This window comes from Sminthopsis crassicaudata, chromosome 4, assembly GCF_048593235.1.
Source record: "Sminthopsis crassicaudata isolate SCR6 chromosome 4, ASM4859323v1, whole genome shotgun sequence".
In the NCBI taxonomy this organism is placed as follows: Eukaryota; Metazoa; Chordata; class Mammalia; order Dasyuromorphia; family Dasyuridae; genus Sminthopsis; species Sminthopsis crassicaudata.
The window spans coordinates 397539601-397611689 of record NC_133620.1 but is presented as its reverse complement, the minus strand read 5'-3'; the positions used below and the strand labels follow the sequence as shown (position 1 = coordinate 397611689).

General features: G+C 35.8%; 2 protein-coding genes and 1 long non-coding RNA gene across 4 annotated transcripts; 2 read left to right on the top strand and 1 right to left on the bottom strand.

Moving 5' to 3' along the window:
* The first annotated feature begins 18614 nt into the window (after nt 1-18614).
* Nucleotides 18615-34179, top strand: HNRNPU (heterogeneous nuclear ribonucleoprotein U). Of its 2 annotated transcripts, none has more exons than XM_074262562.1 (14): nt 18615-23985; nt 25068-25179; nt 25263-25336; nt 27398-27537; nt 27944-28043; nt 28380-28492; nt 28810-29073; nt 29737-29856; nt 30119-30247; nt 30539-30707; nt 31004-31258; nt 31683-31867; nt 32532-32603; nt 33071-34179. In XM_074262562.1, exons 1-14 carry the CDS (start codon nt 23256-23258, stop codon nt 33122-33124), a joined length of 2517 nt encoding a protein of 838 aa, XP_074118663.1. In that variant the 5' UTR covers nt 18615-23255; the 3' UTR covers nt 33125-34179. The 2 variants fall into 2 exon arrangements, with proteins under 2 accessions (XP_074118663.1, XP_074118662.1); XM_074262561.1 differs by having other exon boundaries at nt 32532-32650; nt 33021-34179.
* Nucleotides 34180-39393: 5214 nt separating this feature from the next.
* LOC141539582 (uncharacterized) lies at nt 39394-42979 on the top strand. The gene is made up of 3 exons (XR_012481332.1): nt 39394-39522; nt 40956-41064; nt 42851-42979. It is a non-coding gene; the product is annotated as an uncharacterized LOC141539582 (long non-coding RNA).
* A 295-nt stretch (nt 42980-43274) lies between these two features.
* Nucleotides 43275-54796, bottom strand: COX20 (cytochrome c oxidase assembly factor COX20). The gene is made up of 4 exons (XM_074262563.1): nt 54501-54796; nt 44730-44844; nt 44559-44622; nt 43275-43650 (listed from the first exon to the last, which is right to left on the bottom strand). Exons 1-4 carry the CDS (start codon nt 54540-54542, stop codon nt 43509-43511), a joined length of 363 nt encoding a protein of 120 aa, XP_074118664.1. The 5' UTR covers nt 54543-54796; the 3' UTR covers nt 43275-43508.
* Between the last annotated feature and the right edge of the window lie 17293 nt (nt 54797-72089).

The window sequence follows — 72089 nt, the reverse complement described above, 5'->3', positions numbered from 1 at the left end:
TTATTTTCAAAGTTCATTGACTTCATTTTAATTTTATTTCCCATGAAAACAAGCCACAGCTGACCAAAAGTAGCAAATCAGAAAGAGTGAAATGGAGGAGTTCATTAGAGGCAGGGATGTTGATAGAAGTCATAAGTGATAACCACTTAGAGAGTAAAGAGGCAGGAAAACTATTAAAAATAAAAACACAAAAACTCAAAAAGCATAGCTCTTTGAGATTGTTTAGCATAATAACACATTTTTATATCACTATAAAGTTTATATTTTCCTCAAAATGACTCTATGAAGTAGGCAATGTAAGCATTATCATACCTACTTTCTAAGTACAATACAGGTGAGAAACTGAGGCCCCAAGAGATGAGGGAGGGGAGATGAGATGACTATCCCACAGTCACACAAGTTAGTGTTAAAGCCAGAATAGAAATTAAGGTCCTCTAACTCCATAATCTACAATTCCCCATACTACCTATTCTAAATAAATATTCGTTGGGAATTGTCTGGTACTTCTGTTACTTATACAGAGTGGTTGAGGGTTTTTTTTTTATTGCTATAATTATGTGGAAAATTCACTTATGTGGAACAGCCTAATGATTGATAGAACTTATGTTAGGTTATTGTATCAGGAACCTAGAAATCCATTTATCATGGCATTTAATAAGTACTTGCTAGGTTCAGGAGAGACAAAGACAAAAAACCACATAACAGTCCATGCCTTTCTGTTGGACGTGGGAATAGGGGAAACAGAGAAATATACCAGAAATAAATACAAAGTGTATAAAACTTAAACACAAGATTATGTGAGGGAGGGATGGAAAATGGTGAGCATCAAAAACAGGAAGAAAGGAGGAATCAGGAAAGTCACTTTATCAGAGGTTCTTCTTGTCCTGAGTCTTGAAGAAAGGTAGGGATTCCTAAAAGTTAGAAATGAGGAGGGAGAGCATTCCAGGCAGAATGAACAAAGGCAGAAAGAGTATTTCTTATTGGTACTAAACAGAAACTAGATGTCATTTAATACACTTATTGGTATCCTCTAAAATGTCTTGGCCCCTTAATATATCAATTTCAATTCCTGTGATCTATATTTTCACTTCAGTTGCCATAGGGATCTGCATCCACATCACCCATCATTATGCTACTTTCATGATTTTGAGTTCTGAAATTCCCCTAATGGACCTTCATTTCTTCACTTTGCATCTTACTTTGCATGACATTGCTTACACTTATTGTTTGCTCTTTCTTTTAAATTTCTTTGTCCTTCTTGTCAATAATCCATGCTCCAGTCTCTACCATTCCCAATATTAATTCTATAGATGACTATTTCAAATATACCTCCTCCTGTGGGAACTGAGTGTGGTTCACAACATAGCATTTTCACTCTTTTTGTTGTTTGCTTGCATTTTATTTTGCTTCTCATTTTTTTTTCCTCGTTTGATTTGATTTTACTTGTGTTGCAAGATAATCCCCCCCCCCCCTGAGGCTGGGGTTAAGTGACTTGCCCAGGGTCACACAGCTAGGAAGTGTTGTGTCTGAGACCAAATTTGAACTTGGGTCCTCCTGAATTCAAGGCTGGTGCTCTATCCACTGCGCCACCTAGCCGCCCCTTGTTGCAAGATAATTGTATAAATATGTCTGCATATATTAGATTTAACATATATTTCTACCATGTTTAATATATATTGGACTACTTGCCATCTGAGGGAGGGAAGGCGGGGGAAAATTGGAGCACAAGGTTTTGTAAGGGCTAATATTGAAGAATTGTCCATGCATATGTTTTGAAAAATAAAAAGCTTTAAGAAAAAAAAAATACCCTCTTCTCTACTCTTGAATTCCTTGTCCTTTGTCTTTCTCTTTTTCAATTTCCCAATTCCCAATACAGCTATCCCAACACTGAGCAGTACTGGAGGAAGTTATGCAATGCTGTATAAATTAATTTTGTCTAGTCTTATTTGGGCTCTCACTATTTTGGGAGTCCTTTAATTCTCCCCCGTTGCCTCTTTAATCTTGTTGCTTACCATGCCTGTTCCACACTTCCTTCTCTGCTTAATGTTTCTGTTGTACCTTCTCCCTCTTTTTCAGTCCCCATTCTCTTCTCCTTTGCTATAGTCTCAGAAGAAGAAGAAGCCCTTCTCTTTGCCTTGGCAACCTATCCTATTCTTCTACTTACACAACTTGGCCCAATAATCACTTTATCTTTCATTTTCAACTTCTCCATATCTGCTTGCTTTTTTTCTTGCTACCTACAAGCACATCATGTCTCCCCCAGCCTTAAAACAAATATGGAAAATACTTGCTATAGACTCGATATTTTCTTTTTCTTTTCCCACAGCCAAACTCTTCCCCAAAATTGACGATACCCATGCTTCCATTTCACTTCCCACTCATTTTTCAACTCCTAGCAAACAAGACTTCCAAATTCACTTCAAACTCTCTGCCGTTATTAGCAATCTCTTAACTGCTTAAATCTGATAATCCTTTCTCAGGCCTTATCTCTAGCTTCTTACAATGTCAACCATCTCCTATTCTTGATACTCTCTCTTCTACCTGCTTCTGTGAACAAAGGTTCACTCTCACCTGGTTCTTCTACTCTCCTCAATCTTCAATGCTGGTTTTGAACCTGGGTTTAAATTTTGCTTCTGGAACCTGTGTGACTTGGGGTCTCTTTAAAGGGGTGGTGGTGAGGGATAAGCTAAAAGATCTCCAAGTTCTTTTTCAGTTCTAAATCTGTAATGCTGTCCCTGAAATATCCCCCCAGAGTTCCATTCTGGATCTTTTTTTCTCTGGGTGATCTTGTCTACTCCCATGGTCTTTATGTCTTTCTTGAACTTCAAAAGGGATCACATTAGATATTGGACATGTCCACTTGAATCTCAAACTCAAGACATCTAATACAGAATTCATTATTTTCTCCATCTACTGCACTATCTTGCTGTCCCCAGAACTCATTTTCTAACCCAAACCTGACCCTATGCCCCAACTTCCATATTTCTGTTGAAATCACCGCCATCCTTTTGGGCAGTCCTCTCTCCTGCTCTGATCCTCCCAATCTAAATCCAATAGGTTGTCATGTCTGATAAAATGTACCTCCATCCCTTGAGTCCCATTCTCTTCTCTACAATCACGTAATCATTACCTTAGTTCAGGCCCTTGTTATCTCTTCTTTGGACTATTATAACCTACTATTTGTTTTCCCTTCTTCCAGTCTCAATCTTTTCCAATTGATGCTACACACAATAGCCAAAATAAATTTCTTAAAGCTCAGGTTTGACTGCTTTTCTCTCCAGAGCTCAGAAATCATCAGTGATTTCTTATTACCTCTAGACTAAAATAAAAACTCTTCATCTTGTCCCTTCACAACTTAGCTCCAATATGCCTTTTAGATTTATTTAATATTAATCTCCTTCACTAAGATGGCTTATTAGCTTTTACTGAACTTAGCATTTTGTCTTCCATCTTTCTCTTCCCCATGTCTAGAATGTACTCTTTCTTACTAAATCAAATAAAATTCCATCTTCTCCAGAAAGACTCTCCCAACTTTTTTTTTTTTAATCCAGTGCCTTTCCTCTTAATTATATTCTATTTATCCTGCATAAAACTTGTTTGGATATGTTGTTTGTTTATCCCATCAGCTCATGGGTTCTGCAAGGGCAGAGATTTGTCTTTTGCCTTTTTTTGTGTGTCCCCAGTCTTAGCACAGTGCCTGGCACATAGTAGGTGCTCAATATATGTTTATTATTGACAATTTCTGCCTTTTAATATTTTTAGTTTTCTTTAAATCTGTACACAGGTACAAGGCCCCCTAAGAACCATAGGACCATGGATTAGAGAGCTATTAGGAAATGGTACCTTGGGAGGGAGAGGAAGGAAGGGAAAAATTGGAGCAAAGGGTTTGGCAATTGTTAATGTTGTAAAATTATCCATGCATATATCTGGTAAATAAAAACTATTAAACAAAAAAAAAAGGAAATGGTACCTTGGGGATGGGGGTGGGAAACCGATTGTCTTATATATATATATATATATATATATATATATATATATATATATATATATATATATATATGAAGAAACCTTTTTGAAGCCCCAAAAGATTAAGTGACTTGCCTAATGTCAGGGAGGTTGTGAGTAGTAAAATCTTGATTTTTTTCTGTTGCTCTGATTATTATTGCTCTCTCCTTTCCTATTCCCTCTCCCTCTTTCTTCTTTCCTTTCTTCTTTCCCTAGTGTATTGAAGCTTCCTGACCAATATTAGGTACATAAAAATTATGAATTTAAATGAATGAAGTTTTCATTTTAAAATAAAATATCCAGCAGAAAAAGAAAGGGTCTTATTCTTTACATACAATCTAGAAATGAATCACACAGATTCAGACAAAGTGCAATGCTCCCTCTGCAGCTACAGAGGTAAGAATACACCTTTTCTGTGGTTTCTAATGTGGAGGAAGAATGAATTCTTCTCTCCTTATGCAAACCAAAAGAGGCCTTCCCTCTGGGTTAATGACACATTAACTTCTAATTTGTGGATGTTGGGATCAATATTAGTTACTACTTATAATCATATATATTGTTTATATTGTACATCATTTCTTAGAATTACTTTGCATAAAAGGATTAAATTACAATAGAGACCCATAGACCAATAGAGATAGACAGCTTTGCCAAAGGAAGTAGAAAATTAAGAGATTGTGAATGTCATGTGCCAAATCACTGGTGAGATTATCATCCTTAAATTTTCAGTAGAAAGTAATTCTTTTTCTTTTTTTTTTTTTATTAAAACTTTTTATTTTCAAAAAATATGCATGCATTATTTTTTAACATTGACAGTTGCATAGCCTTGTGTTCCAAATTTTCCCCTCCTCCCCCCACCCTCTCTCCTAGATAGTAAGCAATCCAATAAGTAGAAAGTAATTCTGATCATTATCATCCTCAAATAATATTTAGGTACTTGTGTGTTCTACTGAGAGGTTACATGGATAAGTAGGTAGAAAACCACCCTTTAAATTAGGAAGACCAGAGTTCATTCTGTCCTCTGGGCTGTATGACCTTGGGAAAAATCACTTAACCTCTCAGTTTCCCAATTCTCAAAGACTATATAAATTGCAAAATAATTGCAGATCTACATTGGTAGAAGTTTCCCCGCCAAGAGTTCACTTTTCAAATAAAATTGCTGATGGAAAGGACAGTTTAACTATTCTATGAACATAACAAAATCTCAAACTTGTACAAATTGTCCCAAAAGTGTCCCCAAAATTTTAGACTACTACTTAAAACTGTACTAAGACTTTTTGGGACACCCTGGATAGTTAAATCAACAAACATTTATTAAGCATGTAACTGTGTGCCAAGGTAAAAGCCGAGGATACAAAGAAAAGTGAAAAATCCCTGTTTTCAAGGAATTCACAGGCAAAGAAGGGAGATACCATGCAAATAATATATATATATAGGATAACTTGGAGGTAATCTCAAGGAAAGCACTAAGGTTAAGGGACATTAGGAAAATAGCTTGTAGAAATCGTGATTTTAGCTGGCACTTGAAAAGCTTGCCAGGGAAGTCAGAAGCAAAGACTTATAGAGTATTCTAGGCAGGAAAATTTTGTAAAATGAAGGAGTTGGGCTAGATGTCCTCTAAGGTTCTGTCCAGTTGTAATATTATATGATTTTGTGAATGTAGCAATGATAAAATGCAGCGATAATCTGAGTTCAGCCATTCCTATATGCCCCCTCATTCTACTACTCCTTCATTGCCTAGATACATTTCCTATTATAAATGTTCTCTCTTTTCTGAGAAGTTCTATCAAAAGGATTTATAACTCTCTTTATTTTTTAGTTCTGAGACACTAGCTAGACAGAGTTCTGTCAAAACAATTCAACAATTAAATCTTATAGAGAGGATTCTCCCTTCTCAACTGCCCCTTCCTGATTGTATTCAGGCCTGTGGTTAATGTTGTTTATAAAGACCAAGTAAACATTTTAAATATAGAAAAATAAACAGACTTTCAATAGTCCTAGAGAAAAATATTTCAGTTTCTCATTGGACATCCCAAGGGATGAAAATAGATACAGATTGGGTTCCTCCTCAATCCTGAGCTTACTTAAAGTGCTTTATTGGAAATATATGGTTTCTATTTCATTTCAGACTCAACAAGTTCTAGTCTTGGACTGTGCTCTGGGGTCTTTTATCACAGAATTTGCAGAAAACCCTTCTCATTTTTGCTTCCTTAGGGTCTTGTCTCTGAGACTTGTCATTTCTCAGGCAGAAGTTGGGGATTCAGGGTCATCCTTTAGGACTGGTCTTGCCTTTTGATAACTCTTTCTGGTACAGATCTGGGTCCCTCCAGTGGGAGACAACATTCTAAGATACGGTGGTGATCCTAGTAGTTGTTCAGTTATGTCCAACTCTTCAAGACTCCATATGAGGTTTTCTTGGCAAGGACACTGAAATGGTTTGTCATTTCCTTCTCCAGCTCATTTTACAGATAAGGAAACTGAGGCACACAGGGTTAAGTGCCTTGCTTAGCTAGTAAGTGTCTTGAGGCCTGACTTGAACTCAGGAAGATGAGTTTTCTTGATCCTATCCACACTTAATAAATGTCACTTTTAGAAAACTGTTCTGCCAATAGGATAAAGTAATACAATTCAAAAATTAGTTGGAATTCATATTTTGTGTGTGTGTTCAATTTATTAAGGGGTTTTGGTTTCTTTTTAAAATTTCAATAGTATTTTGATTTCTAAGTGTTTGTAAAGATAGCTTTCAACATTCATTTTTGTAAGATTTCCAGTTCTGAAATTTTTTCTCTCCCCCTCCTTTGCCTTCCCCCTCCCCAAGACAACAAGCATTCTCATGTTATACATGTACAATTCCTTTAAACATATTTTCATATTAGTTGTGTTATACAAGAAAAATTAGAACAAAAAGGGGGGAAAAACACAAGAAAGAAAAAAAAATTGGTGAAAATACAGTGTCCCTAGTTTTCTCTCTGGATGTGAATGTCATTTTCCATCCTAAATCTAGTGGAATTGTTTTGGATCACTGTATTTCTGAGAAGACCTAAGTCTGTTATAGTTGACCATCATCACACAATCTACTGTTAGTGTGTATAATGTTCTGGTTCTGCTCATGGAGTTCATTTCAGAATTTTTTTTTTTAATTTTTTTTGTATTTCAGATTATAACATTTGGAGTCAGAAGAGAACTTCCTGATCATTCACTCGAATCCTCTCATCTTCCAAATAAAGAAACTGAGTTCCAGAGACAATAAGTGATATATTGGGAGTTGGGATTCAGACTCAATACTGCTGCCTCCAATGTTCTTTTCACTGTGTTGATTGCCTCCCTTATATTTGAAAATGAGTAATTCTTTCTGGAAATCCACAGAAACTTCAAACAAAATTGTAAAACCAGCTTGACAGAAAAAAAATCCAAGAAATTATTCCTATTTTCCAGCCTATCTTCATGCTCAATTCCTCATACTTTAGTAATAGAGTATGATATCTCCCAGTCTGATAAAAAGCATAACCCTAAGGCATACGTGGCTTCTTTCTTTGAACTTGCTGGTTCTTGCCTTCCCCAGAGTCAAGGCCTAGGATAAAGAACCTCTTTCAGGTCCTGCTTAACTAGAGCAAATAAAGATCCTATTTATGCAAACAAAAAACTTACATTTCTTGCTTTAAGATTTGCAAAACACCTTTATTTTAAAAAATAGAAGTCCAGGTAAAGTAGGTACTTTACATATTATCTCCAGTTTACAGATGAGAAAACTGAGTCCTAAAGAGATTAAAATATAATTTGCACATTTAGATAGCAAATGTAATTGTCAAGAGTTAAATCCAGGTCTCTCTGGATTCCAAATCCTGCCTTTTCCTATTATACCCAGTAATCTAACTAAATCACAAACAGTATGAATGAGAAAATAAGAGGAACATTTTACTTAGTTGATGTTACCCCTTAGATACATTTTCTTTGTAATACTAAATCATCTAATTAGTTAGCTCAGTTGATTAGCAGGTGATTGTGATAAAATTAAAATCCATTGTGATTAATGATGAAGTAATGATAAGTAATTTGAAATCTGGATGGATTATGCCCAGATTTTTCTTTTCAAATAGTCTTTTATTTTCAAAATATATGCAAAGATAGTTTTCCTCCTTCATGAACCCTTGCAAAACCTTGTACTCCAAATTTTTCTCCTTCCCTTGCCTCCACCCCTCTTAGACTGCAAATGAGCCAATATATGTTAAACATGTGCTCTTCTATATATATTTCCAATTATCATGCTGCATAAGAAAAATCAGACCAAAAAGGAAAAAATAAGAAAACAAAAACAGCAAACAAAAAAGGTGAAAATACTATGTTGTGATCTACTTTTAGTCCCCATAATCCTCTCTTTGGATGCAGATGGCTTCCTCCATCACAAGTCTATTAGAACTGGCCTGAAAACATCACTGTTGAAAACAGCCAAATTCATCAGAATTGATCATTGTATAATCTTATTGTTGTTGCTATGTACAATGATCTGATTCTTCTCATTTCACTCAGCATCAGTTCTCATCTCTCCAGGCCTCTCTGGAATCATCCTGCTGCTGGTCATTTTTTACACAACAATAACATTCCATAACAATCATATTCCATAACTTATTCAGCCATTTCCCAACTGATGGGCACTCAGTTTCTAGTTCTTGCCACTACAAGAAAGACTACCCAGATTTTGATCCACAGGTTGTCAAATGAAATGGTTAAGGGAGCACAGGTGAGATTATGGATGACAATAGAAATCTATTTCCATTACTTCCAATAAATGTCCTTTTGGGAACAGGTCAATAACATTATCTTCATACATGAATACTTTTAGTGTTCTGGTAGTCAGCTAATGGCCAAATAGACAGTGATTTGAATTGAAGTCATAAAGTCTTGATTTCAAATCTGACATCAGACACTAGCTATATGATCCTGGACAAATAATTTAATATCAGTATGCCTCAGTTTCTTCATTTGTAAAATGAGGATAATACAAGCACCTACTTCCAGAGAGTTATTGTGAGAAAAGGAAATATTAGTAAAGCACTTTGCAAACTTTAGAGTGCTATGTAAATGTGTTGTTATTGTCATTGCTAATACTAATAATAATATTACTAGTCAAACATCAGCAACCAGAATGACAGATCAGATTATATTTTTCTCTTAGCAGGTATGGAAGTTGTATATAAATGTATCTATTCAAGAGTTCCTCATTTAATTATATATAGGTTAACAATAGATAATGATGATAACTCACATTTATCTGGCATTTAAAAGATTTATGAATTGCCTTCCTGAGAACAACCTATAATGGGCTCTCCAAAGAATCAAAGAAGGCAGCTTATTAAGAAGAAATTATTACTAGATTGTACTTTTACCATCAAACTGGTATTTTCAATTTTTGTTTTAACAGGAAAAAAGATGTCTTGGTTTCACAATAATTTCTCTTCCTGACTCTTTTGGCTCTCTCTAATTTTTAATAATAGAATGACACACAGGAAAGTTTTAAAATAAATATACAACTACTTAAGGTAGACATACTTCTTCCTCCATTTCGACAAACAAATTGATGATTTTCACAGAGTGATGCCTATAGTTAATATACTTGTCATAGTGTTGCCTTTATGACCAAGGAAGATATTCCTGCAAAGGTTTTTGGAGATATGGGAAAAAAAGTTATCTTACAAAAATTAATTTTGCGCCAATTGAGTTATTTAGTAGAATAAATTAGAATTTATTAGAATTAGAACAATTTCCCTAATCCATGTTTTGGGGATACCTGCAGAGCCAGTTGGAACGTTCTATATTCTAATGCTAAAGAAAAGTACTATCCATCATAGTTCCACTTTTATTATCACTGGAGTGTTCTTTCCTTCTGTAACTAATTTTTTAATGTTCATTTTATTTTTTGTTTAAAAATGCTTATTTTTTAACATTCTTTTTTTTTTTTTTTTTTTTTTTTTTTGTATTCCAAATACTCTCCCTTCTATCCCTCCCCCAATACTGAGAAGGCAAGCAATATATGATGTGATCATACATGTGAAATCTTGAAAAACATGTGTTCCTTTTAGCCTGATTTTAACATAAGAATAAAGGTTATACAGTGAATTTACCTTCAACCCTTCAAGGATTTTACAATGGTCTTGACTTCATTATCCAGTTTGTATATTATTTAATGTATAGGTGGCTAAGATTTTTGATTTTGTTTTTTAAAGGAAGGATATTACAATGTCATAGTTTGCAGCCAAATGAGACCCTAGAAATTATCTAGTCCAACCTTGTCATTTTATACATGAGGGAGCTAAGATGTGGAGAGCTTAAGTGATTAGATCAACAACATATAGGTAGAAACTACCCAAGCAATTTTTAAAATCAGAGATATAGCTAGTAAGTTTGCCATCCAGGGCAAGCAACATAAAGCAAGGCTGGTGCAAATAGCTCTTAAATCAACTTTTAATGGAAACTCACTTTGGACTAGTATCAGGTAACAACAACCTATTATACTATGTGGGAGAGACAGAAACTTGTGACCACAGTGGATATGGGATGATATGAGCTGTGAACTCCAAAGGCTGATTGCTGTACTTTTAATTCTGAGATTCTAAATGTTTTGAATGACTAGTTAAAAAAAAAAAAAGAGAGACATAGCATGCTATCTAGTAGCTTCTTATTTTAACTGATTATTCCTGCTAAGTAGATGCTAAGTTCAATTACTTTTATGAAGCTAAAAGAATCACAATGCTGTCAGCACTCTGAAAATTTTGGCACTCTTGGACCAAACTGTTGTGATCCTGACCTAGTTATGTGGCCTTAATTCAAACTCAGGGCCCAAATCTGATGCCAGATCTATTACTCTACAGCCCTCAATGTGCTACAGACATTACCCAATCTTTTGTGTTTTCTGCTATAAAAAATGATCTTGCTTTCATAAAATATTACATCTCTTCATTAAAGGCAATACAGTTCATAAAGTTAACTAAGATGGTTTGCCAAGACTAGCTAGCGGTGACAGAAGACATAAATACCAGCGAAACTCAAGAAGACTTTAGGAATCTTAGGCAATCCAAGTCCATCTTCTCTTTGCTATTCAGAGGAAGAAAAAGATCCAGGAGTCAGATATGGAGACATCCCTTTAGCCGGTTCTTGGCCAATCCTGCAAATTTGAATTAATTTCCAGGATTCCCCCTCCCCCTCTTTCCCCTGACCTTAGGATTCACTTACTGTTGGAGAGTTAATTGGATTTATTTTTATTAGCCTTCCCAAACTGAACTAGAACTCTGTTTTTTAAAATAAACTTGGATTCTGGTAAAATAGAACTACTTTTCAGGCATTTTTTTTCTTCCTGGATGACCAGTCTTTCAGATTCAAGCTTTAAAAGTTTGCTTTTGTATGTAAGGGAAATAGATTCCCTAAAATTGCAGATTGATTGGCCCCTCTTGGATTCCTAGGCTAAGAGCCCAACACAAAGCCAAGGGCTTAATCTCTACGGCTCTCTGCGGGGCGCACTTGAAAGGAGACTTTCCTCCCCACTCCCCATCTTGATCTTACACAGAAGCATTTACTCTGGACTCAGAAGATACTCTATTTCTAGTTTGTTTCTCAAGTTTTACAGACTATTTTGTGTATTTGGTGATGTTTCTCCTTAGGAAAAGTAGAAATGGTCATTTAAGGAAAGCGCAGCTCTAGCAGTATTTCTTTAATATTCTCTAGCTCCATTTTCTCTCATTACACAAATATCTGTGGACTGGTTTTCCTCAGACCTTTTAAAATCCTGGCCTATAGCACAGCACCAGATTCCTGGAGAGGGACACAGTTACGAATCTCTCCTTCCTATACCTGCAAAGATATGTTGATTTCGTCCTTCCAAGTTCAAAAACATTAAGGTTTCTTTTTCTAGGAAACAGAGTTCACTTTAGAATGTCCAGTGAGGTTTGTATTTTTTTGCCTCCACTGATAACAGACTCAATTAATTTTGCCAAGTATTTTTACACTAAGCCCTTTTGGGAGGTTATTTTGTTTGTTTTCTTCAGGGGAATAAGATTACTTTGTATTTTTCTATCAGTTTTAACTCTAGATTTAACCAAGAAGAGATCAAATAATAATTTTTTTTTTTAACTAGAATCTGAACTCATGTAGTATTGTAGGGCCTAGAGTGTGATGTGGTTTTGGGGTTAATTGGAAAACTTGTCTCTGCTCCACCCCACCAAATTCCCCTCCCTAAGGTGCCATAATAAAAGAATTCTAACATTAGAGATTAATTTCTTTTGGTCTTTAAAGTATAAACATTTCTAAGAGGCCTAACACAATAAAGTAATTCACATTAAAGAGTTAATTATTCCTCAGATTCTACGTTTGTTTTTACCTAGAGGCCTAGGTGTCTTGAAGGAAATTTGTTAAAAGGAAAAGGTAGAACCTAAAGAAGGTAGGCAAAGTTTAGTAGTTTAAGTGGCAAGTAAGTTTAGAAGTGGAATAAGGAATAGGGAAAGGAGAAGGAAGAAGTTTTGGTTTGGTCTTTTTTTTTTTTTTTTTGAACAAGCAAATATAATTTTATTGAGTAATAGTAAAACTTGAAAACAAGTCCTTTTTTTTTATTTTAAGAAGTTTGTTTTTTCAAGAAGGGAAATAGTATAAGGAGAGAGAAAAAATATATTAACTAGTAACCAGTTTTAAGATGGATGAGTTTTAGGAAGTTTTCCTTTCCCTCTGTATGGTCCTTATAATTTTTGCCTTGGTTTAACTGACTTTGTTAAGGCATTAAGTCAAATGCTTTAACTTGACATAGAATGAATGTGATGAAATAGGGTAACATACATAAGAGGAATCAGAGTGGAAGAATATATGAAGTGTGAGGAAGGAGGAACAGAAAGATAACTGATTGACCATGTGTCTGGAGAGAACAAAGTGAAGAGAGGAGACAATTTTTTTTTTTTTTTTTTAAGTGCCTTATGCCTGGGGAGAATGTTGGAATGCTTTGGCTTTCCTTGGGCACAAATCAGGAGGGACTTTTAAATAAGACTTATCTTGAGCCTTACTGTAAGAGATATTTCTATACTATAATACCATCCTATAGTATACATACACACACACACACACACACACACACACACACACACTCTATAGTCTATGGAATTTTCTATGAAATAAATGATATAAAATAAACTTAGCAAATTAATTTTTACAGGCATTATCTATTTCCTTTTTTTTTTTTTTTTTTTGTATTTTCACAAATGAGTGTGTGTTTACATGTAGACCTGCAACCAGGAAATACATATGCAATAACTAATCAACTGGGCAGCAGTGATTACAGCTCCTATGGTAGAGGGGATGAAGTTCCATGGTACCCCTTGAGGTAAAAGGGAAATATTTCTGAGCCACATCCAAAAAAACTAGGATTAGGTTGTAAAAGTGTATATATATACACTGACTACCCAGCTGCCAAACCATTTTGTCTAGGATTTCCATGGTGTAAGTTCAGGTAGACCTTCAGCAATCTTTTAGCATATTATCAATTTCTAGTCTTCTTGACTTTTAGACTGGTTCATGGTCTTTTAGATATCTTTTAATCATGTGTTCTTGAGAACCTATGTTGAGAGTCAGGAGAAATACAAATGTAAATAATAGAAGATCTTTGATTTTAAGGTGCTTACAATGAAATGTGAAAAGAATGACATGTAAAATATCTATAATGTAAAGTAGAACCTAACTGTACAAGAAAAGTATAAAGTGCTATAAGAGCAAGGAAAAAATTTGGGGGGGCTTTTTTTTTCGAGAGGATTGGGACAGTTTCATGAACAAGACAGCATTTAAAAACAAAAGCCATAATAACTTGCATTAATATAGAACTTAGGGTCTACAAATCCTTTTCTTATGCTATCTGAATAATACAACAAATCTTTGTGCAGTATGTTATGTTACAGATTTCCATTTTACAGATGAAGAAATTGATTAGGGAAAGTAAATGAAGCACCCCAAATCTTCCTAATTTCATGTCCAGAACTCTGTTAACTAGCTGCCTCTGCACTGTCAAAAAGATGGGGAAGAGAAAGGAGGAGGAGGAAGGGAGAAACAGTGAGGGTAGGAAGAGCTACATTCCAGAAGTAGGGAACGACATCTGCCAAGTTATATAATTGAGAAAGTATAGGACAGATTCCTGGAACAGGGAGTAATTCAGTTTGTCTGAAACATAAAGAATTGTGGGAGTCAGGACTACAAAGGTAGGTTGGTTCTGGCTCAAAAGAGACTTTATTGGACTATGGAGTCTGATCTTTATTCTGTAAGCATCTCAAAGCCATCTGACAACTCTTTGTTATTATTTTGGAGGCCCAATCTCTCCATCTCAACTCAAAGTCCAAAGCCCGCTTGCATCGGCCTGATTTCCACTCTTCTGATCTCACTTCTGGATATAATAGCTGTAACTTTCTATGTTTCTGACCTGGTCCAGTTAATGCCTTAGGCCTCCCAGCATCCTTCCCAAACCCCAGGTCAGAACTCCAAAACTGAAGCAATCCACCAGCCTCGGCTTCCCCTGTAGCAGAGATTACAATGACCACTTTCCATAATGGCAGATCTTGTTAAGTTGGAAGTCTTCCCTAGAGTTCTGAAAATGTCTAAGCTGAGTAAAGAAATATTTTAAAATGTCTACTTCATCTATGACTGATACTACTAGAAATTATCTTCTAGTAGAAGACCTCTTCTGCCTTTGATGTGAATACTACAATCTCAGTGGAAAGATGAAACAGGGAGCAAACAATTTACCCTATAGAGATTCTGTTTGTACATAGCTGTTTACCTTTGTCTCCATTAAACTGCTATAAACGACTGGAGAACAGGAACTATTTTTTGCCCCTATTTGTCCCCTCAGAGGTTAGCAGGGTGTCTGGCACCTAGTAAGTACAAGGGCAAATCAGGAAGGGCTTTAGATAGAAGGTGATATTTGAGCCAAGTCTTGAATGAAAATTCTATAGAGTCAGAAATGAAATGAGGGCATGAATTCCATAAGGGTTTTAGGTAGAAGACGATATTCAAACTGAGTCTTGAAAGAAGATTCTATAGTCAGAAGTGAAATGAGGGAATGAATTCCAAGAATGAGGACCAATTAGTGAAAAGCAGAGTTTGGAGATGGAATGTCATGTATGAAGAACATTTACAAGGCCAGTTTAGCTAGATTAAAGAGTATAGGAAGAGTAATAAAAAAGGTGAAGAAGAGAAGGTGAGGTCAAATTGTAAAAAACTTTAAAAGCCAAACATTAATTTATATTTTATCCTGATAGTAACAGGAAGATCCTGAAATTTATTGAGTGAGGAATGAACTTACTTTTATGGAAAATCACATTGGTAGCTGTATTGAGGATAGTTGAAAGACTTGAGACATGGAAACCAATTAGGTTATTGTAATAGCCTGGGCAAGAGGTGTTTGGAGGTCTGAAATAAAGTGTGTGAGTAATGAGAAGAGAATAGATCAAGAGATATCAAGTGAGAAATGGCAAAATTTGGCAAGTAATTGGTGAGGGGTGAGGGAAAGTGAGAAATCCAGGAGAGTATTGAGTTTGTAAATCTGGGAGACTAGAAAGGGTGGTGCTGCCAAAGAATAAAATAGAAAAGTTTTGAAAAAGGGGCTTTTTTGGGGGGGGAAATATGCAGTTTTATTTTAGACAGATTGAGTTTGAGACATCTATGGTTCATTCAGTTGGCAAAGTACAATGGGCAATTAGTATTATGGGCCTGGAATTCAGAAGAGAAACTGGAGCTGGATATTTGGATCTTGGAGGCATTTGCATTTGCATAGAGATTATTATAAACTCTTCAGAGAAGATGGAGTTCTTTAAGTGAGAGAATATAGAGGATGCTTAGGAATCTAAAGGATATGACATGCATGATGAGGCTAGACTGGGAGAGGGAGAACCAAGAGAGAAAATAAAAACTCAGAAGGAAGACAGTGTCTAGGATGGTCCACAGTGCAAATGTTGCAGAAAGGTTAAGAAGGATTAAAAATCAAGGAAAAGCCATGGATTTCATATTAGATTTTGAGGTCAGAAAGCAAGTTGGTAAAGGTTGAGAAGACTGAGAGGAAGTCGAAGAGATAATTATATAAAGTTGCGTGTTTTTTTTTTTTCCTCCTAGGAATTTGTCTGATAGAGAAAAATATAAGACAAATAGCTTGAGAGAATGATAGGGTCTAGTTAGGGCTTCTAATGGAAGCAAGGCTTAGGTATATGTGAAGATCACAAAGAAAGAACTAATATCTATTATATCTTAGATTGGATGAAGTGGTGAAAGTGGAAGTAATTTGTTGGAGAAATAGGGGAAATGGGACATTTGAATTCATAGCCTTATCAAGAAGAATCATGTGAGGCTAGATTAAGGGAGGAGAGAGGAGGGAATGATGGTAAGAAATTTTGAATTGGAGTAAAAAGAAACTGGTTATGAATGACCTCTGTTTTCTCAATAAAATACAAGGTAGGATCCTTTTGCTGAGAAGATGGAGTGAGGATGAGCAATGAGAGATTTGAGGAAAGGACAGCTACTTTGGAATAATTTTTTGGGGAAATGGGATAGAAAATCAATAAAGGAAAAACTTCTTAGCTGCAATGAAGATCTTAAGTAAATAAATGTAGGGATTATAGGAAATGCCATCAGTTCAAATAGAATATTTCATCAATTAAAAAAAACAACAAAATAAAAACAATCCAACGATCTTTGTGAGTTTTCTTGAGCTGTATAACCTGTTTGGTGACTATTGAATTGTAGACCTGAATTTCATAAATTAATCCCAGCAGAATTTACTAATGGGCACCAATGATATTAATTACTGCATGGTAGACATTGTTTTAAAAAGTTGTCAACTCAGTGTTCACAGTATTATTTACAGCTGGGGATCCAGTGCTCAAAAAATCTCCCACCACATTCAGTTGTCATACAATTCTTGGTTTGCAATTTCCTGAAATGTGTGTGAGGTTTTGCTAGATAGGTCCTTTGAACTCTGTTAAGGAATATGTAAAGTGTTAATTTAATAAATACCTAGGTTATTTCTATGTTCAGTCTATTACAGGGTATTCCAAAAGTCTTAGTAGAGTTTTAAGCTTTTAAAGCAACAACAAGATTTTTGAGAGACTTTGTATTTCATATCAAATATGATTGTAATCATTCAACATTATTCTAAGAATGGGCTCTTCTTATGTAGCCTGGCCATCAGTAAAAGTCCATTCTTGCATATATTTATTTTTGGATAATTATCAAGTCTTCCTTACTGAATTCTCAGTATAAATATTATACACACACAAACACAAACACATATATGTGCATATATACCCATAGACTCTAAAATATACATAGATGTATTTATGCACATATATATATATATATTTACATATACATAACAGAATTAACAACAGTTCTTAGCGTTTTTAAACTCAGTTTCCTTTAGCTCAATAAAGTTTTTTTAAAAATATTTCTTCCAATGTTAAGTTCTTAGATGTTTGGGTTTGCAAATGATTTGTCCCTTTTACCTATTTTGATTTCTGAACTTAAAAGTTTCATTAGATAGCTAGGTGGCTCAGTGGATAGAATGATTATAGCCAGAAAGACCCGAGTTCAAATTCAGCATCAGTATACTTTATTGGACACTAGGCAGCCAGTCAACTTCATTTTCCTCATCTGTAAAACAAGGATAAACACATATGTACACATTTGCTACTACTGTAGGTAGGGAGTGATAAATCACTATGAGAATGTCTCCTAGTTAGAATAACACTTTTACCACAATGGTGAATGAATAAGACTAGAATATTCTTGTTCCATGCTATATTATTTTCTTAATGTCAAGTAGTTTTGGGTGAATATCATCTTTTTCCTGGCAGGCATTTTTAGCTATCAGAGATGCTTTGATATCCTAGATTATAATTTTGAGGTATCATTGACTAAAATAATCATTTCAAACTTATGTAGATTTACTTAAATTTAAATCAGTCAACAAGCATTATTAAATACTATGTAAATAATTTAAAATCTAATACTTCATCTTTTCCCAAAGAGACAAAATTTACCTAGTTGAACCTAATTAAGGAAAGACTGATATATCATCCTTTAGAATAAAATGTTTCCAAAAAGGTGTCATTTATATTAAAACTTGAAGGGCATCATGCTATGCATGTTTTATGGAAATTACAGCATTTTAAGCTGTTTTAAAAACCCATACCTACAGCACTGAAGCCAAAATGCCAATTTTGGACAGAGAGCAATGGTATTTGTCATGCTTGTTGAGCTTTTTGGAGTTTCTATAGATAATAACAGTTTGGTATGGAATAAGAATTATTTTAATGTGTAAATAACAGTCTTTGGGGTCTACCAACAGCTATTTACAATTTCTTTACAATATAATCAAGGGTTTTTTGCTTGAATACTTTACATTTCCCTTTTATAATTCCTGGGGCAGCTAGATGGCAGTAGATAGGGCACAGGCCTTAAAGTCAGAAGGATTTCAGGAGTTGACTTTCAGACTCTTATTAACTATGTGACCCTGGGCATGTCACTTCACCCTATAAAATTCCTGAAATATCCACTTTATGAAGCAGTATAGTACAGTGATTGAGAAGGGCTGATTTTATTTATTTACTTATTATAGTTTTTATTTACCAGATGTATGCATGGGTAATTTTACAGCATTGACAATTGTCAAACCTTTTGTCCAATTTTTCCCGTCTTTCCCCCCACCCCACTCCCAGATGGCAGATTGACCAATATATGTTAAATATGTTAAAGTATAAATTAAATACAACATATGTATACATGTCCAAACAGCTATTTTGCTGTATAAAAAGAATTGGATTTTGAAATAGTGTACATTTAGCCTGTGAATGAAATAAAAAATGCAGGCAGACAAAATTAGAGGAATTGGGAATTCTATGTAGTGGTTCACACTCATTTCCCAGAGTTCTTTCACTGTGTGTAGCTAGTTCAATTTATTACTGCTCTATTGGAACTGATTTGGTTCATCTCATTGTTGGAGAGGGCCACGTCCATCAGACTTGATCATCATACAGTATTGTTGTTGAAGTATATAATGATCTCCTGGTTCTGCTCATTTCATTCAGCATCAGTTCCGTAAGTCTCTCCAGGCCTTTCTGAAATCCTCCTGTTGGTCATTTCTTACAGAACAATAATATTCCATAATATGCATATACCACAATTTATTCAGCCATTCTCCAATTGATGGACATCCATTCAGTTTCCAGTTTCTGGCCACCACAAAGAGAGCTGCCACAAACATTCATGTACATACAGGTCCCTTTCCAAAAGGGCTGATTTTACCTCTCAGGAAGCCCTTGGTTCATATCCTATCTTTGGCTGAGAGAGTGAGGGCAAATCATTTAACCTTTTAATGTTCTGTATGACTACCTGCCTAGATAGTTGAATCACTGAGTCATGCTGAAATTTTCCTGTACAATTCCAGGTTTTTTACAAGTCTGCCACACTGGGTTTCAGTAATATTAAAATATTAACTTGGAAATCATGAAGTATATTTTGAGTATAGGCTACTTTAAATTTTTTCTCATTCCCAGTATTTGGGAATACAACAATGGGGTTGAATTACATTAAAAGGATAAATGAATGAATTTAATAGATGCTATGATTGAGTTAATCCAATATTGTATTCTGATACTGGCATGAACAGGCATTCAAATGGAAAAATATAATTGTCTTTTTAGCATTGACCTCAGGTTAGCAAGACATTCAGAATAGTTTTTAATAATCTATCATGGAGATATCAGTTGTAAATAATTTGTTAATAATATTCTTCCTTTGTTACTTAATTTTAAGTTGCTTTTCTATTGGGTTCCCTCCCCCCCAGTAGTCTTCAATAGGCTTTAGAATCTTAGTGAGCAAGCAATTCAAGTCCCTTATGTATCCATTCTTCAGAGGGAGTTATTTGAGCTTTTGCTTTTACAACACAATAGATCTTCCTGAAAGTATAGTAGGAATAGGTTTCATTATATCTTGGCTCTGAAATTTCCTACATGTATGAACTTGGGCAAGATTTAGAACTTTAGCACTGACCTTAGATTAGCAAAAGACTCAGAATTGTCCTAATTTTTTAATAACCTGTTATTGAGGAACAAGCCTCTGTTTCCTTATTTGTAAAGTGAAGGAACTGTACTTAAAAAGTGTGAGAGATATTTGTGTGTATATATGCACACATGTACACATACATGCATACTCAAATATATCCTTACTCTCTATATTATTGTAAAGTTTGTATGCAATTTATGTGTGTATGATATATCTGAGAAATGCCTATATATGATAATTGCATATATTTATCTTTCATCCTGTTTGATCTTTAATCAGTTTGTGAGATAGATAATGATGTTATTACCCTCACTATTTGGGTAAGGAAATAAGATTAGAAGGTGAAATGATTTGACCTAGCATAGGATATGGCAGGGTTATGATTTAAAACTTTGGTCTTCTGATTTAATTCACTGTTCTTTTCACTAAATGCCATGATGCCTCACACATAAGGGCTATAATACGTAGAATCATCATAACTACTAAAATTTGTATAAGTGCTTGTTTCCTTTGTTTTTTAAAAACTCTACTGTGTGTGTATATGTGTGTGTGTATGTATATATAATTGTAAATCATATAGCACAGACCAAAAATTATAAAATTATGGAAATGATCCCTACTCCTGATTCCTTTATCAAAAGGAATCTATAAAGATATAATCCATGCTTTAAATATTTATAAATCCTCCCTTCCCTCAATATTTTCCAAAGTCTTTAAGCATTTTCCAAAGTCTTTTAAGCACATTTTGAAATATTTGTATTTTTGTTATGTTTTTCCAACCAAGCATCTCTAACATGTTAGACACATAAGCTTTTATTTTATATTTCCAGTTACATAGTAAGGAACTATATTATTTTTTAATAATACAAAGACCATGAATAACATTTAAGGACAATTATAAATATTCAATATTGGATTTTCCAAGGACTGATTATTCAAGTAGGGACCTTATTCTATTTCCATTCCTGACCAACCATTCTTTTGGCCTTCATATTTTGGCCCATCAGATGCAATGTAAAAGCAAAAAGAGCTCCTGTTCCAGTTTTACCACTTGTTAGCAACCATTATATAAATGAAAATTAATGGCTAAAATGTTTCAAAAATTTTCTTTTTGCTTTTATTATCCAGGCTACTCCTCCCCACATGTAGTTGAGACAATTTGACCTTCATGGAGCTCAGGTCATTTTACAAATGTTAAACATGTTATCTTTACATTTCCCTGTGAGCAATTGCTTCTAAAGCATCAAAGTTGCAGGTGACCTAAAAGGGCAAAAGAGACATGCATGGTGTACAAGTAGCATCTTGCTCACCTAGATGTAAGGAGTGATATAAGAAATATTATGGAGAGAATATATGATTTAAAAAAAAAAGAGGTGGGCACTAACAACACAGATGCTGTAATTGAAGTTAAAAGGCCTAGAGGCCTTGATTCAGGATAATGGGCAGAGATTCTGTGAAGGATCTCAAGTAGAACCCTGATGAGAAAATTGACAGATGAGAGGACATGGACAGGCTGTGATCTCCAAAGATGGAAGGAGTATGTATACATAAGTTTAGATTTAAGCTCTGAAACATTCATGTAAAATGGACACTCCTTTTTGAAAAGCTCACACTAAAAGAAAAAAATGGATATTGAGACTGGATTCCTATTAAGCAGCAGGCCAGACCTATTAAGATGTCTATGAATTTAGGAAACAGGAGTCTTTATTCCGAACTGCTGTCTCCTGACAAATAGGACAAAGCCCACATCAATAGCCCCACCATCCAAAAAGCACTTTAAAATTAGCGGGTTACGATTGCCTAATGCAGACAAGTTTTAGGGACTATCTGCCACCTTAAATTTCAGGTCTGGGTCTCTAAAAATTCAGAAAAGGCTAATAATTATTCCAGTTCTAAGTCTAGGATCTTATGTGAAAAAAAAAATTTAAATAAAGATTTTGAGGGAAAAGTTTTCATCCACTGTGTGATAGAGGGACTGGTAAGATGGTATTTACACCTCTAATGTCGACCAATTCATAACCGTTTTCCTTTTCACAACAGTAGGTGGGACTTGTTTCTGACTTGTAGCTTTCGACTGGACTTAAGTGCTCTGCAGAGGCAGAATCCGAGGGCACCACCCGGTGCAGGAGGATCATTCCGGACTATTTCTCCAGATGGGGAATTTCATGTCAATTAAGCCACTGCTGTGATGATTAAAAAAACTTAAAAGATCAAATGTACTAAATGGGCAGGATTCTAAAATGCCCCAGAGGAGTTTCCTTTAGTAAAAATGAGGAGGGAGCCTGGAGAAGCACCCTTCTGGATTTGCAGGCCTAACATTTTGATTCAAGCTCAGGGGATATCAAGCACTCTGCTGGGCCTTGTGGGGTAAAGAAAGGCATCGTCCATCCCAGAGAAACTTAAAAAGTCTAAGGGGGCAGTCAGAACATCTAAGATTGAATAATTAGAAAAGAAATTGTTTAGCCGATGGATTATAAACCAAAAACGCACAGTAATTCATGATAGGCACGATGCATGAAAAGAAAATAGGAAAAATACCGATGCATTTAGTTGGGCTGGAAAACGATGTGAAATGTCTGCAGCAATGGACGCTTTTGGATGTAAGTGAGCTCCAGGCTGGGAGGGGGGAAGAGGGGTAAGAGTTGGTTAATTTCCCTGTGAAACTCCAAGAGTTGCACCGAGTGGCCGAGCCTCTTTCATTGCAAGCCTTCCGCCCGGCCCAGTCCCGCTGGGAAGGGCATCCTGGCCTTTGGCGCTCGGCTCCCAAAAGGTAGTGTGGGAGATAACTACGGTAATGAGCAGGAGAAGGCCTGGGCCAGCCCCCTTCCGCAGCAGCAGAAGCAGCAGCAGCAGCGCGCCGCGCGGGCTTTTCCACTGCGCAGCAACTACCGTAGGGGAGGAGGAGGGGCGGGTATATTACGTGCGCGACGCCGCCCCGACGAGAGGACGTTGCGTGCTCGCTCGCGCCAGGCGAGTCTCCGCGTCTCCCTCGCGAACTCGGTGAAAGGAATTGGCGCCGTTCGACTCCAGGCGGGTCCGCTCTGCAGCACGAACCCCCCTCCAGCCGCAGCCGCAGCCGCCGCCCGGGGCCGAGGAGCAGCCGCAGCAGCCGCCGCCAGTGGCCGTGTGAGCGGAGCCGAGTCGCAGTCAGCGCCGAGCGGTGAATTGGGGCCCTCACGATGAGTTCCTCGCCAGTGAACGTGAAGAAGCTGAAGGTGTCGGAGCTAAAGGAGGAGCTCAAGAAGCGGCGCCTCTCTGACAAGGGCCTCAAGGCCGAGCTCATGGAACGGCTCCAGGCCGCGCTAGACGACGAAGAGGCCTCCGGAGGCCGCCCCACCTTGGAGCCCGGGAACGGCAGCCTGGACCTGGGCGGGGATTCCGCCGGGCGCTCGCACACGCAGCCCTCGGGAGCAGGCCTCGAGCAGGAGGCCGCGACCACGGCCGACGAGGAAGAGGAGGAGGAGGAAGAGGAGGAGGAGGAAGGGATCGCGGCCCTGGATGGCGACCAGATGGAGCTAGGGGAAGAAAACGGGGCCGCGGGGGCGGCGGATTCGGGCCCAATGGAGGAGGAGGAGGCGGGCGGCTCCTCGGAGGACGAAAACGGCGACGACCAGGGCTTCCAGGAAGGGGAGGACGAGCTCGGGGACGAGGAGGAGGAAGCGGGCGCGGGAGACGAGAACGGACACGGGGAGCAGCAGTCTCAACCGCCGACTACGCCGCAGCAACAGCAGCCTCAGCAGCAGCGCGGGGCGGCCAAGGAGACCGCAGGGAAGAGCGGCGGCCCCACCTCACTGTTCGCCGTGACGGTGGCGCCTCCCTCGGCAGCGAGGCAGGCCCAGCAGCAGGCGGGAGGCAAGAAGAAGGCGGAAGGCGGCGGAGGCGGCGGCCGCCCCGGGGCTCCGGCGGCGGGTGAGTCGTGTTTTGTGAATTGAGTGCGAGTGGGGGGGAGCGAAAGCCGCGGGTCCGGGGCGGGGTGGGCATCGTGCCCCGGGGCCTCCACCCGTACCTCCACGAGGAGGATGTAGGGTGTGGGAAAGCGGCGAGGAAAGGAGTAGGGGCACTACAGTCGATGGGCCAGGAAAGGGCGGAGGCGCCGGTGCTTTTCCCGGTGGCCGATGTCGTGGTTGGGGGAGGGGGGAAATGGGGGGGCGGTTGCGGGGGAATCCCAGATTAGCCGTGAGGTCTCGGGCTATGTATGTATGTGTGTGTGTATGTGTGTGACGGCGGCGCCACCATTATCTGGCTCGAGAGCCAGGGGGAGCTGCAGCTGCCGCTGGAGGGGGAGGAGCGGCCGCTGGCGGCGGGAGAAGGCCCCCCTGTCCTCCGCGCTGCTGCGTGCGCGCGGTGCGGGCACAGGTCTCCGCACTGGGGGGAGGGGAGGGAAAAGGGAGGACGATGGGAGGGGGGGGGTGGAGATCGAGGTCCCGGGGCGGGGCGCGCGGTGGCGGCTCGAGCTCTCACGTTGCCGCCGTATTGTGCAAGGAGCGCAGGGGCTCTGGCGTGACGTCATTTCCGGTTGGCGGTCCCGGCGGGGAGGGGGTAGGGGTGGGGTAAGGGGAGAGTTAGAACGACGATCCGTACAATGCGGCCGCGGGGAGCGCGGGCCCAGCCGGAGTGGGGGGAGGGGAGAGAGAGAAAAAAAGCTCAGAGCCCCTCCTCCTCCTCTCTTCTCTGTGCTCTCATTGGGATACACGTGGGCTCTGCTTATTCCGCGCTATTCTATGTGGCGCTTGCTGGAACCATCGAGTAGCCTGGGAGATTTGTGCTATCTTTACGCTGCGTCACGAACTACAATCCTTTTCCAACCCTACTGCTCCTGCAGTTAATAAATGGTTGGCCAATTAAGGGATTATTGAAACCGGGAGAAAATGGCAGGTTAAAACGGCAAGCTTTTTAGGCTTTCCAGATTACGAATGAAACAAGCTTCTTTTTTTGGGGTCAGCGGGTTATTTTTTTCCTTTTAATTTAAAAACATGTCCTAACCTTTGTAGGAGATGGCAAAACAGAACAGAAAGGTGGAGACAAAAAGAGAGGTGTTAAAAGACCTCGTGAAGATCATGGCCGGGGCTATTTTGAGTACATTGAAGAAAACAAGTACAGCAGGTAGGGAAGTTTATCAGATCTTCACTGAACAATGAATCATAAATAATGAGGAAGCTATATCAGGAGATATTCTCTTTTTTCAGAGCTAAATCTCCTCAGCCACCGGTTGAAGAGGAAGATGAACATTTTGATGACACAGTGGTTTGTCTTGATACTTGTAAGTGGATATCCTCCAATCTTTTCAATTTTGCATAGGACCAAAATTTTACTGATTTAGGAAATTGCGATTTTGGTAAAATAGCTTGTACAAGTGTAGAAGTAATCTGATTAATAACTTGTATGCCGGTTTTTAAGAAAAAAAAAAAAAGGCTAACGCAGTCCACTTGGAAATTACTAGGTAAGGCATAATAAACAATGTTATTTTAAAATTTAGTCATGCTCTGGTCTGGCCAATAGCAACGTGAGGTGTTTTTTTTCCCCTTAAAGTATGGAATATTTAGGTAAAGAATTTTGAATAGAAAAGGTAATTTATAAATACATTATATCTTTGTGAGGTTTATAAGGAAATGTAATAAGTAAATTCATGGTGGTAAATTTAATAGTTGACCTATTGGTACTAGCATTTATTTGTAAATTCATTAATTTGGACTTCCATTGTTCAATTTTTCGTACTGGGAATTACCAGATTTATCTTTACTAATAACTTTCCCTTTAGTTCACAAGTATATTCCCTTTTTCTAACAATTAAACTGTAATACTACTTTCTCAATAACTGCTGTTTTGTTCTCAATTGCAGTTCAGTAGCTGCTGCTTTAACATAAGTTGGTGTCTTCCAAAGACCTGGGGCAGCAGCAGTGGCTATCTCTGGGCCACTAGCTTTCTTCAGCAGCGAATGGTATCAAGGGCAGCGCTGTAATGCTGCTACTTTTACCCAGCTGGGTTGTAATTCATTATGTGAAAGCATTCCAAACCTAGAAGTGGGCCTTGGCTGTCTGTTCAGTTAAATTTTAGTGGTTGTGTGTCTTTAAGAAATACCTGATATAAATTATTTGGTTAAAATTTGATAGTGTAGGTCGTCTATTTGAAACAAAGGGTAGAAATAGCAATTGGTATTAAGCAGGTAAGGTGTGTTCTGTAAATCTTTATAAATCTGGGGTTGTTTTTTTGCCTTCAAATGCAAATTTTTAGTAGAAAGCAGTGAAAGGTAATTGGGATTTAGGTTGCCTAGAACATTAATAATGACAGTCTTCCATTTTAAAGCTGATGGTATTCAGAATTTTGGTTTCTTTTAAATATTGGGCCCAAAATGGTCCTTAGAAAACTATGATGTGAAATAAAAACTTAAAAAGATTAGCATTACTAAGACCACATTAATTACTTTTCATGCCTTTTTGTAAAGAAAAAAAGTTCAGGTAAAACAGGTCAGTTGGAAAAGCAATCTTATACTTTGGTATAAAAGTGTAGAAGAATATTATGTATAAAAATTAAATTTAAGGACTTTTCTTAACTCCTTATTTTACCTAATAACTTGAATTTCTTTATCTTGAGAGGAATTTACTTATCCTAAGACTAGTTCAAAAGTTATAATAAGCAGTAAATACTCCCAAACAAAAATTGCATGAAAAAAAAATTGGTCCTGCATAATAACTGGAGAGGTAGCTGTATCCTTATGATCTTGAGGGGGAGGTACTTAGTGACTTTTTATAAATACCTTGACTATATTGAGATTTCATTCACAAATCTTTGAAGAAAACTTAGGAGGGTAGTCTTTAATATTTACCAACTGCTGAGACCCACAACTCACACCATATATTAAACCAGTTGGTCATGGCCTTCCCTACCTTCAATTGTGTTGTGGCACTGGTAAATTCTACTTGATTCTGGCATGCTTCACTTTGTGATTTCCTGCTATCCTCTGCTGCTTGGCTCTAAATCAAGGTAAAGAGCAGAGCAGGTATGTATGAACATCACATTGTCTTCATTACCTGTCTTAAGTGGATTTTTTTTTTAAAGTGTACATATATAAAACCATGGAGATTTATCTTTTTATTTTTTTGTCTGATTTGCCGCCTTCCAATTCAGAATTTGGCACGAATTTTTTGGTGGGAGTGGGGCTTATTTAATCTCTGAGTAGTTCAGATAGAGTAATGATTCATCCCAGTGTAAAGTCTTAATGCAGCATCAACAAAATTATAATATTTTGGGGAGGGTTTGCTAATGGTCCTTAGACTTGAAAAATAGGGCAAAAGAAAATAATAGATATTTGTTATACTTACAGATAATTGTGATCTACATTTTAAAATCTCAAGAGATCGGCTCAGTGCTTCTTCACTTACTATGGAGAGTTTCGCTTTTCTTTGGGCTGGAGGAAGAGCTTCTTATGGAGTTTCAAAAGGCAAAGTTTGCTTTGAGATGAAGGTAAGACTAAATTGTGTGATTAAATGTGCTTGCTCCCAATTTTTGGCATTTTTCTCTTTGGGCCATAAAGGAAATTAATATAAAAGCATTATCAATTGAATGAGTAAAAACAGATTTGAGTGGGGGGGGGAATCATTATGGTGGGACTGGGCTAGAATTGGACCAAGTTTAGTTTTGTTTTTACAATAGGAATGGAGAATATATTTAAGTTAAAAGTTAGGTTGATTGAAAAAAAAAAAAAATGAGAGCCACAGGCACACCGCAATTGAGAACTATCCACAGCTGGCTGTTTTGAAAAGGTTAGGGGAAAAATCTATATCACATCAATAGTCAGCAGTGACTAGCAGATTCAGAAATTTCTCACTCCTAGTCTATAAACAGACTTGGTGATTTGTTTCCCCTTCAGGTTACAGAGAAGATCCCAGTAAGACATTTATATACAAAAGATATTGATATACATGAAGTTCGGATTGGCTGGTCACTTACAACAAGTGGAATGTTACTTGGTAAGACCATCTGTGGTTTCTTAAGATAATACCTAGGTAGCACCACAAGTTAGCTTAAGTTTATAGCTAAAATTTGAATTCACACTAGATTTCTACAAACAATGTATTTTTGTTTACTCAGTTCTTTTGTTTGCTTTGAGGAAAATATTCATAGAGAACTGTCCAAAATTAATATAAAGCAAGGTTCTAGAGTATACAAACCTTGGTTTTAAAATTTTCTTTTCCCCTGCCTTCCAAAGGGAAAGAGCTAACTAAATCATTTAAAATGAAAGTTTACTGCATTTTTAATAAATTCCTTCTATCAGCTGCAAGCTAATTAAAATTTTCTACTTTTAGGTGAAGAAGAATTTTCGTATGGATATTCTCTAAAAGGAATAAAAACATGCAATTGTGAGACTGAAGACTATGGGGACAAATTTGATGAAAACGATGTGATTTCATGTTTTGCTGTAAGTTTTAACTTATAAACATAATTTTAAATGTAAATAATTTTAGAATTAGTAGAAAAGTGCTCAGAGTGAGTGACCTTTCAGGGTAATACTAATCAAATTAATTAACACTTTGAGATATTTGAGATTTTTCAGAAATGGAAAATCAGTAAAATAATGAGCTAATAAAACTGCTGATTATCAGTTTCATTCAAGCGTTAGTGTATCTCTAGGCTCCAATTTGAGTTCTATTTTAAAAATTTTACTTTTGATGAAACTACTTTCGCTTTTGAAAAATGTCAAGTAGACTTGTCACTAAAATATTCATTATTTAACAGAATTTTGAGGGTGAAGAAGTGGAGCTTTCCTATGCAAAGAATGGCCAAGATCTTGGTGTTGCTTTCAAAATCAACAAGGAGGTTCTTGCTGGACGACCTCTTTTCCCTCATGTTCTCTGCCATAACTGTGCAGTTGAATTTAATTTTGGTCAGAAGGAAGAGCCATATTTCCCAATACCTGAAGAATACACTTTCATCCAGAATGTCTCCTTAGATGATCGAGTTAGAGGGCCAAAAGGACCAGATGAGAAGAAAGATTGTGAAGTAAGTTTTGGAATCAGCAGGTTATGTCTGAACTTTTAAATTTTACTTCCAAGTGCAGCTGTTGCTCTAATCTTTGTGGGATGTTCATTTTTAAGGTGGTTATGTATATATACATATGTGTGTATGTGATTTTTGTGTTTCAAAGACAGGGCTATTTCTGGCCGTCATGTTTTTTGGCCTTTTTGCATTTTAGCTTTCTTAGTTGTGTTTAAATGTTGAAAAGGCTTAAAGTTTTCAAATCATTTGGTAAGTATTTTCCTTAGGTCTAGATGCTGAAAGTAAAGTCTTGTGACAAGTATTAGTCAATTTATAGATGAAACAGGATAAATATTGTCCAAGGACATAATTTTAATGTCACTTTTGGACTTGGATTGTACTAGTATGGCAGTTTTTCCATGGCAGGGTGCTGAAGAATATAAGGAATCTTATTTTTTTTTTTTTTTTAAATGTACTTCATAAACGATAGTCCCATGAACCAAAATAGTAAAGTCCTTTTATATGTAGTACTGGCATTGGAGCAATGCATACAAGTTCCTTTGTCATATGTTTTATTGTATTTGGGGATGGAGAATAGATAGTATAATAATTTCTTGAAAACAACTTGGTCAATTTAACTGGGGCATGGTTGGACAGCAAAATAAAAAATGGTTCTTTTGACTGCAGGTTGTGATGATGATTGGCTTACCAGGAGCTGGAAAAACCACCTGGGTTACTAAGCACGCAGCAGAAAATCCTGGAAAATACAACATTCTTGGAACAAACACTATTATGGATAAAATGATGGTAATATATCTAGAATCTGAAAAGTGTGACTTGTTCATTTTAAATCTTTGGCTTTTTCTAATAGATTCACTTGAAATCTGTTGATGTGGGTTTTTCTTAGTTGCAGCATTTCGATTTTAGTTCTAAATTACATAATTGTAAGTCCTCTAAAGGGGAAAGTACCCTAAAAGATGGAGTTGATGCTTATAATTAAAAACTATATTCATCTTTAAATTTAATCTTGTTCTTGTCACATACTTATAAAAAAAATGTCTCCTTACAGGTGGCAGGCTTTAAGAGACAGATGGCTGATACTGGAAAATTGAACACACTGTTGCAGAGAGCCCCACAGTGTCTTGGAAAATTCATTGAGATAGCCGCTCGTAAGAAGCGGAATTTTATTTTGGATCAGGTATGCTGTGGCTTTTTGTAGTGTACTTGTTCATACAAGATAGTACCATGAAGTTTTTTTTTTTTTTTTTTAATATAGGTTATTTAAAGAGTCTAAATTGGAATGTAGAAATTGAGGGGGACAAACTTTTTTCTTTCAGTGACATTTTGGTAAAAGTTACTTTAATCTTCTAAAGCACTTGATACATAACTATGCACAATAGCTTAATAGACATATTATGTTCACAACAAATGATTTTTTTTCTTTGGGGCTGATCATATCAATCTAATTATTATATAACTTCTGCTCTAGACAAATGTGTCTGCAGCTGCCCAGAGGAGAAAAATGTGCCTGTTTGCAGGCTTTCAGCGCAAAGCTGTCGTAGTTTGCCCAAAAGATGAAGACTACAAGCAAAGAACACAGAAGAAGGCAGAGGTGGAGGGGAAGGATCTTCCAGAACATGCAGTTCTCAAAATGAAAGGCATGAAACACTTATTTTGCTATCTTTTAAAGGCCATTTTTCAGAAACTTATAGGTTTATTCATAATCTTGAAAGGCAGAACACATTTTAAATTGTTTACTTTGGATTATTAATATAGTATTGACTCCTGATAAAGCATTCTGGTAGCATTTTGTCTTTTTAGGAATATAACCTAGAAGAAGGGGATCTTTAGAATTAAAGAGGATAAAACCATAGAAATTAAGAAATCACTTATTTCTAGTGAAAACCTAAAATATTTTTGTATATTTAATGCAATTTATTTTCTCCACTCATAGGGAACTTTACACTGCCAGAGGTAGCTGAGTGTTTTGATGAGATAACCTATGTAGAGCTGCAAAAAGAAGAAGCCCAAAAGCTTTTGGAGCAGTATAAGGAAGAAAGTAAAAAATCTCTTCCTCCAGAAAAGAAACAGAATACTGGCTCAAAGAAGAGCAATAAGAATAAGAGTGGCAAAAATCAGTTTAATAGAGGTGGAGGACATAGAGGTCGTGGAGGATTTAATATGCGTGGTGGAAACTTTAGAGGTGGTGGTAAGTTTGTTTCAGTAATGTGAATTGAAAGAGAAATTTATTTTCATTTTGAGCTAAACTACACAAATAAAATGGGCATTTCTAACTACAAAATAGACCAAAGTGTAATAATTTTCAGTTAATTGAATATGGGTTAAGTATTTACTAAAAGGTGTCATATGTTGAAATTTTGTCTGTATTTTACCCCTTTTGGGAATTAGAAGATGGAATTAACCTGATCATTTGTGATTTGAGATTAAATTAAGATTTGAAGAAATAATGTGAAAGTATATGAGTAAATGAGTAAGCTTATTATTTAAACCTTAGTCTGTGTGTTCTAGTTTTAAAACATGATAGATGTTCAGGTTCTATTTGAATTGTGGCAAATTTTTAGTTTTGCTCTGTGTGGATGTTACAAAGATGTTAAGATGTCATTCCTTTTTAGCTCCTGGAAATCGTGGTGGTTATAATAGGAGGGGAAATATGCCACAGCGTGGTGGTGGCGGCGGAGGAAGTGGAGGAATTGGTTATCCATACCCTCGTGGCCCTGTCTTTCCCAGCAGAGGTGGTTATTCAAACAGAGGCAACTACAACAGAGGTGGAATGCCCAACAGGGGGAATTACAACCAGGTAATTTTTAATAAGAACTAGAGGCACTACACTGACTTTTTCTTTTTGATGTTATACGGGTTGTATTTTTGTATCAAAATAAAAAGTGAAGGTTGAAAGTATTATATTAGAGATTTTTGTTTCTGTTGGTGTCCTAAACTTAAATTAGTTTATCTTTAAGAAACTCTTGCACATAAACATGAGATTTATGTATTTGAATTTCTTCAGAATACAAAAATGTTACCTGTTAAAGGAAAAGGAACTTAATTTCCTATTAGCATCTTTGAGATAATTTTTTAAAATAGTCATTTTCAAAATATGCAGATAATTTTTACCCTTCCAAAACCCAGTGTTCCAAATTTCTTGAGATAATTTCTAAACGTTCATAAAAGTTATAAAATGGAATCATTAAATATAGAAGAAAAGTTGGTTAAAAACATTTGGCAATTGAGCCCAATTTTACAGCTTTCAAAGGTTATCTTTAAATAAGGAATACTAGTTAGGTGACTTATCTCTCTGACTGCCCCTTTCAGGCCTTGTCTTCTAAGATCTTAATATAATATTTATTATGTTTTTAATATCTTGTGACCTCCTTCCATCCATTTTAGAGAATGGAACAAATTGTACAAGGACAAATTGCTGTTTTTTGTTAGCAGTACTTAGATTATATTTTTTTCTCCTGTAGAACTTCAGAGGCCGAGGAAACAATCGTGGCTACAAAAATCAATCTCAGGGCTACAACCAGTGGCAGCAGGGTGTAAGTAATTTTATGCACTTTACACTTCAGATTTATTTGTATCTTGAGTTGGAACAAGAAATCAGTCCTGAAAACTCTTCCACTGGTTACAAAATGTTAAAATGCAATGGTGAAGTGTCCCAAACTGGCACTAGCCAGTGATTTGTGGAAGTTCTTCCTGCCCAAAATTCATCTCCAGGTACAACAAATGATAGACTAATTTGATAGTTAACAAATTACTATGTAATATATGGTATTTAGTTTTAGCTAATCAGGTCCTGGTGTACCCTTTTTTAATGTGTTGATCATTTTGGGGATATTAATGTTACAATTAAATATGGTGCTTTAATGAAATCAGAGGTAAGACAGGTCTAATCTGTTCTAGCAGACACATTGCTCTGCGTTAGATTCAATGTCATATCCTAAAAGCAACTTGAGTGGCTTATTGATGTGTTTTTTCTTTAAAAAAAACAAATTTTCTCTTGCAGCAATTCTGGGGTCAGAAGCCATGGAGTCAGCATTATCACCAAGGATATTATTGAATACCCAAATAAAAACGAACTGATACATATTTCTCCAAAACCTTCACAAGAAGTCGACTGTTTTCTTTAGTAGGCTAACTTTTTAAACATTCCACAAGAGGAAGTGCCTGCGGGTTCCTTTTTTAGAAGCTTTGTGGGTTGATTTTTTTCTTTTCTTTTTTGTACATTTTTAATTGCAGTTTTAAAGTGAATCGTAAGAGAACCTCAGCATTGTGCACGATAAGAGAATGTGTCAGTATTTCAGGGTTCTACATTTTATCTGTAAAATGTGACTTTTTTTTTTACCACAACAAAAGTAAAATGTTGCTTTGTACCTGGTGTCTTTTATTAAGATTTACTCCCCCCATTTCTCACCGAGAATAACAGTCGGGAGTCATATGTCACAATACAATAGAAATGTTAGCAACCAGATTCATGTAAGGGCTTTAGTGGTCCTCATGAATTTCACGACTTTGTACTGCTCACATTACACTCCATCCTCTCTGTAGTTTGGTGGGTAGAGGAGGGGGTAAACTAAGCAGTAGTTCCTGGCAATAACTGGGATGGGTTTTTATAACGATGGAATTGGCATAGCTGGGGAATTGAAGGTAAAAATTGGAGCCAAATAGGGAAGATGGAGTGTATGTAGAAGGGCTCTTTAAAATGTAAAACTCGGTTGCATTATCTGTGGAGGCTCAAACTTGTGAAGGTACAACACCATAATTTTTTTCCATTTGTTCTGCATTTTGATTCTGAAAAGAAAGCTGGCTTTGCCCATTTCTTATTAAACAAAACTTGTTGTAAATCCAGTTGTCTAATGGGATCTATATGAAGTTAGCTATGTCTGTATACCCCTTCTCCCACAAAATACTGTATACCTAGTGTGCTTGTAGTAGTTAACTCCACCATCTTTGTAAGCTAATGAAATTGTGAGTCACCCATTTATATCTAATTTTTAATCATGTCAGTTCTTGAATGGGTATCTCCTTAGCCTGCTGATTTCTTTTTCTTTCTAAAGAAAGTGGGTGGAGAAATTAATTTAGACGTTTTGTTTGCAATAAAATGAATTCATTTTACTCTTGTTTGGGATTCTCGCCATCAAGGTCCAAAATCCCTTTAAATCTTCCCAAAGGGGGAGAATTTATAAGTGTGTGCTTTCTGGACAGCTTCATTTCTCTGCACTTGGAACATTTAGGTTTTAAAAACTTAAATGTGTACTGGCAACTGATATTTAGAAATACTGATGTAAAGTTGTATTTTCCCCCCGCCCCCAAGACTTTAAAATGTTAGGAGGGGAAAGGGTACTGGCTGGGAGAAGTTAATACTGTTTTATCATTACATATTAAAAGATGTTAAAATTGCTGTCCACAAATGTATTTATAGTACATGTAACCCGCTGTATGGGAACAATTGCTTTTAGAAGCTATTGATCATATGAGCCAGTCTTCACTACTACACAACACTGCTAACTTAATATTACAGCTATGTGATAATTAGATCCCCTAATTGTAATTTTATTGGGTTTGCACAGAACACAAATTTAAAGGACTCTCACTATGAAGTGAGGAAATAGGAGTCAAACTGTAGAACTAAAACTTGACTTCAAGTTTTTCTTTCCCAGTTTAGGTTGTTAATCAGCATTACTTTAATGGATTTTCTAATTATTAGCATTTTGGTATTAGTTGTTTTATATAAACTTTAAGCTTTTGCATTATCCAAGGCTAGGAATCCCTTTTAGAATTCTTTTAAGCTAAGTGGTGATTAGGGTTTATTCAAAATTAATTAAGAAAAACAATTATATAATCAAATATTGTAGTTGAAAAGACCCCAGAAAATATTTAAAGGTGGCAATGTTAAGGGGAATAAGCTAATGAAAGCATGGGATATTGCTATAGATGAAGAGGAATTGGTTCACTGTTCACTTAACTATCTAAATTTTGAGGGAGGAAGGCTTGAATTTTTAGTATTTTCCCCAGTAAGTAGTTAAAAAGCCCAATGACTTGTGTCGTTTTGTTAATGGATATGTGATGTCTTTACCAAGATTAGATAGTTGCAAATCAGATTTTCACAAAATACTTGATCACAACTGGACATCACAGTACCAATCAGACCATCAAACATTACTGTCCCATTTTCTTTTCAGAAGCAGTGTCATAGACATTTATCAGGTGACTAATAATGTTTCAGAATAGCTAGTAGAACTATTATCCTCAAAACATCTGACTTGGAGGAAAGAGGAAATTGCCCAAATAATAGCCACGGAATAGGGCCTTCTGACTTTTAAAACTTAGGTGCTAATTAGTGCTTGGTAATATGCTATTCACAAATTGGAGCAATAGGCAACTGCCAAACAGAAAAACCTATAACTTTGGTTTGTGTCTTTTCCAGTAAGAATCCTACTTGACATTTGACCAAAGTAATAGAGACACTGAAAGTGATTTTATAAATGTTATGAGATTTAAGTATGGCTTTTCCCTTTTTACTTCCCAATAAGCAGTGATAAGTAGAATAGCAAACCAATGTAGTTACTAATCTTAAGAATTTTCTGTTAAGTAGGTTGGAGGCAATTATTTTTGAAAAAATTTTAACGATGTTAAATTGGCAATCAAGGAGCTTATATTAAGGATTGTGTAGAATTTAAAAAGGATAGTAAAGAGGAGAAGAAAAGTTGAAAAATAATAAAATAGCCTTAACTTAGCAGTACAGCATAATACCTAAGGAAACTCTGAATGCTTATCAGTTTACATAATATTTTTCAGAACTTCAACAAGTAGCTTTGTCATCTGATTTCTCTTTAAAGAACAGGAAGAAGTGTTTAGCTATGTTAAGGAACACTTAACCAAAGGACAATTTAGCACTTGTATGTTAAGGATAATAGCTAGAAGAAAGGGATTTAAAGTGAACATGATACTTAGAAAATATCCAGAAAGGTTGATCATGTAGGTTTCAGTGATCTAGGAAAATTAGGAGTTTTTATAAAGCATCTAGGTTTATTTTCCTGGAATGGTTTAATTGGTCCTTTAAAGTTTAGAATATAAGACAAGTTCTTTGCACAAGCCTATTTGTGGAAAGTTGGTTGGTCTTTCTTTGCAATATTGTGCTTATTTTAGAAAAGGTGTCAGAAATCCTTAAATTTTTTGAGGATACTTGTATCTTAATTGTTTGGGTTTTTGCTCTGGAAACAGTTCCTATTCTGACTAGTGTGAAGTGATCAGAAGGTATTTGTTCTCAGTGCTATTATCTGAACTGATCAGAAAAGATTTTATACTTCTAATTATTATGCCATAGAAAAGTAAAAAAAACCCAGTGCTTTAGTAGTTCTTAACAAGAAAAATTCATGGGCTGCATTATTTAAAAGTATCTGAGAAGAGTAATTTTTTAAATGAGTTTAGTATCTTAAGTAAGAGCTGATTTACATCCCTTTATTCAGGTTTTTGGAAAACTGGAGAGGTTAAATGACAAGCCCAAGACATACCAAGTATCAGTAAAGAATTCTAATTTAATACCAATACATGCCTTTTCACTGTGCTACCCTGTTTAAATATCGAAATTGTGAATAATACCTTGTTATAGAGGCAATATAGTTTTATTAGAGAATTGGGTTCTGTGTCCCTAACATACAAAGTCTTGGGTAGAAGATGACTCATTTCTACCTTTCTGTTGGAATTGATGAACATAATGGGTTGTATACTTGACATAGTTTCAATGGTAAAACACAAATTAATTGATTCCCATTTATTTTAGTTCTAGTTAAATAATCACATCCTCAAAACATGTAGATTCTGGCTCAACACCAAATCAAGATGATATTTCTTATAAGGCCTTTGTTATCCCATCTTTTAAAAGTTCTCTTCGAAGTATTAATTAAAGAAAACAGATTGCCGTTGGGAGTGCTTTCCAAGGTCATAATGAGCTAATGACTCAGCAAGGAATAACTTTTGGTTTGGGGCCTTTGATTTTACTCCTGAGCCATTCTACTTGTCTACCGTCTGATGGAACTTAAAAAGTAGTTTTTAACACTATGTCCTGAATTTAAAGTGTGACAATTTATCATTCTCCCATATTTGGTTCATGAAGACCCAGGATCCTTCAATAAGCTACATAACACAATCAGTGCTTAGAAAGTAGTAATAGAAAAACTAAAGTACACTGAAAGTCTTTCCCAATTGCTGTCCTATTTTTAAAACTCTTGCTTTAGATTATAGGGTTAAGTTTTGTTTTGGTGGGTGGGGGAGAGAGTTAAAATGTGGATGTGTTCAATTATTCTTCAACGAAGTGAAGGTTTAATTGTCTTTAGGTACTTTTCTGGACACATCTGTCATGCTTTTATATCAAAAAAATTCTAAATTTTATTAAAGGCAGCAAATTTCAAGAATTGAGTTATTTAAGCATTTCATACTCTTTAAATAAAGATGACAATTGTCATGTGTCAAGCATTTTGAGACATAATGGGTTTTGCAAATGGTACCCATTTATAAAACCAGGCTGCTGCAGCTTTGAAGTTTTCTGTACCAAAATTAGCCTATTGGTTCTAGCTATTCCCTTCCCTGAATTGGTTTTACTCAACAGAACTGTTTATTATGGGATTAAACATATCCTTTTAGTTTTATGTAAGTGAAGGAAGTTTTTGTCAAAAGTAGGGAAAAAGACAAATCATATTGACAGAATCAAATGTAAAAGTAGGGTTAACAATTTTCCAAACTTGGGTCTTTTGATTTTTCTCTAGCAAATTTCAACTCTCCTAGGTCATAGTTATGAAAGAATATTAGAAACTTTCATTGAGAAGTAACAACTGACATCAAAGGGACAAGAATGATTGAAAAAAATTGGAGAAATACATGAAAAGGCAAACAAGCTTTTAAGCTTAGCTCTTTAGCTTTTGAGAGTACTATTGTTAAATATGGCTTAAGTCATAACAGTGGGCCAAGTTCTTAAAATACTAAATATACTCTGTTAATTGAGATAGGGAAATATTTTGAATTTTCATCAAAGCATGTTTAAAGTTTGATACATTTCAAGAGGGTAAACTTCAGTCATCTGAAGAGTTCATTTATGTGGGACAGTTCATTCCCCAGAGGGAAATGTGGGGGGCAGGGTTGGGGGAAGGGAGGAAACACCAGCGTTGTTTTGGGATGAGATGTATCATAAAATAAGTTTATAGGATTTTGCAAGTAAATAGTCACTGCTTGATTAGGTGACTTGATTGACACAATTTTTAATTAAATGGACTTTTAAGTCATGTTAAGTTTTAAATTGTTTCAGGATATATGTAAAATATGCTGGCTTCAAATAAAATAAAATAAAAACAAACAACAAACCTTGATAATTAGACAACATAACTAAGAAGCAACAGCTAAGGAAAAGGTCTTAAATGTTTTCACTAGGACCCAAACTTTACACCATCAATTGGAGAACTTGGCTCTTATAAATCAAAAAGTAAATGTCAGGCAAAAGGCCTAGTTTTTTTTGAAGGCATCTACCTAAAGGGCCCATGTATAAGCACTTCTCAATCATCAAGTGGCAATGGTGCATCACAACACAACATAGGATTTAGAGATAAGCTGCTCCAACCTCATTTTATGAATGAGGATACTGAAGAAATTGCCATTGAATACTGGATTTCAGGTACATTTCTCAGTTTATTTAACAATTTAGTAACTAAAATGCAATTTAAAGACTTCACGTAAAAAATGTTTTCTGTCAGTAGTTAGAATTTTTTTTGATAGAATTGTTGGAAACATGTTGGAGATAGTTTTGATTAGCAGCAGTAGAATTCTAACTTGTATATTTTCCTGTCTTGTAAAAAATAGTGCCATACTTAAGGGGTTTCCATTGAATAGAGCTAAATCTTAAAAGCCTTCAAATAGTTAAAAAATAGTTAAGGAAACCTGGCTTACTAGCAATAAAGACTGAGAATTTTAGCTAGATGTTCAATTTGGCATTGATGCTAGGCTGTATTAGTGGGTTCTGTAATGGGAGGTGGTAATCTCTGAAATCAGGTGAGGAATTGTAAACAGTGGCTAACTGCATTTATTCCAGGCCTTTTTCTTCTTAGTTTTCCCAAAAAAGGTTTTATGCTGAAGCCTTATCCTGGCATGAAGATGAAGCTGGGTCCTTGAAAGCTATGCCACTAGGGTACATGCTCTAGCAGGCCCTACCAAACTAGGAAAACTATTATATGAGGACCAGCTTAGCTAAAACGAGAGATTGTTCACCGGAAGTTTGTCCGAAAGGTGATATTTTGCCCACAGTTAATGAACACCATCTACTGAGCCACTGAGTTTGGGTGATCTCCTTTGGTAGAGGGAATATCCACATGGAGGAAATCATGGATCTTTTGAATAAGTGTTAGCAATCAGTGCTGATTCCACATGTAACTTTCACATTCCTGGATGAAGCAGCCTTTCTTCCAAGATAAGGTAATTGACATTTTAAAAATGACAAACACACCTTTTTGGTTCCAAAGTAAAATATTACAGCTGTGAAAAATTTCTTAGCAAAACCTTTATTTCAAAAGTTTGTTTTGAAGTATGAAATTAGAAGTGTTATTTATTCTACATAATGAATGCCTATTAGTATTTTAAGAGTGCTGAAATAGTAATTCACATTCCATCAGCCAGGTAAAGAAACCGTTTGATAACTTTTATTACAAAGCAACTAAGCATAAATTGTCATGTCAAAAAAAAAGGGGGGGGGGAACGGCAATCAATTGAGCACATGATTCTAAACTGAAGTGCTGTGCTGTTACTATGTCAGGTCAGAACTTTGGAACCAGAAGGTTTAGGAACTTTTTTAGAAAATCATCTAGTCAACCAATCATTAATGAAGCAAAATAATAGTTGTCCAAGCCTAGGACATCAAGTTCCATTGGCTCATTTTTTACATTTGCACATACTATTGACCAGTTGCTCGTTGGGGAAAAGCATATGAAGAACAAATGCTTCCTCAAAATAGAAAAAAAATGCCAGGTTTTATTTTAATATACCAGTAACACTTTAGAAAGACTTGCGCTCATCAAAAATCTTAAAATGATCACATTTAAAGCAAAATATGAAATTTAAATTTCATTTAGGAATATGTCAGATTAATTTACAAGTTATTTTTATATCTGAAGCAATGTTAAAGGAGATTTTGAATATTTTTTGTGACAATTTGAAGTTTGGGTATTTATGTGGAGAAGTCGGATCAAATTATAGATGGCTACAAAATCTAAAGTAATAAATCCAGTTAGGTAGAATAATTTTCTCCTTAACACAACTTTAGGTGTCACTAAAATGAGTAATTTCTAAAAGTATGTTCTTTAGGAAAAGATGTTTAAACAAAAAATAATGCAGTTAAACCAAGAGAAGCAAATTTCATTTTGATGGTTAGTACTCCCTAATGTATGTTATACCTTGGCCATAATGCATAACATATAACATCTGAAATGCCCCCCCAAAAAAAAATTTAAAAAACTCAGCTGTTACCAATTTAAGAAAATAGCAATAGTGGTAAACTTATTTACTGAGAAATTAATGCCAAATTTGCTGAGTATTTTAATTAAAAAGCCTCCCTTATTAGATGGAAAGGGGGCCAGCTCTTAAAATTGACTGGATCGTCATCGGCTGAAATCACAAACATCCTCACATCCTTTGCCTATTTGGAACCAACAGTCCAGAAAGCTTTCTAGTTTTAATTCCCTTGGATTATCTGGTCCTACTTGTGAGGTTTTAAAAGCAGATACTACTTTGAGTAATGGGATGGTAAAGGAAACAAGCATCAAAGAGCGCTGAGCACAACTTGTGTACATTTAGCAGATAATGAGCCACAGTTTTCAGTGAAACTTCTAATTACCACCATTCTATTTCATCAGCTGTTTAGCTGGTACCTACTGCCATTTCACCTAGACTGAATTCTGAATTAATGGAATGTGGAGGAAATTGTGCTGCTGATGGCCCCAGGTGGCCTTTTAGTTCTAAAAGGTAGGTGTTTTTTTATTAAAATCATTATTAGAAAAAAAGAGTAGCTTAAAAATCCCAAGAAATCATAGCTATTCTGGCAGGTGTGTCCAAAATATAACATATTCTGAAATGTTATAATTGTCCAAAATTGGTCTAAAAAGCTCATAGTGCACTTTTTCTAAATGGACTTTTAAGAAATCCTATTCGTAAAATATTGTGCAACTTTGATGTCCAATTTATGATAGTTTTTAGTACAAGGTGACTTCTCCATCTCAATTTCCTTGGATTACCTTGCTTAGATCATCTAGTTCAACACTTAGATTTTACATATAGAGGGGAAAAAAAATCTAGAGAATTAGAAATTGTTGGAAACAAAACTAGAACCAACGTGATCCTGACTTCCAATTTAGTTTATTTTCTACTATATACTACTAAAATGTGTACTTTCATGTATCTGAATTGTTCTGGTTCTGATAATTTTGAGTGAAGTAGTCCACTCCGGAAAGTCAAATGTGTTTACAAATGTATTCTTTAGAGAACACTTGCTGTTTTCCCCCTTTCCCTAATCAAATACTGGTTGCCAAGCAGAAACATCAATAGACATACTCTAACTTTCAGAAAACTTCAAAGATATAAAACATTTTAGGGGGAAAAAACCCAACAATACATTTGTTGCAAGCATTTCTTAAAATTTTTATTCTACCCCAGAACAAGTTAGCCAGAAGAAGAGAAAAGGTGCCTTCAAGTGCTATCCCATTTCCTCCTTCCTTGATGTTGGGAATAAAGAGCAAAATAACATTTGTATACTTATTATTTTTAAAAAAAGTTTATTTAAGACAAATTTATTACTCATTTCTTCCCTTTTTTACCTTAATTTCTTTGGCTACCTAACAATTTTGGAAATTCCTCTACAAGCTCAAGGGAACAAAATTGGTACCAACTACTTTCCCCCCCCCCCCCCCCCCAACAATTTTTTACTGCTACCAGTTCATAGCTTATCTCTGCCAGGAAATACTATTTACCTTTATTTTGACCAATATGCCCTAACCTCACAAATCTTTGGAAAAAGAAAAGGAGAGGGAGGTTGGCGTTTGCTTCATTAATAAAACTAGCTTCAAGAAAGTGGGATGAGAAGAGCAATGGGTGGGATTTGGACCTGCCCTAGATCTGGACCCAATTTATCTGCTTTTTACTCTTCTCTCTTTCTTTAGGCAAATCACAATATATACCTCATCTTCAAAATGAGCATGTTGGGAATCTTATGATACCTAAAGTTTTTTCTAGTCTCCCAATTATTAAGATCCAGGGGAAGACATAAGGGTTTTTTTCTTTGCTTTTTAATTTATTTTTTATTATAGCTTTTTATTTACAAAACCATGGGTAATTTTTTCAGCATTGATCCTAGCAAAATCATCTGTTTCAACTAAAATTTTTTTTCTTGATGAGAGGCCTTGCTTGTAATTGCGTATCCAGTGCATGTAAATACATTTGCCCTTTATTTTATATGTTCATAACAGATATTATATATATGCATAGGGCATATATTCATAAATTATGTAGACAATATCCCAATGCCCCAGAAAATAAAAATTTGCTGATATGAATATAGAATTTAGGTAGAGGTTAAATTTCTGTAAGAAATACTGTTGTAGCTGATTATATGAGAAATAATTTGATATCATGACCATCTTAATATTTTCAAACCATTTTGGTTGGATGACAAAAATTAAGATACAAAATGTCATTTTTTTCCCCCCTGAAATCTTTTACATTTATATTAAAAGTGAATCTTTGTGTCTTCATTTAGTGAATGCTAGAGGTGGACCATTTACTGAATGAGATAAAGAAAGGAGGACTAAGTGAAAAATCTAAGGGTAAGTAATTTTAAACATCCCCTCACCCCATTTTTTTAAGGGATCTAACAACTTTGCAGTCCAAGTTTTGTCAATCTAAAATGGAATAGAAGACACTAAACTTGGAATCTCTTTTTGGTCACTAATATATAACATTATACTTAAGATGAAATACTTATGATGATGAACTGGGAAGATAAAAAGAATGATTTTTTTTTTTTTAAAGTTTCAGAACAATCAAAATGAGAAGGAAAGTTTTGAATCCTAGAAACACTATCATTAACTTGCTAAAGTATTCTAAAAGATAAAAGTGAATGTGACTTGATGTCATAGTAAAAGAATTATTAGAAGCTACATTCAGAAACTTTTAAAAGGATGAAAATTTCATGCTTTTATTTCCAAGTATGCCAAACACTTAAATTTTATCATTTATTTCAGCATCACAATACTAACATTTAAGTTCTCTATTGTGTTGTACAGTCAGTGATTGACATTTAACAGAGAATGAAATAGTAACCACTTTTATCACACTGCAGATATTTTAAATTTCCTTAAATTCTTAAAGCAATTTCAAGGAAAGCTTGAAATTGTTCCTTAACCTTGTGGCCTAGATTAAGAATTGTTGCTTTTGGAGATGATTTGTTTTCTTTCAGGATCAAGGTGGGTACTTTCAAACAGAATCTTGTTTTTTATTCCTTCTTGAACAACTCTTTGCTGGATTCTTTGCTTTGCATAATTATATCTACAAGGAAACCTTTAAGAAAAAGTAATAAAAAAATTCTTACTGAAATAGTGGTAATTTATAACAGTTACCATTTCTTTTTCTTTTTGTGCATGAGACAAGAATTTGCTTTGACTCACTACTATAAATTGAAAAAATGATTTACAATCCTACTTGCAATAATTTAAATATTTAGGACTGAAAGTTTTCTATTTTAAATAGTTGAACTGATTGCAAAAGTATTAAAAATACTTAACATTTTATTTTCCCCCCAATTACATGTAAAAACAATTTTTAATGTTTGTTTCCTCTTTTCTTTCCTTCCCCTCCCCCTCTTTCATTGAGAAGGCAATTTGCTGTAGGTCACATGTGCAGTATAATATTTTTCAAGGGTAAAATAAGCTTAATTTTCTTCTGAAGCTTTTTGTGGATCCTGCTATCCATTCTCCTGCCCTGTCATTTTAGTTAAACAGCAAAATTGCTTCTGTGTTTGAGGATTCCCATAGCACAGCCCCTATTCTCTTATACCAACTACTCTGTTAAAACTTTTTGTGACAGGTATTTAAAAGTTCAGTACAGCTGGGCTCTTATATTTGATTTTGCCAGTAGGTGCCTGATATAGATCACATATTCTATGTCAAGAATTCCAATTTTATAAAATTAGTTAGTTCCTTATTTTGTTAATCTTGTATTGAAATTTCCCATCAATTTACTTAAAATTCAAATTGTCTATTAAAGTATGTAAATAACCAAAATAAGCTAGTTTGCATTTTTTCTTACTAGGAAAAAGAATTTACACTTAAAAAATAACTAGAACAAGATTATTAAAGCTTTTTGAGTTTTCTTAAAGATGGATGACATTTTAGAGTAGCTTAGATTTCATGTAAAAAACGATGCACACTTAAAGCACATAGATTTGTTTAGACAATAAGTATACATACCAGCATCCTAAAGTTCCCAAAATAAATACTCCTACTGCAACGTCACAAGATCTTCTAACTCTACCTATTAAATATAATTCACCAAGTGTTAGTTTCAGTCATTTGAAAGTGTTGCAATTAGAACAATATTTTCATATGGATATAGCAAATCTTTTAACTGCAAGTACTCACTAGTAAATAGAAAATGTCCAAAGGCAGCTATGACAGATCCTAATGAGCCATAGAGTATAGATTGTCTTGCACAGGGTACATTCTGAACATCCAAAATTCCTAGGAGCTTAAAAGGCTAGGATTTAAAGGGGAGAAAAAAAAAGTATTGAGAAAAAGAAAGTATTTCCTGTTTTAGATTTATTTGGTAGAGATGGCATTCAAAACCACATCTTCCCTCCACATTTTGTATTTAAATTAGGGGTTAGGAAGTTGTTCCTTTTAAAAATTCACCCACCAGTATATATGTATTTGATTCGTTTTTCAAGGATTACTAACAAAAGCCTACAATATTTTCTATTACATAATTATTGGAGCCATAAACCTGGCACATATTGTGTGACACTGAAAAAATTTTGATCATAAAAATTTGTTAGTGATTTACCAAAACAATGGTTAATTAGGGGATTTTAAAGTACTTAACTCTATGAAAATAGAATATAGTAGAATAGTAATAAATTTTCAAAGGTTCCTGATTTTTTTTCTGATAATTTTTCTTCAGTTTTCTTTACCAATACAGGTTGTAACCCCTTCATGTCTTTGAACTGCTCATGAGTTTTTACCTTGTTAAACTGATTTTTAAGAGAGGATTCTTAGATCTGAGAAAGTGACTTGTACCTACTATATGTGAGAGACTTTTGGACTCGGTATAAGAAATGGTCAGTGAGTTTAAAATTTTGTTTTGGAGACAGTATAGAATAAATAGCGGTATACATTACAAGCATATAAAAATAAATTACAAGAAATCACAAATCAGTACATGATTATAACTGCAAGAGAGACGATAACTTGAATTATCACTATTGGACCAGAATAGTTTGGGAAACCTCTGCAGATCTAGTGTGTGGATAACATTTAAGTAAATTTAAAGGACAGGGTTGTTTTTTTTTGTTTTTTGAATAGTCCAGTTTGTTTTATTTTTGCCTTTGTGCAGCTGATTTTTGTCAACCTTTCCAAAAACATCACAGGAGATTGAAATTTTTCCTTACTGAAAAAGTATTTTTATTTTTAACCTAAATATATATATGTAAAATATAGCAAGTAGGGTGACCAGCTTTGCTAAGCAGAATAATAAAGCTGACTGCACTTTTATTGTCTCAGGTGAGTAGTCAAGATTATGTAAACACAGGGATGTTGATTATCCTAACTATCCTATCCAAACTTAAGAATCTTAATCAGCCCATTGAGTTGGAGGCTACTCAGAAAAAATTGACTTAATAATAGATGTGTTCTTTCGACTACAAATGCTGTTTATTTATTTATTTTTTGGGGGGCGGGGGGAAAGAGGAGTGTGAAGCAATTGGAGTTAAGTGACTTGCCCAGGGTCACTGCTGTTTATTTCTTAAATTTCATAAATCTAAAGCTGAAAGAGATCTTAGTCACCTAGTCAAATATTTAATTGTGCAGATGAAAAAAGTAGTCTCAAAAGCATTCAGATCCAGGTTCTGACTCCAAACTCTAGGGTTTGTATCACACTAGTTGGGTATTCCCATACTAGTGAGTGGCAGAGTGCCACAATAATATCCCAGTACTTGGGTGAGGAGTGAAGCAATAATGAATAAAGGAGACTTAAAAGTAAAATAAAAAGTCATGGTTACCAAGACTTTAGAAAAAAAAAGTATATTATTTTAACTATATTGTTTTATGAGTTTTATTAAATTCCTAGTAGTATGTCCCTCTTGCTCCTGATCTTTAGCTGGGAAACAGACAGGACACGAAGTGCTCTTTTAGGATCATGGGATTTCAAGAAGAGATCTTTGGTTACTTAACAGAAATAGAGGTTTATTAGCGTCTTTAGTTTATTAAATACTTAATATGTCTTTGGGTATGAACTTCTTTAATCTGTAAAATGAGAGTTCAGCTCTTCATGAAGCCCAGAGCTATGCCCTAAGTTTTGCTGTAGTGACTGGGGCTAGGAGCTAAATGGCCTCTCTGCATTGGATCAGTTACTATGGGCACTTCATTTCACCTAAACCTTGTGTAAAAACAATTAAGGCAATATGTCCACATGAAGTTAAAGAAGTCTTACCTCTTCACACATACTGGCTCCATAATATGGACCAGTCACTGCCCTCTGAATTTTCCCAGACAACTATTAAGACTAAGTTTTAGGGGCAGCTAGGTAGCTCAATGGATAGAGCACCAGCCCTGAATTCAGGAGGACCTGAGTTCAAATCTGATCTCAGACACTTAACACTTTCTAGCCGTGTGACCCTGGGCAAGTCACTTTACCCCAGCCTCAAAAAAATAAAACAAAAAACGTAAGTTTTAGAATACAATAACTATTGTGATTTTTAGAATTCTCTACAATAATTTAGAAAATGGGGAGGGGGGATCCATCTCAGGGTTGTTATGAAGGCATGAATTTTAAAAAAGTTATAGCACTCTTCAATATCTTGTATATTTTGTGTAATTTGGGTTGCTATATAGTATAGCAAGTTGCTTGAAATAACTACTCCAAATACTCCATGAAAGTTGCATTTAGAAAAGTGAGGCAAAATTAACAATAATTTATTTGTATTCTTAAGTTATTTGCTTATAATGATCCGGATCAAAATATAAAACAAACTCAAAATCATTAAGTACTGCATGAACTTCTTAGACACTTGATGGTGCCATTTACAAAAATCAAGATGGAAATAAAAGATATCTGTATGTAAGTAAGGACAAGGGGCAGGGATAGGGGATTACTATCAATCAAATGAAAAAGTTCTCTTGCCCCCATTATAGGAAGTTCTAGTCTCAAATGCTTTACCAGTTTTAAGGGCAGTACTTTAAAAACCTACCAAGTGTGATATGAGGCAATACAATAATGGATTATCTTTTCAAGTTTATTTGATTATAGGTGAGAAGAACAGAAGAAAATCTCTTCCCCCCCCCCCCCCCAACAAGTCTGCTACAAAAACTCTTTTAAGGGATGCTATCAAGATAGTTGTCCTAAAATGGGGCCTAACAGCTGTGTTTTCGTTTGTAGGTGTACTTACTCTTCCTGTGCATATAAGAACTTACCACACAGCAAAATAGCTGAATACATGACAGCTATGTATATTTCAAAATATCCTGACATAACTTTTTAGATTCCAAGGAAAAGCTATATAGGCTACAATTCTGTGTGTGTGTGTGTGTGTGTGTGTGTGTGTGTGTGTGTGTGTGTGTGTATGTATGTAATGTATAAAAAAAAATTGGGTTGTCAAAAGGTGGAGGTAAATTAACTTCAAAAGCTTAACTTTTATCACTTAAACAATTCTGCCTTGGTCAGACACCTGGAATTCTGCCTTCAGTTTTGCCATATGAAATTCCTTTAAGGAACCAGGGATCTTTATCCTGGAAAAGAGAAGACTTTAATGCTTGTTTCAGAGGTTGATAAATCACTTGTCAAGAATGTTGAGCACTTCTGAGAGTTGGTTGGATTAACTGGCTAAAATGTTATTCCAAAGCTGAGCATAATGGGCAGGGAACTAGAACTAGAAACAGTTCCTGTTTGGTTGGAGAAACCAGATTACCTAGCTGTTGAGAGTTCCTTGTATAGCACCCAGGTGTACTCTGCGCCTGTTACACATGAAAGGCAACCATCCCATTTGCTCCAGAAGGATCTTTCCCCCTCTTTTTGTCTACAGGATGCTTCCCTGTATATAGATTACATTCTAGCATCTCTTTCCTGGAAAAAAAAAAAAATCCATCCCCACTAGTTTTTGTCACAAAAACTAAACTTCCCATATTTTGTCTAGGATGTGTACTTCTGCAACCAACTTCAACTGCTCTCCCTAATATGTTTTCCAAATAATCATCCTCCTTGACCTCTGCAAGATTTTGATAATGACAATCCCTTTCTATTCCTTTTCTACATTACCTCATCAGTTCTCATGGTTTAATCTCAAGTCCCAAACTGAACATATTTGATAGGTAGTTGGAAATGCATTCTGCATGACTGAAGATGGTGGTGCTGTCATTAACAGGGAAAAGTTGGAAAGAGAATTTGGGGGGGTGAGAGGGGGAAGATAAGTTTTTGATATGTCTACAGCACAGGGTTTGACACATCACTGGCAGTATAATTTTACAATTTGTAAAACACATCTGTACTTTTCCAATTGTTGGTTGGTCTCCCATAAGTCTTGAATTTCTTCACTCAGGTCTCAATCTTCTAAAGCAAAGACCTGACCAGAACAAATACAAAAATGTGGTTCCTCAAATATTAACTCTAGGCATTTTCACTGGCTGTTCTTCATGCCTCCCCCCTCCTTGTATTAGCTCCTGGCTTTGAAGCTTCAAGGCCCAGATAAAACTTCTATGAGAAGCCCTTTATTGATCTTCAATATGAATGCCTTTGATCATTCCTTTTACTTGTGTGTGGTTGTGTATAAAATCTTATGGATTGAATCTATTCTTCCATAACTTGATACCTGCATTCTCAAAAAAGCAAAATGACAACTACTCACTTCCCTCATAAGTTCTGTGGTTTATAAGGTCACACAATATTCACAATACACACTAATGTCAGTGATATCAATAAATCTAAATGGTTGCATAATTTGTATCTGCTCAATGGTTGAGAAATGTACAAATACATTAAATAGCAGTTCCCAGGAAGCTTGAGCTAGCAGTGTCACTAGCCCTCTTCCACTTCATAGCTTCTCCTACACCAGATACCCAATAAAGGTGGCATTTTTAACAAAGATCCAAAAATCCACAAGATTAAGGATATAGTTAAGTGTAGCACAGTATATATTTTCTCTGTGTATACACAATATACTTGCCATATACATGTATTATATAAATTATACACATCTATTCTAGGAAAATGGGAGATTGGAGTACTAATTACTGCAAACATTAGTGATGTTAGGTTAGCTTAGTCATATTAGGTATACATAATAGGTAATTATTAGGAAAATTCCTTTCTCTGACTTTTCTTGGTGTTCATCTCAGCCAGCCAGCCACTGGCCCAGTCAGATTGTCTCCCTCTGCTGCTCTCATTTTGTATCACCCATCCTTTGAAGTCACAAAGAAACATTAAAATTGGTATCCCATCCCCCCCCCCCCCAATTTTTTTCTTGGCTACTCTGTACAATCTCAGAACATTAATGTGACATTCTCCCACTTCCCCAAAACACTGCAATAGCACCTATCTGGTACTTGAAAAACAAGATTAGTATATTTGAGATGTATTTATGTACGATTGAAGGCAGCCCTGAATATTAATAAAGGTGAAAATGTTACATCACATCTTCGTTGTCCAAAGCTCTATCCTGCCTATGCAATCTGAATCCTATCCTGGTAATAGATAATTCTCAACTCCAAGCCTTTGTTTACTGTTTCCAGCTAGAATGTCTTCAGTCTTTTCTACCTATCTAAATCCTACCAATTTTTGTAAGGTTCAGAGCCACTCCTTTGTAGATTTAGAGCTAAAAGGGAGAACTGAGTAAGGGTTTTTTATGTCATGACATTGTTTAATATTTTATATTTTATCTTGTAACCTCTCAGCGCATGAACATGACATATTCTTCAGACAAGCACTATGTGCTATAGATTTATAAAGAAATAGTTCCTGTTCTCATGTTGGGAAACACAAAAATTCTAGATAAATGCATAGTAATTTTTAAGAGAATTGTGGAGAAGTTAACTTTTGAGCTAAGCCTTTTTGATTTTGAGAGGTGAAAGGTAAGACCACAGAATCAGTGCTTATATAAAGGAATGGCAACAAGAGACACAATGTTATGTATGAGGAATAGGCAATTTGCCAGTTTGGCTCAGTGAAACTTTGATATCTAGTCCAACCTGATATTCCAGACAGAATAACAGCCTTCACTATCACATCCTAGCAGAATCAGGCAAGTTGGGTACATAATAGGTAAAGGATATGAAGAGGTGACCAAAAAATCCTAATAGGACAAGGTATTTTCCTTAATGTTTTTCACTGGCTTCAGATTTCTCCTAGCAGATTAGAAGTGCTAGCCTTCAGGGAACTTCTTTTAAAGGGTATTATGACTTTACTGAGAAAGTGGTCTTAGATTTAAGTAAACTAAAACTTTTACTTCTGTACACAGAATAAACTTCAGTTCTAGAATTAGCTAGATGTACAGTAGATAGGGTGTTGAACCTGTAAAGGGGAGATTTTGTCTCATATACTTATTGACCTAGAGGAATAATTCAACCTATTCAGTACAAGTTTCCATAGCAGTAAACTATCATAAGGTTGTGAGGATACAGTGAAATAATTGTAAAGATTTGCATTGCAATCTTTAAGACTTATATAAAGATGCTAGCCTTCTAAAGCTCACCTCTTCACCTATAAACTTTCACTAGTTTACCAAGGCTGGAATGCTCTCCCTCATCTCTGCATACTCACTTCCCTGGCTTCCTTCAAGTTGAGATGTGCTTAATTTAAAGAAAGGCTAATAATCTAATTCAATAGTACTATCTTCAGCATAAGGTTATTATTTTTTAACAAAGTAACAGGGTACCCAGTAATAGCTTGCTTTGAATTACTTCTATTTATAATGCCTAGCTGCTTAATAGTTCCTTGGTCTCTTAAGTAACTACAACCTTATGAAGAAAAAAAATGTGGCTATTTTATGAGAAATTTATATTGATATCTTAAGTAAAAAATAAACCTAAACCATTCTTACATAGGACCTAAATCATGCTAGGCAGCAATTTACTACACATAGTAATTATAGTGAAAAGGCAAAAAAAAAAAAAAATCTATATATGTTAAAACATGACTTTTGCCAGAATAAAAATCCCTCCACACAATCTACTGCAAAGCATGGTTCAGCCATACTGGCCTACTTGCCACCACTTCTAATGCTTTTTTGCTGGCTGTCCACTCAGTCTGGAATCCCTCTTCTCTTCTGCCTGGGGAATCCCTGGTTTCCTGCAAGACTCCTCAACACCTACTGCTGGTCTTTCCTGATCTCCTGCACTGCTCCCTGATGCTTTCTTCAAACTGAGCTCACATGAGAATTGTCACAAACATGTTTTTCATATCAGAATGTCAACTTCTTGGGGGGCAGAAATACTTTCACAATTAATTGCTTCTGTATAGGACACTACATGGAACATAGTAGGTGTTTAATAAATACTTGATGGAATGAACTATTTTTTTGATTGTGAAGAGGGTGGAGTTTGAGGAAATACAGCCCTGATGCATGAAAATAGCCTAAGTTTGGAACTAGGAAAAACTTAAAATACTCAAAAATATCTGTTGCTAATTAGCATTCTTCTCAAATTGCAAGTAGACCAAATGTAACTAATGGAAAATAAACAGTAAGCATATCACTAAGTTTATACATGAAACATGGTTTTTTGTTTTTGGTTAAATGAAACTATGCAAACTGTAAGGTCTTAAGATCCAAAAGAAATTATCTTCAAATTAAATCACATCTAATTCAAATATATATAAGATAATGTTCCAGTGCAAAGGGGTGGTTTGTATGGACATAGCAGTCTATTAAAATTTTTTTGTGCACTACCATATAAGTTTTTTCAGCTCTGCATTTCAGAAACTTGATTTTAACAGTGGTGATCAGAGCCAGGAATTAATTTTATCAAAATGACCAGGTTCAAAACAAATTTGCTTAAAGTATTGCTGGGCTATATATTCAAGCAAATTACAGATGAGAAATTTAGTTTGGAAGTAGGGCAGAGTTCATCAGAACCTGACAAAATAACCTCTAGATCTACATATTTTTGTGTAATCAACCTATACTGGTTATTAAAAAGTCCTTGGAATTGTAAACATGCCCAAATCTAGTTTATGGCTATTGTTTTTTTTTCCCCTTTGCATTTTATGCTCAATATAACTATGAGATTGGGACTTTTATTCCCAAGGGTAATATTTAAGATAGCCACCAAAAAAATCCCCCCAAAACCCACCTAAAAAACTTGCTACTAAATCATACTTTTATCTGTATGCACTGAATGGAACCACCAGTTTGGTATTAAAACAATTACACTTTTCCCATTTTCCAAATATTTAACACTCAATTTATTCAGCAGCCCCTGGGATATATGTCAGTATTATTAACTCCTGTCTAGAGTTGAGGAAACATATTGTGCTGACTTAAGTCAAGGTTATACAGTGTCCATTACAAAACTGGATCTGGAATTTCAAGTGCCAGATTTCCAATGAGCTTTCCAAGTATACAAGCTTCAATAAAGAATATCACATTTTAAATAACCATATTTAAAATTTGGGGCATATAATAAAATTTGATCAAACATTAAAAATAAAATTACCATTTATGTATGTCATTTCATTGTAAAATATTAGTGTTTATGTTAACTAACCTATTAAGTCAAATTAAGATTAAAATGTACAAAGCATGATCCTTTGGTATTGTGTTCTTTAATGTATTAAAGATATTTCTAATGTCTATATTCCTGATTAATCTTCCTGTTCAAAAACAAGGGAATCTGTTTAAAAAAAAGTCGCCAGATAACTGGATGATGGTCATGATCACAGCAGATTACTCTTCAGCATGACTGTCTTAATGCAATTTGTATTGCTTGATACAGACTAAAGGTGTATGTGTGTGTGTGCTTATTTTTTTAAAAATTCAATTTTGATAAAAGCATGCTTATTATATTGAGAACCTATTTCCTCAGTCTGTCATTAAAGATTAATATTTCCAATTCAGTGGGACTTAAGAATCCCTACAATATGGCTCGAACGGATTTCTATAAGATAAAACGTCAAGAAATAATAGCTGTAGGTGCATGTGACTCAAATCACATGCTCTTCAATTTCTAAATCATTCAACAAATTTCAAAATACAAATAGTTCTGGCGTTTAAAGCCCTTCACCCTCGGGTTGCAGCTTCTTGTCAGTCAGCCTGAATGACAATTAACAGCCTCAAATAGCCTGTTCACCGCCAGTGGTGCCCATCAGACCCGCTAGGGTTCTCTACAGGGGCCAGTGGTCAAAGCGTGCCCCGGCAATGGATGTTTCGTGAGGCCGTCAACATTACCGACTGACCAAAGAGAACCGATCCCGGCCGGAGGGGCAGGCCCGGACTTGTACTAGCTAGTTTTATCTATCTTATTGGGAACCGGCCTTCAAACTTGAAAAACGTCAGTGTCTTAGGTCAGCGGTGACAGACATGGGGGCCACCTAAGATGTACTTTTATTTTTTTGCTGGATCACTGTTAAGGTGTCGATCTGCAAGGAATTCGATCACCGGGAAGAGAAAAACCACCACAGCTTTGTACCCATTGAAATCAACCGTCCAGTCCCCATTTCTACCGTACTTACTAGGTGAAGACAATGCTGCGGCCGGAGATACAAAAATAACATTGTAACGACTCATTTCCCCTTTCCTAACACATCAACTTGTGTAAAAACCCACAAAACTATGTACAATTTAGACCTGTGGGGAAGCAGTGTGCCCTTCCTGCAATTTTCACCATTTTGTTTCGCGTATCCTTTAAATGTCTTAATTCTGACCAGACAATTGTTGATTAGTGTCTTAAAATGGAGACAAGGCTGGTCCCAGAGAATGGCTAAAACCTTGGCAGCGCCGCGGCCTAGCCTCCCGCGTGCACCGGCAGCCCCGCACGACCCCAGATCCCGGGCGTTTCACTTTCCCGGCACGGTTGCCGCCCCTCCCCCTCCCTCGGCCGCGAGGCTCCAAACCTCGGGCCTAGAAAAGATCGAAGCGACTGCTCGTGTGGGCTCTGGAGGCCCAGGGCCGGCGCTTGGGCTCCCCCTTCCGCTCAGTTAGCCCTTCCCATTACCTTCCCCTTCCCGGGTTCCCCGGCCTCAGTCTCAGTTGCCATGCTGACGAGCCCGTGCCGCACGCCCTTCACTCGCTACCACCGAGACAAACAGGAAGTGCTGCCTAGAACGGACGCTCTCGCGCTCCCCCGTGAGCTAACTCTTTGGGTCCTCCTCGGCTCTCCCTCCCCAGCCTCTTATCTCCCTCCGCCCCTGCCAACACCACGTCCGCCATTTTAGAAGCGGCACTATCCCACTGCAGCGCTCCTCAAAGTGGTTGAGTCCATGGCCGCCTAGACGACCGACACCTCCCTTGTTCGTTAAAATAGGTTACACCTTTTCCTAGGACGCTTCCTAACTCCGCCTCCCCGCGATAGAAGGAAGGGCCTGGGGAGGGGAAATAGGTCCCGAAGCGACCGCGCCATTAGAGTCCGGGGAGACGCCAGGGGAGGAGATGTCTTACAGGCTGCCAGAGTTCCCTGCCCCCTCCCTCTTCCTTCCCCAACCGTCGTGCGCGCGTATGCGCGTGCTGGAGGAATGTGGGGGTGGTTAGAGGGAGCGCGCGCGGGGCGGGAAAAACGGCAAAAGGGTCTAGGATGGTTGGAGCGGGGGAGGGAAGAGATAATGGCGCATTGTCCTCTGAGGCTCGACCCGCGTCCTCTGAGTCCGCTGCAGCCGAGGGGCGGTTCACCGCCTCCCCGTGTTACGTCACCTGCTTCCCGGGGTGTTCTAGGGTCACCCTGAGAAGACCTCGGTCTGGTCCCCTTCACCCTTCACGCCCCTTCTCTGATGCTCCCCCGGGGCACCAGCTTAATATTAAATCCCAAAGGGTGCAGACGCCCTCCCCCCTCACTTCTGTCTAGCTTCTCGACCACAAAAAAAAAAAAGAAAGCGCCGGAGGCCCTCGAGGCGGGGGCCCAGCAAAGGAGACTTGGGGGACAAAATGGAGGCTGGTGTCTTGTGAGCCCAGATACATCAGGGCTCCTGTTCGCCAGGCCCTGAGCACCGGGCAGAGGAAAGAAGAGGCGGGAGAGCGTGGTCCGCTTTGACCAGGCCAGACGAAAGAGGGAGCCCATTCTTGTAAGATGGCCGGCTCCTCGTGGTGGTGGTCTTTAAGCGGAGATAAAGAGCGCCGCAGGTTCGGAAGAATAGAGCGATAAAACCCTAGTGCGGACGCCAGGATTCGCTTTCTGAAGCGATGGCTGCAAAAACGGCCACTTGGCCTTTGGCCGAATAACCTAAATAAATAAATAGACCCCCAGGTTTCCCGGGCGCCGATGTAGGTTTTGTGCTGCTGGGCAGGAAGCTTCCATAATGTAAAGTCTCACTTGGATTTTTCTTCTTATGCACACTCATTTTTAAACAGATGTTGCTTTTAAAAAAGCTTTATTTAAAAATCAATAAAGCTTTTTTTTTTTTTTTTTTTTTTAAAACATGACAGACATGCAGATTAGTCTCCTTGGTGAGAAGAAACAAAGTAAAACTAAGAATACACTGACCTGATTTGAAAATATATGCAACATTCCACTCCTGTAGCAACCCTTCTATTTGGAGAGAGAAAAGCAGACAGAAAGAGAGAAGAAATGTACCTTGTTGAAAATTAAAAAAAACATTTTTTTGGTAACGTATTCATCATGAAGCAAAATAAATTCCCTCAGTGGCTGTACAGAAAAATATTATTTGTCTCATTCTGCATCCAAAATCCATCACCTCTAATAGATAGCATGTTTCATCATTGGTCCTCTGGAATCATGAGTGGTCATCATAGCTTACAATTTTCAAAATTGTTTTTACAGTGAAGGTATACACTTGTTAGGCTCTTTTCATTTTTCATTTTATGAAAACTATTTATTGTGGTGGTGTACTATGAATTGTTCTGGTTTTGCTTATCTCACCGCATCAGATTATACATGTCTATATGTCTGAAATCTGTTTGCTAATTTCTTACAATGTAATGGTGCTCCATCATATTCCTATGACAATTTATTCAGCCATCATTCTACCGATAGGTAGTCCCTTAATTTAGAGATGTTATTTAATATATTTGGATATAATGTGTTACTCAAAATTCAACATCTGAAGTGAAATTTATGTCAGAGAGTGAAGATTGGAAAGAAACTGCTTGTATAAAATTATGGCACAGTTTTTGGTGGAAGTTACCAGTATTGTGATTTAGTATTTATTTTGTGCCAGTTTGTAGGTTCTATAACCCTACTTGTTAGACACTTTGGGAGATTATAGAAAGATGTTATGTTGCCAGGATTTTTAGACTAGAGAATGGAAAAATGTTCTCCAAGAAAAGTATTAAAAATGATGAGTTGAATAGTTTAAACTGATAATGAGCAAATCTTTACAAAATCTTGGTTTTGGATATTAATATTCAAAATATTCAAAGAAGGTGATATACAAAAAAGGCAAAAGATATTTTAAAGTTATGTTTGAGAAAGTTCTTTTATTTTTGTTTATATAAAAATTCAAAGACAGCCACCTTGACATTCAACCTGACCTTGAAATTCAACATGACCTTGAAAAATTGCCCCTGTAATCTTGAAGAGGAATAGATATTGCAGTGTTGCAATGGCAGGCCTAGATTTGGAAGCAGTTGAACTGAGTTTGAATCTCAGATAATTACTGGCAATTTGTATGACCTAAGGCAAGTCATTTATCTCAAAGACCTGAGTGGTTATTTCATCATTAAATCTAAAATGCCATGTATGACTTTTTCTGAGTGAACATCCAAAAGTTCTGTAATGCTAGGTACTAGCATGATTCTTTAATATTATCTAATCCTATCCTCTGTTAAATGTTGTAATCCCTTTTTTAGATATCCCAGATTGCTTGGAGTGACCAGGCGCTTTAAAACTCAGAAGGTCTCAATTCTAAATTTTAGAAAGTTCTTTGAAGTAGGGAGATAAGGGGCATCTACAGAATTGGAACCCCAGATCATTTCTGTTCCTTTCATATTCAGAAGTAGAGAGATAAGGGCCACTTACTGAATTGAAATCCCAGATCATTTCTGTTCCTTTCACCATGTTGTAGTGTAAGGTTTTATATTTCTGTTTTTAGACATTAAGCTAGATTAGGAAAATTCAAATAAAAACATTAGTAAAATAAATTCATTTTAAGAGAAGTACGTTTAACCTGATTATATGAATTCTGTTGGATGAAAACATTACAATGCTAACAATTTCTTCTCTGATTTAATAATATATACTTATTCTCTTTTTTTTCCCTCTCTCTCCCTTCTTCCCTTCTTCCCTCCCTCCTTCCCTCCCTCATCTACATTCTGAAAAAAGTATTGATTGATCTGATTACTTTAGTGGAATGAAACAGTATACACTAAGCATTCTCATTTATTGGAAAGAAAAAAGTTTTTCCTTGAGGTAGCTAAGAAATAGTGCTAGACCTGGGGTCATGAAAGGCTGAATTCAAATCCTGCCACACTTACAAATTAAATCACTTAAGGTTATACTATAGATTATGTAGAAGTACTATATAAATGCTAACTGTATATGTACGTATATACGTGTATGCACAATTCATATTGATGTAGATATGCTTGTACCCAAACACCCATTGCTTCTACTTCTGCAAAACAAATCTAAGCCATTGACAACTACTATTATAACAGTTCTCTTACTCAGTCTTCATATCACATGGGTTCAAGACCTTTCACCATACTGATCTCCTTGCTCAGGTCATTTTCCATTATGGAAAAAAAACTACATTCTGCATTCTATGTCTCCTCAGCCCCATCCGTCAGTTTATTAGTACACAAGTGTGTCTACATAGAAGTGCCTATGGATAGAGTTCTCTTTGCTAATTGGAATGCTCTCCACTCAAACCATTTCTGCTTATATTTAATCATGTAAAGAGAAAGATTTTTTTAAGTAGAAATTTTGACTTAAGAGCAATAGTAACACTATCTTTCAGAAATAATGTGTCTTTTAGCAGTCTAACTCCTTTTTTCTATAATTTTATTTTTAAATTTATTTTTAATGAAATTTTTTATTTTCAAAACATAAACAAGGATAGTTTTCCAACACTGACCCGTGAAAAATATTGTGTTCTGGGGGCAGCTAGGTGGCCTTGAATTCAGGAGGACCCGAGTTCAAATATGGTCTCAGACACTTAACACTTCCTAGCTGTGTGACCCTGGGCAAGTCACTTAACTCCAGCCTCAGGGAAAAAAAAAAGAAAAGAAAAATATTGTGTTTCAATTCTTCCCCCCCCCTTTCAAACTACCAATATATGTTAAACATAGTAAAAAATACATGTTTATTTCCCCTTTCTATCTGGTCAAAAATAATCAAAAAAGTTCTCTGATTTGAACACTATAAATAGAACAGAACAGAATTAAGATTTCTCTCTAAACTTGATTAAATCTAAATAAACAAGCGTTTATGAAACACCTGCTATGCACTAAACATTATGCTTAGTGCTGGAGATACAAAGAAAGGCAAAAATAATTCCTGTCTTCAAAGAACTGTAATCTGATGGAGACAATAAGCAAACAATATGTACAAATAAGTATTATACAGGTCTGATTGGAGATCATCTCAGATGAAAAGCACTAGCATTAAAGATCAAGAACGATTTCTTAAAGTAGGTGAAATTTTATGTGAAAGTAGAGAGTGAATGAGAAAGTCAGGAAGAGAAAAAGGGAGAGAAACTCTAAAAAGCCAGTGAAAATGAGTCTGAAGATGGACTTTCGTGTACAAAGAACAAAAAGCAAGGAAGCTAGTGGTATTGAGTACATGAAGGAGCACAAGGTATAAGAAGACTGGGAAGTTAGGAAAGAGCCAGGCTATTAAGGGCTTTAAAAGCCAAATAGAGGATTTTTATTCTATCACAGAGGTAATAGCCACTAGAACTTAAAAGAATTTATAGATGTGGGAGTAGGGAGTGGGATGTTTCTTAAGTTGCCTGTAGCATATCTAATTTGAGATACTCAGTAGGCAGTAGGAAATGTGAAATTAAGAGGTCAGACAAAAGGTTGGGGTCTAATAAATAGATATGAAAATCATTTGCATGGAAGATATATACTCACCAGAGATGTTTAGTACTATTGTCATGGGGAATGTCCAGTGCAAAATCCAAATTGGAACATTTCCCTATGAGTGATATTGTCCTTCAAGTGTTCTTATTCTCAGATTACACCATGCTAATTTCATTAGGTTCTGGAAAGACTTCAGAGATTATCGTCTGTAGAGTTGATAAACATATTATCTGCGCCACTGATAGTTTTTTTCATTGAAACTTTTAATTTTCAAAACATATGAATGGATCATTTTTCAACATTGACCCTTGAAAAACTTTGTGTTCCACATTTTCCCCTCTTCCCTATTCCTTCCCCTAGATACCAAATAATTTGATATATGTTAAATATATTAAATCCAATATATATATACATATTTATGTGATTATCTTCCTGTACAAGAAAAATCAGATCAAAAAGGAAAAAAAATGAGAAAGAAAACAATGCAGGCAAACAACAAAAAGTGAAAATACTATGTTGTGACTTACAGTCTTCTCTTTGGGTATAGAGGGCTCTCTACATCACAAGATTATTGGAGCTGGCCTCAAAAAAAAAATTTTTTTTTTTTCTTTTTGAGAGCAATGGAATGTTGTTATTGAATGAGAAATTTGGGAAAGCTTACAAGTAGCCCATGTATTAGTGTTCAAAGAATCGGAATTCCAAAAGTAAATTATGTTAGACCTCGTACCAAAAAACCCCAAAACAAACAACAGCAACAACAACAATAACAAAAATAGACTATCCAGTTTGGAGGGGTTTGATTTTTTTTTTTTTGGCTTTTTATTGGCCATTACTTGGCCTCAGTAATTTCATTGTTGGAAAGAGTCACGTTCATTACTGATAAAAATCTTAAACTGAACAGGACCAGGCAAAGATACTCTTTAATAGACACTGATTTTTTATTTTGACTTCTAAGACCACCAATTACTATCTAGCCCATATTTTTCTATCTTATCCATAGGAGTAGCCTGGGTGGTAGAATCAATGTCATCTATAGGACCTCTGATATAATGGTTTAGTTTTCCCCTGAAATGCAATGAAGCCATCTTTAAGACTTATTGATCCAAGAAACTAGGGCTCTGGTGATACATCTTGGTTATCTAAGGTATTAAAAAAATAAAGTCCATGAAGAGTGAAAGTCCTTCAGATTTGACATATTTTTTTTTTTTTGACATATCTCTCAGTGGTGTGAGAATAAACACACATTTTAGACACAAAACTTCTGATCAATCATTCTATATGGATACAAGGTGAAGGGCTATATTTACCTGAATCAATGCTGTAACCTCGCTGAGTAGCCTTTCTGTGCTCTTAAAGTTTGAATTATCTATAACTATTTACTTTTCTTTCAACACAAGAATTTGAAATAACATGGTTTGAAAAAATGCTTCATTGAAATATATCGTCTCAATCAACTAGAATAGTTATCTTGCTAAAAAGGAAAGAAGGTTAGCCTGGTAAAACCTATTCTTGATGAAACCATGCTGGCTCTTAGCAACCACTTTCTCAAGTTTTCACCTACTATCCCATTAATCACACATTCTTGAATTTTGCCAGAGCTAGAAGTCAAGTTCAATGACTTGTCACTTCCAGAATCTGCCTTTTCTTTTGAAAAATAGTTTGCCTCTCACCAGTCAGATCTCTCATTTATCAAAGATTTTTTTAGAGATCACAATTCCACAATTGTACTATCTACTAGCATTTTTCATAAGCTAGAATATGATTCATCCATTCCTGATAACTGAATTCTTGTAGGCAGCTATGTACTACTGCCTAATCAATTCATACTTATCTTCGGTTTGTATTGAATTTCCTTATAACACAACATTTTAGATCCGTAAAGAAGTTTGAGATGATTGTTTGACTCTATCACCTTATAAATCAGAAAACAGGTCCAGAAGCTAAACTCATCCAATGTGATATAATAGAAAGGAGATGAATCCAGTACTTCTAGCTCCAGACCAAGTTTCTTTGCATTCTTGCCTTGCTGCTTATACTATTGGATCTCATATATAGTAGATATTCAATAAATATTTGTTAACTTATAAAAATAAAAACTATCTGGAGAAAAACTGCTAAGGTTCTTCAAGGTATACTTAACAAAGTGGGGCCTTACCTTAATGCTATTCTAGGGATCCATACCATGGGATTGTCTTGCAATTAGAATTATCTTTTACTAAAGTTCTCAGAGTAAATAATAAGATGATGATACAGCAATAATTAATAATTGCATTAATTCAATAATATTAATACAGCAGTAATGATATTAACAATTACTAATACATTTAATATCAATGCATTAATAATGTTTTATACTTTTCAAAAGTATTTTTAATATAAATTTCTTGTCACATAATTGCTTCCTCCTGTTAAGAAAATTTTATTATTTTCTTTGTAGGTTAAAATAGTATTTAACTTCTACTCAATGGGAAAGCACGGGGTCAAAATTTATTAATACAAAGAAATTATTATTGTATTTTTGTTCATGTCACTTTTACCCTGACAAAAGGTCTACTTTTATGTATCCTTGAAAGATTTGGAAGAATTTAGAATATTTGTTTAATGATAAAAATGAAGCAGGTAATTCTTTTCAAATAATTTTCTACAGATATCTAAATTCTAAGAGTGAACCAAATTGTTTTATAATAGAATATCTAAATAGTGGAAATAATAAATGTATAAAGGGAAGATTAAGAATGTATTAGACAATTCCAAAGCAGTAAGGATCATATAATGGTTTTTTCAATGTAGCACTTAGAAGAACTGATTAATTTTATAGAATTTATATTTGGAGTACAGCATAAATTTTTTTGTATATCAAATTAAGCATTTGTTTCTGAGATGCTTAATCTTAATTTACTGCTTTATCTTTGGAAATGGTTCCCATAATTCACTTTAATTTTCTATCCTTAAGTTTTTTGGTATAGCAGTTGATGAACTATAAAAAAAAAAATAAAAACAAGAACAATGAAACTTAACAATAAGCATTGACCCTGGATTCAGGAGGACTTGTGTTCAAATCTATCTTCAGACACTCAATACTTAGCTGTGTGACCCTGACCAAGTCACTTACCCCAATTGCCTTTTAACTTTAAATGTCAATAGCATTAATTCAACACAGTGAAAACTATTTGCATTCAAAATTAATTTAAATATAAAACTCCAATAACTTGTGTATTTTCCATGTCACTTTCCAGTATCTCTAACTATTTGTTTCTGGATGTGGATAGTTCCTCAAAAGTTAGTTTCTATTTTTTTTTTTTTTTCTAATTTAGTTTTCCTTTTTATATGGCTTCCTAATCAATCATTTCATATTGCCTTATATTCCTCAGGTGCAATTCCTAAATTCAATCCAAGCCCATCCTTTGTCTTTTTTCAAATCAATTTTATTTTTTAATGGAGGACCCCTATATGGAGCACTGAAAAGAGGGTCAAAAGGAACTGGTGGTAGTGATAAAGGGCTGAGAGATTTTGTTTAATAATCTTGCCTAAAGCTAGCTATGGTAAAGGAGAAATTCTTAACTAAAGGAAAGGAGTAATTACAATATATAAATGAAATGTTGATTACATGAAACTGAAAAAGCTTTTGAATGAACAAAATTATTAATGCATAAGAGAAGTGTTTCATGAAGAAAATAATCTTTGTATTGAATTAGTCTGGTGAGCATCAACATTGAAGATTTACTTGATAGATAAATAACTGATCAACATAAGTTCCATAGGTATTCTCCAATAATTAAATGGCTAAATAATATGGATAAACAATTCTTGAAAGAATTTTAAACTAATAACCATATGAAAGTATGCTCTAAATTATTAATAAAATGAGAATTGCAAATCAAAATAACTCTGAAATTCATGTTTCATCACATTTTTTTTTCTGATTTTTTTTTTCCCCTGAGGCTGGGGTTAAGAGATAGGGTCACACAGTTAGGAAGTGTTAAGTGTCTGAGATCAGATTTGAACTCGGGTCATCCTGAATTCAAGGCTAGTGCTCTATCCACTGCGCCACCTAGCTCCCCCCGCCATGTTTCATCACATTAATAAAGATGACAAAAGATGGGAATGGTCAATGAAAGATGGCATACGAATACACTGTTGCTGGAGCTATGATTTGGTCCATCCATTCTGGAAAAGTTTGGAATTATACTTTCAAAAATAATTAAAATGTTTATACTCTTTGACCCAGAGACTTCACTGGAAGGCAAATAGCCCAAGGAGGTTAATGATGAAAAGAAAGGCTCTATCCATATACATCAAAATATTTATAGTAGCACTTTTTGTAGTAATAAAGAATTAGAAACAAAGTAGATGCCCTTCATTTGAAGAATGCTTAAACAAATCATAGATATGAATATAATGGAATATGGTGATGTTGTATAAAACAATGAAGGTAAATGAAGACAGAAAAACATGGGAAAATTTATATGAACTGATGGAAAGTGAATTAAGCAGAACAACAAAATAATATAAACAATGATTGTGTAGCACCTTCTAGACTCACCTCCCTAATTTTTCCTTGCACTCTAGAGCTAAAGTGGCTAGAGGTGGCTGCTCCTAACACTATTGCTTTCTATTAACAATAAACCAATAGACCTAATTAACTGCTAGGAGAAACTTTTCTTCAAATGGAATGGGAAGAATAGGGGTTGTAAAATATCCTTTTTAAAACTTTGACACATTCTCACACAAATATAATTAGATCCTGGAGGTAGGGTGGGGAAGAGAATGGAAACATATATTGGTGCTAAGGTACATAGATAGCCCTTGTGATCAAGGCAAACTCAAGACTCTTTAGGGAAATGGAAGTAATGTAAGAACAAAATATATCAATAAATCAAAAACAAAATATGTCAATAAATAGATGGGGCATGGGTACCTTTGTGGGTAGTAGAAATCTGACAATGGAGGTCCAAGGCATAGCGGTCTTATGTAGAAGGTGGTCAGCTCCTCCAGAAAAGTTCAGTTAATATGCATTCATTCTTCAAAGGTTGACATTTTACATCCACTTTGCCTTTTATCTTCCCTCTTTTTTAAAAAAATTATTATACATATCCAATATAAGTGCCTCGGTACAGATTATCCATGTGAATCTATGGAGAAAACTAATGTATGACATTTTTCTCTCAAAAGTGGGGAGTGGCAAATAGGAAAATGGACAATATTGTTTTCAATTCCCATTCCTTAAAATGTCCGTAGGACAGTTTAGAAACGAATACTGATGTATCACAAATTCTTATGTCTTGTCTTCATACTCCTTGACCTCACCACAGCAGCTGATGCTTTTCATCTGCTTTTTATTATCTTTTCCTTGACTTTGAGGGGAGCCTGGTTTTCCTGTCTTTCTGAACAATAAAGGTCTTTTGTTGTTCAGGTCTTTATGTTGTTCTCAACTCTCTTAAATGGGGCTTTCAACAAATAATTCATTATTGTTAAGTATCTGTTACATGCAAGGAATTGTTTTGTAATGCACTGTTCCCCAAATTCTGTCCTCACTTGACTCTTTTCAACTCTTTACCTCATCTGGCATTCTCACATACTCTCAGAACTTCAATGATCACATCTAGAGAGATGATTCCAGAACATTTATTTACAGCATTCACCTCTTTCCTGAGCTCTGGAGGCACATTTTCAGCCATAATCAAGATGTCTCCACATGGATAATACCATAAACACTCAGTCACTCATAAACACATTGTCATTTTCTCTAGAACAGATTTCATTTGGCTTCTATGTATTTTCCAATGGCATCATTATTCATTGTAAATAATGTCTGGTGCATATAAAACCTTTCTTTTTGTTATTAAATTCTTTGGAGTGTATGTCTATGAAGGTAATTTCTGGATCCAAGAGTATGAACATATCAGTCACTTTCTTTGAATAATTCTAAATAGTTTTTTAGAATGGCTCATTCATAGCTCTAGTAAAAATGTGTCAATGTGCCTATTTTTTCATACTCCTTGACCATTCCTATTTTTTGTCATCGATGACAATTTTCTGTTTGTTTGTATTATTTTATTGAAGTAATGCTATGAGTTAATAGAAACAGCAAAGAGCCAAATAATTAAATGCAAGTTATGTAAAATCTCAACTAAAACCCAAATGTCTAATGTATTTATTAACTAACTAAAAGCCCAAGAAAGACATCATTCTCAATATAATAAAGTATTGCAAAAGAAGTGGCAATTTTCATTTATCAAAATTGTGGGTTTTGAGTTTTGTGTTCTCTTTTCAGGAGAAAAGAAAAATTTCTTTAAAATGTTATATAATATACATATAAAACAAGATGGAAAATATATTTTAAACTTGTAACAATGGCTGTAAATACATTATCTTACATGTTTCTCATAGGTAATAAGCTGAATATGGTACATATATATCATGAACCTACTAGAAAATAAGCAGCTATATGGTAGCATACAAGTGACACTCCTGTCTACCCACTCTAAAAGGAATACATAATATTGTCAGAAAAAATCATAAAACTACATTTTTAATAAGAGATAAATTCAATAAAGAATGATGATAATATGAACCAAGGCATTCAGAAATTTCAAGTCATGCTTTTAAAAATTGATCCAAAATTTTGTCAAGTTTTCAAGTTGATTTAGAATAAACATTACTCATAAATATCACACATGTATTTCATATATTTACTTTCTTCCCAATAAAAGACCTTTGATAAATATCCAAAATATTCAATTTTATCATAGTTGAGATGAACAATATATACTGATATCATCTTAGCAAATCTCTCCTCAAATGTTTTGAGATAATTTTCTAGAAGAATTTTTAGTGAAGTCTTGGGATTGTTTTGATTTGTATTTCAACTATAAGTAATTTGAAGCAGAGGTGTCAGATATGATAACAGTCACAATTGGCTAGCAACACTTCCTTTCCTATTGGAACATGGTTCTTGGTTACTAAATTTAGGGAAAAAAATTTAATAGCAAGAAACATAAGTAATTTTCTTTCTCTTTGTTTTTTAATTTTGTGTGTAATTTTCAAAGGAAGTATTTTTAATAATTTCTGGAAATTGTTCAAATCCTAAAAATCAGGAAAATTTGTACCACTGCAAATGGGCCCAAATTGTTAACTATTGTTAGGTGATAAGACTTTTTGGGCTCATTTGGTTATATTTTCTACTTTCTAATTCTAATTTTCATATCTATAAAGCCAGAATTTAAACTGATGTTTAATTTGGTGTGTTGTAACATAAACAGTATTCACAAATATATAGAAATTCATGTCAGAGATTAAAATCTGGGATGTAATTTTGCAAGCTTATGATGATGAAAACAGTTGCTTCATTTAATGTAATGGCAATCTGATATACTGGAAAGCTGGTTGGGCTCGGAGTTAGGGATAAACTGACTGATATTTACTAGTATAGCACCAATCCCAAAGTCCATTTGATATGGGACTCTCTACTTATTAGTGGAGATGAATACCCTGCCCTGTTTGAACTCCTTAAGTCAGTATTTGTCTGATATATATTCTATGTATGCCTTCTCTGATTTCTGTTTGACTAATGGCTTGGATAAAGGATTTTCTTTGTTAGTCACTATGCATGTTTCATTGTACAGTTGATATTTGGTGGGAAGGGAATCAAACTTTGGATATAAAACATGGGGTTCTTCCCACTCCCATTTGGTGAATCACTGATCAAATCTTAGTTTGGACCTGATCGTATCCCCTGGACTAAAAAATATTAAAGGAAGCAGATAGATGTAATTCTGGTTTGGTACTCCCTCTCTAACAGGAGCATAGTGGTGGCTTTCATTCCCACCTTTCTCCCAGAAGAGGCTAAAAAAATCTATTCTGTCTCCCTCTGAGCACATAATACTTTTCCATACTATATATGGAAGGATAGGCTCTCACTTACATAGAACTCTACATAGGGCTTCATTACATTCTTTGGACAATTAACTTGTTTTTCAGCTTTTGTTTCCTCATCTGAAAACAGAAAAAAATAAAATGAGATGGAGGGAAACACAATATTCATAACTGTGAATATGAATGGAATGCTCACTCAGAAGCAGATAGCAGAATGGATTAGAAACTAGAATACAATAGTATGATGAGATAGATTTGAAACAGATACATACAGAGCTAAAACAAAGGGCTGGGGCAGAGTCTGATATGCTTTAGCTGAAACTAAAAAAAAGGCGGGTTAGCCATCATGATCTCAGGCATATTCACTACGTACCTTTTGATCCAGTGATACCACAAGTCCTGGATCTGTATGTATCTCAAAGAGATCAAGGAAAAATGAAAAGGATCTATATGTACAAAAATCTTTCTGGCAGCTCTTTTTGTGGCAGCAAAGAACTGGAAATTGAAGGGATGCTCATCAATTGGGGAATGACTGAATAAGTTGTGGCCTATGATTGTGATAGAGTACTATTGTGCTGTGAGAAATGAGGAGAGGTAGTTTTAGAAAAACATGGCCAGACTTGTATGAACTGATGCAAAATAAAGTGAAAGATCTGGGAGATAATTGTGCATAGTAAAAGTAATGTTGTAATGATCAAGTGTGAAAGACTAATCAATGCAATGATCTAAGACAGTTCCAAAGGACACATGATCAAAAAATTGCTGTCTACTTCCAGAAGAGAAATGCTGAATTCTGAGTGCAAATTGAAATATAATTTTCTCACTTTGTTTTTTGTGCTTTAAAATTTTTTTTTTGGTTAATACAAAAATGTTTTACATGATTTCATATGTATAAATATCATATTGCTTGCCTTTTTAATGGATAGAGATGAGGGTGGTAGGGAGAAATAGAATTTGGAACTCAAAATTTGAAAAGAAAAGAATGTTAAAAATGTGTGTGTGTGTGTGTATGTGTAGGACAGTATAATAATACCTACCGGTTATATGTTCTTAACTTTAGCTGTTTTCACCCTCCCTCCCCCCAGATGTATTCATATGTAAACAAAGAGCCATGGGAATTTGGAAAGTGTATATATAGTTCTTCAACCCTGTGGGAGAGGTGGAATGGGAACACACTTGAAAGCCTATGTTCTTATGCCCAAAAAGTTATCAAACTCTGCATACCCTTTGATCCAGCATTGCTGCTATTGGGCTTATATCCCAAAGAAATACTAAAGAGGGGAAAGGGACCTGTATGTGCCAAAATGTTTGTGGCAACTCTATTTTTTTTATTTTATTTTATAATTATAACATTTTTTTGACAGTACCTATGCATGGGTAATTTTTTACAACATTATCCCTTGCACTTACTTCTATTCAGATTTTTTCCCTTCCTCTCCCAACCCCCTCCCCCAGATGGCAAGCAGTCTTATACATGTTAAATATATTACAGTATAGTCTAGATACAATATATGTGTGTAGAACCGAATTTTTTGTTGCACAGGAAGAATTGGATTCAGAAGGTAAAAATAACAGTTTACACTCATTTCCCAGTGTTCCTTTTCTGGATGTAGCTGGTTCTGTCCATCATTAATCAATTGGAATTGGATTAGCTCTTCTCTATGTTGAAGAAATCCACTTCCATCAGCATACATCCTCGTACAGTATCATTGTTGAAGTGTATAATGATCTTCTGGTTCTGCTCGTTTCACTCAGCATCAGTTGATATAAGTCTCTCCAAGCCTCTCTGTATTTCTCCTGTTGTTCATTTCTTATAGAACAATAATATTCCATAACATTCATATACCATAATTTACCCAACCATTCTCCAGTTGATGGACATCCATTCATTTTCCAGTTTCTAGCCACTATGAAAAGGGCTGCCACAAACATTTTGGCACATACAGGTCCCTTTCCCTTCTTTAGTATTTCCTTGGGATATAAGCCCAGTAGTAGTATGGCTGGGTCAAAGGGTATGCACATTTTGATAACTTTTTGGGCATAATTCCAGATTGCTCTCCAGAATGGTTGGATTCTTTCACAACTCCACCAACAATGCATCAGTGTCCCAGTTTTCCCACAGCCCCTCCAACATTCATCGTTATTTGTTCCTGTCATCTTAGCCAATCTGACAGGTGTGTAATGATACCTCAGAGTTGTCTTAATTTGCATTTCTCTGATCAATAGTGATTTGGAAGTGGCAACTCTATTCGTAGTGGCTAGAAACTGGAAGATGAATGGATGTCCATCAATTGGAGAATGGTTGGGTAAATTATGATATATGAAGGTTATGGAATATTATTGCTCTCTAAGAAATGACCAGCAGGACGAATACAGAGAGGCCTGGAGAGACTTACATCAACTGATGCTGAGTGAAATGAATAGAACCAGAAGGTCGCTGTACACTTCAACAACAATACTGTATGAGGATGTATTCTGATGGAAGTGGATATCTTCAACATAAAGAAGATCCAACTCACTTCCAGTTGATCAATGATGGACAGAATCATCTACACCCAGAGAAGGAACACTGGGAAGTGAATATAAATTGTTAGCACTACTGTCTATCTACCCAGGTTACTTATACCTTCGGAATCTAATACTTAACATGCAACAAGAAAATTGGATTTACACACATATATTGTATCTAGGTTATAGTGTAATACATGTAAAATGTATGGGATTGCCTGTCATCTAGGGGAGGGAGTAGAGGGAGGGAGGGGATAATTTGGAAAAATGACTACAAGGGATAATATTATAAAAAAATTACTCATGCATATATACTGTCAAAAATTTTTATAATAAAGTGACTTTGTTTTCAATAAAAAAGAAAAAAAAGAAAGAAAGCTTATGTTCTGCTTTAACTTTGAGGAATTGCTTTTGTTCCTACAGAGCCTGGGATACTGTGTCTATTCCCTATTTTGTAACCAGACTTGCAGTTTGTTTGCTTTACTTCTGGGGAAACCTGCCCTTCAAAAAAAGGGGCTATATGCTCCCTTTTCTCATACTCTTCATTAAATTCCCTGAACCAGTACCCCAAGGATGATTTAATTTAGGATTAGGGGTTATGGCTCATGTCTAGGATTTCCTCAGAAAGGGGGAATCGTACTTTACATTCAGTAGAAAGACACTCAGTGTGAAATATGAATCAGGTATAGGACAAGTAATTGATTTTTCCACACACAAGAAATGCTAAACATTAAAGTCACACAAGCTATATTAATAGAACAGGTTCAATAATTTAACTCATAACTACTCCTGCAGGAGGTTGATACTGAAGCTGCATCCAAAAAAAAGTAATCTTCGGCACAGCTAATTAGATATTTTATATTTCACTTTGGCTCTGCACTGTCCAGCAACTCTTGGTATATTTGGTGATAAAAAAACATTCAGGCCAGCCCCAGTATCTTGTTGATGTCCATCGAAACTTAGGCTTTTCTGGTGGATAGTACCATTATATCACCATACACTTCTGGACCTCTCAAACTCTCAAGGGCAGCTCCAAGCCTGGACACATGTATTTTGAAGTTTCTCCTCCTTAGGAAGGGAATCACAAAGGAGCACAAGCCAGACAGGACCAGTTTCAAGTTCCTCTAGTTGACTAGCCCTGCACCAGCTGCCAGAAAGGCACAGTCATCATGATTCTGTGATGGAAAAATGCTTCTCTTCCTAACCCCTCACTGGAAGTCCTAAAGTGACAGAGGTCACTGGGCAATCAAAAACAGAAGCTGTTCCTTCTTTTAAATGGTGCAACACTTCCTCCTGTCTCTGTCACAGAATAGGACACTCAGGTCTTGCCATGTTGTACCAAATCCTCAAATCCTCCCAATTTTGGGCCATTACATGTGTTTGGAAACAGTCTCCAAATTCCTCATGCCATTCACTAGAAACAGGGCTCTGAGCATGACCCTTATTACACATCTTCTAGTGGATATTAATAATTTATTATCCAAAGTCCACATTGTTATAGTTCCAGTGCTGAGATTAAAAATGTTAACACTAGTGCCTACCTGGGAGCATATTCTAAGAACCCTGAAGTGCTCAGTGATATAAACCAAGTTGAGGGCCTGAAATTTAAGCAGGAAGTCCTCAGCCAGGGGCATTAGAAAACTATCCCGAGATAGTAAGAATTCAGATAATCTTGTGAGCAGACTTAATACATTGACATTTTTTTTTTGGAGATAAAGGAAGAGCACTAGAAATCTCAAACTACAAAACTCCTTTTATTTCTAATATGCTTCTGTGCTTCCCCAATTTCTGGGAACTCAAGGTCCTTAGAAGTTTTCTAATTGTCAGAAAAAAAAATTCTCTGATTAAATTACAGATGTTTTGTATGGGACTGCCTGACATCTAAGGGAGGGTATGGAGGGAAGGAGGGAAAATTTGGAACAGAAGTGAGTGCAAGGGATAATGTTGTAAAAATTACCCATGCATATGTACTGTCAAAAAAAAAAAAGTCATAATTATAAAATTAATTTAAAAAAAGTCCTAGAATAAAAAAAATACAGGTGTTTGACCTTATGTAGCAGTCTTTGAGCTTATCTTTTCATAAGTATTTTTTTGGGGAAGAAGGGAAGAATTTGAACCTATGATATCATCCCTGCAGGGAAGTCCCAGTGTGGAAACTCTATCAATCAACATAGATTGATAAGTCCCTTATAGTCCTAACTTTTACTGTTTAATGTTGGAGAAACTG

Excerpts from the sequence above, each read along its gene's own strand:
- COX20 (XM_074262563.1), bottom strand. The coding sequence starts at position 54,542 with ATGGCAACTGAGACTGAGGCCGGGGAACCCGGGAAGGGGAAG. Across the intron at positions 44,845-54,500 it reads GGGAACCCGGGAAGGGGAAG|CCTTTTAAGCTCCTAGGAAT; the intron begins GTAATGGGAAGG and ends TTTAAATCCTAG. Across the intron at positions 44,623-44,729 it reads TGGACATTTTCTATTTACTA|GTAGAGTTAGAAGATCTTGT; the intron begins GTGAGTACTTGC and ends TATATTTAATAG.
- HNRNPU (XM_074262561.1), top strand. The coding sequence starts at position 23,256 with ATGAGTTCCTCGCCAGTGAACGTGAAGAAGCTGAAGGTGTCGGAGCTA. Across the intron at positions 29,074-29,736 it reads ATGAGAAGAAAGATTGTGAA|GTTGTGATGATGATTGGCTT; the intron begins GTAAGTTTTGGA and ends TTTTGACTGCAG. Across the intron at positions 31,868-32,531 it reads ACAGGGGGAATTACAACCAG|AACTTCAGAGGCCGAGGAAA; the intron begins GTAATTTTTAAT and ends TTTCTCCTGTAG.